The 67,218-nt window shown below is 54.9% G+C and overlaps 5 protein-coding genes across 14 annotated transcripts in view; 3 read left to right on the forward strand and 2 right to left on the reverse strand.

The window, feature by feature from the left end:
- The window catches only part of LPXN (leupaxin), a 6,002-nt gene extending 4,931 nt beyond the window's left edge, over nucleotides 1–1,071 (reverse strand). For both annotated transcript variants that reach the window (XM_075163791.1, XM_075163790.1), the window contains exon 1: nucleotides 665–1,071. In XM_075163791.1, coding sequence (XP_075019892.1) covers nucleotides 665–1,046 — 382 coding nt within the window. In that variant the 5' untranslated portion in view covers nucleotides 1,047–1,071. The remainder of the gene's footprint in view (nucleotides 1–664) is intronic.
- A 4,696-nt stretch (nucleotides 1,072–5,767) lies between these two features.
- ZFP91 (ZFP91 zinc finger protein, atypical E3 ubiquitin ligase) lies at nucleotides 5,768–27,609 on the forward strand. Of its 7 annotated transcripts, XR_012675848.1 has the most exons (13): nucleotides 5,768–6,285; nucleotides 7,083–7,108; nucleotides 9,157–9,246; nucleotides 18,042–18,257; nucleotides 18,503–18,539; nucleotides 19,032–19,124; nucleotides 19,484–19,606; nucleotides 21,914–21,964; nucleotides 22,477–22,555; nucleotides 22,928–23,042; nucleotides 23,537–23,636; nucleotides 24,013–25,199; nucleotides 25,443–27,609. XR_012675848.1 is itself a non-coding variant. In XM_075163792.1 (12 exons), the coding sequence occupies exons 1-12, from the start codon at nucleotides 5,936–5,938 to the stop codon at nucleotides 24,521–24,523; spliced, it is 1,791 nt and encodes a 596-aa protein (XP_075019893.1). In that variant the 5' UTR covers nucleotides 5,768–5,935; the 3' UTR covers nucleotides 24,524–27,609. The 7 variants fall into 7 exon arrangements, 6 of the variants coding, with proteins under 6 accessions (XP_075019893.1, XP_075019895.1, XP_075019896.1 ...); XM_075163792.1 differs by having other exon boundaries at nucleotides 24,013–27,609; XM_075163794.1 differs by having other exon boundaries at nucleotides 5,770–6,285; nucleotides 19,035–19,124; nucleotides 24,013–27,609.
- Nucleotides 25,443–30,618, forward strand: CNTF (ciliary neurotrophic factor). The gene is made up of 3 exons (XM_075163799.1): nucleotides 25,443–25,527; nucleotides 28,609–28,899; nucleotides 29,244–30,618. The coding sequence occupies exons 2-3, from the start codon at nucleotides 28,624–28,626 to the stop codon at nucleotides 29,703–29,705; spliced, it is 738 nt and encodes a 245-aa protein (XP_075019900.1). The 5' UTR covers nucleotides 25,443–25,527; nucleotides 28,609–28,623; the 3' UTR covers nucleotides 29,706–30,618.
- A 3,758-nt stretch (nucleotides 30,619–34,376) lies between these two features.
- Nucleotides 34,377–44,292, forward strand: DTX4 (deltex E3 ubiquitin ligase 4). 3 transcript variants are annotated; one of them, XM_075163801.1, is made up of 9 exons: nucleotides 34,377–34,650; nucleotides 38,092–38,809; nucleotides 39,675–39,736; nucleotides 39,884–40,045; nucleotides 40,185–40,246; nucleotides 40,572–40,724; nucleotides 41,437–41,625; nucleotides 41,979–42,068; nucleotides 42,458–44,292. In XM_075163801.1, the coding sequence occupies exons 1-9, from the start codon at nucleotides 34,440–34,442 to the stop codon at nucleotides 42,689–42,691; spliced, it is 1,881 nt and encodes a 626-aa protein (XP_075019902.1). In that variant the 5' UTR covers nucleotides 34,377–34,439; the 3' UTR covers nucleotides 42,692–44,292. The 3 variants fall into 3 exon arrangements, with proteins under 3 accessions (XP_075019902.1, XP_075019903.1, XP_075019905.1); XM_075163802.1 differs by having other exon boundaries at nucleotides 41,437–41,598; XM_075163804.1 differs by lacking the exon at nucleotides 41,979–42,068 and having other exon boundaries at nucleotides 41,437–41,598.
- A 213-nt stretch (nucleotides 44,293–44,505) lies between these two features.
- Nucleotides 44,506–47,900, reverse strand: MPEG1 (macrophage expressed 1). Its single transcript, XM_075163800.1, has one exon. The coding sequence runs from the start codon at nucleotides 47,836–47,838 to the stop codon at nucleotides 45,676–45,678; it is 2,163 nt and encodes a 720-aa protein (XP_075019901.1). The 5' UTR covers nucleotides 47,839–47,900; the 3' UTR covers nucleotides 44,506–45,675.
- Nucleotides 47,901–67,218: the final 19,318 nt, after the last annotated feature.

Genomic DNA, 67,218 nt, shown 5'->3' on the forward strand with positions numbered 1-67,218 from the left:
GGATGCGCCAACCACACTGTGCAGCCTTCCTGAAGTGTGGGGGGCCCGCTGGCAACAGGGGTCCTGCTTCCCCCGCACACCATCTCTGGCTTACGAAGAAACATCCACCAGCCCGTAAATTCATCCCAGCACAAGCCCTGGCATGGGAGAGCTAAACCTCGGTGCTTTCTGCGCACCCAGAGCAGCGCTTCCTGCAGGGAGGGCAAAGCACTTTCTCTTTCCACTTTTATCTCGCCACCTTGGCCGTCCCTCAGCATCTTGCTGCCCTCATGTCGGGCAATGGGGGGGATGCCCCCCACAGCGCGGCTGCTTCCCTCACCCTTTCTCCCCCACCCTGGGCCAGGGATGACTCCCAGCACCCTTGGATGTCGTGCCGCACCCTTGGGCTGCTCTGCCCCGTTGCGTGCAGCCAGGATTGCATCACTGCCACAGCCCAGTTTCCTGCCTCTCCATTTTTGGCCAAGCGCTCACTCGGCCACCTGGGTACCGTTCGTCCCCTGAGATGGGGGAGGTACGGCAGGGAGTGTGGCTCCATTGCTGCCCCCTCTGCAGCATCCCCACCTGACTCTGAGGTAGAGGAAGGACAAGGCTCCCCCAAGACGCTGAAGGTATGACCCTGTACCAAGCCTGGGCGCGGGACTGGCTCCAGGGGGGTCCGGCTTACCTAAATCCTCCATCCTGCCTCGGCATGGGGTCCCAGCGGCCGGGGGGCTGGGGCTGGGGCTGGGACAGCACCTGCAGGGCGGCGAGCTGGCAGGCTGGGCTGTGGAGGCTTTCGGTTCCGGTCTCCAACCTCGCCTCCGCCTGCCCCCAGGGCTGGGGTTTGTCGCTCGGGGGTTTTCCTTTGTGGGTTGTGCGCTATGCGCCACGTGTGACAGGCAGCAGGCAGTAAGCGGTGGCAGAGGCTGGGGCGAGAGGAGCCGAGAGCAGCCCTGGGTTGGGGCCCTGGGAGAGGGAAGAAACTGGCCAGCAGGTTGTCCAGGGAGCTCCTGACTCATAAAAACATCCGAGCTCCTTGGGCTTCTTGGCTGGAAGCCAGAGCGCATGTGTCCTGTAGACCCAGGCCCTTTCCAGGAGCTACCAGCCACATGTGATGAGGGATGGCATCCCGGTGCCAGGTGGAAATGCCTTTGTGATGGCATTGATGAAGGCAGGCACAGGACCTGCAGTGCTGGCATGCTCCAACACAGCCTCGCCGTTTGGCGGGATGCTTTTGGAGCCTCATCTTGGATTTCCAGGTAACAGCAAATCCCTTTGTGTCAGAGCCAGCATGAGCGCAAGGACTGGGCTCACTGCAGCAGTGCAGGCGGCAGTGGCGCTGCTGAAGCTGGTGGCTGTGCTACATTCTCCCTGCATTAACGCCTTGGGCCACTTAAAAGTTTCCCAGAGATGCCACGCATGTGGCTGCTGGGCATAGCTCAGCCCTGACGCTGCAGGCATCAGGATACACCCGTTCAGCGCGTTACCGCCAGCCAGGCACAACACCCAGCAGCAGATCGGAGCAGTGATCTGTGCTGGTAATTTGAGTGATTTACCCACCATTGGAACTTTTCTGCTTCTCCCGAGCCAGACGGCTTCAGTCTCCAGGCACCGCATGCAGCCACTTCAGGTGATAAGCCTGCGACCACCTGAATGTGTGTCTTGAGGCAGGAGCAATGCAGATGTTTCTGGCAAAGACACAGGTTGAGGTGGCAGTCTGCGTGCCCCTGAGACGCAGGCACGGGTCCCTCGCTGTTCGGGACCATTTGGGAAGACAGACCCACAGGTACTGCTGTTATCCCTACTCCTACGAGGGTGATCTAGTGATATTTATGGCTTGGCTTTTTAGCAGAGAAATCTTTTGGCACCACTGAGAGCAGCCAGTGGATGTTGGAACAGCTCCAACGGACCAATTAGTAATCTGGGGTGGGGGGATGAAGTGAAAGCTGCTGCAGCAGAGAGAGGTAAAGAACTGGCATATTAATTGCACCAGTGGACAGGGTGCAGGAGATGGTAGTGCAATAACGCCTGCAATCAAAACATGCCCCAGACCTGAGGTGTAGACATCTGGGATGACATGGCAGGGGAGCATGGCACCAAGATGCTCTCCCTGTCCCACCACAACCCTCCAGCTCCAGTTTCCCTCCCAGAGCTGCTTTTCCAACCTGCTGCAAAGAGGGTTTCCCCACACTGCTGCACTCCCCCTTGCTGGTCTATCATCCCATCACAACACCCCTGCCTCACTCTCATTAGAGCCGGGTGTGGTGATTAGTCCTAGATGGTGTGTGCCGGGGAGGCCACGTTTGGCTTGACATGTCCTTTGTGCTCTTGCTTGGGTTTTTGAAGGAGGCATCACCTTGTAGGTGCATGGATAACATACCAGCCCTACGCAAGCTCGCAAGCTTCACTGTGTCCTTGCTAGGCTCCTTCTGAGTTTGGGCTACCCAGGGGTTTCAAGGATGCTATAAAAGCCTTGGGAGCAAAAGTTATGAGCCACACAGCCACAGCCCATGGCTCCCTGCTGCTTCTCCTGCGGGTGTGCGACACTTCTTGCAATGTCTCACCTCTGCCACGCCTCCCATGCCATGGGCATCTCTTTGATCTCACACCCATACTCTCTGGCTTTGCGTCTCTCCTGCCAAGCCTCCATTTCATCTCCAGGGAAGAGGCTTGCTCAGAAAAAAACAACCATTCCAGATAAAGCCAAATAAGCCTGTTTTTTCACAGCATTGCCAGGCGAGAGGAGCCCCAGTTCTGTGTGCAGCTTCACCATGGCAGCTTTCTGCCTCATTGGGAGAGCTTTCAGCAGGTCCTCAAAGAAAGGCTTGTAATCAAGCACTGCACTGCCTCCAGATGTGTGATTTTCCACAAAATGGCCCAGAAACACAAGATGTGGCTGCTTCAGAAATATTACTGATCCTGGGGAAGGAGAGGTTCACGTCAAGGCCAAATAAAAGCAAGTGGGTTTCTGTGGCAGCAGAGCAGCAGGATGCAGCCATCCGTCAGCACCTGGAAGAGGTCTGCAGTTGGCACCTGTAAACATCCTTGTGGGCACCTGCAGGCTCTGTCGCTGGCTGGGCTGAGCCTGCTCCTTCCAAGTCCATCCTCTCCATGAGTCCACTAAACTCCTGCGCAGCGGAAGCTGCAGCACCCTGCGCAGCTGAGGAATGAATGCTTGCTGCACAGGTCAAGCTGACGCCGTCTTGGCCACCTGTTCTCACACATTGCTGATCCCATCTGCACCATCAGGGTGAATTGGGGTTGAATTAAGCCCCTTTGTACCAAGCTGGCACGCTGAGGTTCACTTAATTACTGACACATCATGTTGGTGACAGCTCTTTTGTTATCTGCTCACAGTAGGGACATCCAGCAGGGCACCTTCTCAGGAAAAGCCATGTGGGATGCTAAACTATGAGTCCCATGACATGTTCCAGGACAAGCAATACTGAGAACTACCCAAAAGACAAGATGAGGCACTGCTTGGGTCACTCTCTTATGGCTGCTTTGAGACAGGATTATTGTGTCAGACACTTCCCTTTCTGCAAATAACAGAACTTTCCTGTCTGCGGAAGGTTTCGGGTTATTTTTAGACTTCTCAGCGATTTACTCTCCCCCTCCAGTGATAATGTGAGCCTTAGTGTAAACAAGTATCTGGAGCTGTAACTTCGTATTACAAAATTTCCCATCATAAAACACAAGCCCAACAGATGCAAATGTCTGAGCTGTGTCCTGATCTGAGCTGTATTTCTGTGCAATTCTTTAGCCAACCTATTTGAACAAGAATTAAGCAACACCACGCCTTGCCTACAAAGGAGAAATCAATCACAACAGCAACTTGAGAATAACTTCCCACATCGAGACTGCCTAGTTCGAAATAAAACTGATTTTATTTAAGAATAAATGCAAAGTCATTTCATGACTTTCAGAGAGTATGGGTTAACTGCAGCAGAACAGTTAGTTTGGAACGTGATGTCAGTTTTCCAGCTAGACAAGTCCTTGGGGAGAGAAAGAGTATTTTCAGCCACTTACAATACAAACAGCAGTAGCAGACATTACTTAAAGTCTTGCTGAGATTTCCTTCTTGAGAAGAGAAACATTTCAACTGAAGGAAAACTAACAGATGAACATTGAACTGACAAAAAGCAAGAGCCAGCCAAACCGCCTCTGTGCTGAAAATGAGCCTCAAACCAGTGAGGTAACCAACTCCGGAGAAAGTTTGTACATAGCCGTTAAAAAATGCCGCTGCTGAGAAAGCACACTGCCACAGCTTCTGCAGGAGGCTGAATCGGCAGCCTCTTGCCTTGGACTGGAAGGGACAAAAAGAATCCCTGTGCGAGTATCTTGACCTTTTCTAGTTCTTTAACTTTCATGTTAGGATGTACTCCTCTTCCCCATGGCCTGGTGTCTTTGCCAAGAGGAATCAGACCGTACAGAGTTCTCCACAATAAGATGGTTTATTAGAGCACTCTCAGGAACTGAAGAATGGAGATTTGGACACACTTTTGTTTTCAAAAGTGTCATACATAATAAAGCTTAGGACTTGAAACTCAAAAGCGGGAGGAAATAAAAGGCAGACCGAGTCATCTCACTGATGGGTATCAGTTTACCAAATATGATTTACCAGCTGAATGCCTCAGGCTCTTTGAACTCCCTTTTATTTTTGCTGTCTGTAGAGAGGGGATGAAGAGCACCTCGTTCTGCTACTGTGGTGGGGCACCCTTCCCAGAAGGGCACTGCACACCCTTGAAACAAACAGTGAATGTGAAAGCCGGCTTATGCAGAGGAGCTTTCCCCTTCCCAACCTCGCTGTAGGGGCACAAGGAGCAGTACACCGATCTCAGGAAGTGCAGCGTGGCCTGCGGGTCGTGGCCTGCTCCCAGGCAGAGGATGCAACGGTCGTGCTTATCTGTTACCGAGATCCTGCACCCGCAGGGGCACTGCTGGGGCCCTTGGGCAGGCCCGCCCGCCGCCATCGGGCCGTCCGCGGGAAGGGCGGCTCCGCAGGTCCTGCCCGGCCGAGCAGGGGAGACCGCAGCTCCCAGCGTGCCCCGCGGCCGCTTCCGGCCAGCCCGCCCTCGTCCCGCCGCCTGCGAGAACTACATCTCCCGGCACGCAGCGCGCATGCGCGGAGGCTGGACGGAAGTGGGTGGTGCGCCCGCCGCAAGCCCCGCCCCCTTTGCGACCGCCGCCATCTTGTCACCGACTTTCACCCGCCGCCCGACGGGGCGTTTTTTTTTTTCTTAAAGGAGAAGCGACAGCCAAAAGCGCGCCCCGCTGCCAGGCCTCGCCGGAGCCGCGAGGAGCGCCGCAGCCCCGCGGCAGGGAGCGGCCGCGCGGGGCGGGGGGCGAGCGGCTTCCCCTGCCAGGCCTCGCCCGCAGGGCGAGGGGACCCGGGGGCAGCTGGAGGGGCGCAGGCAGCGGCGGCGGTAGGGAGCCCGGCGGTGCCGAGGGCCGGGTGGCGGCCGCGCGGCGGACGGGCGAGCCGGGCGGCGGGCCCGCGAAGCGGCAGCCGAAGGGGCCGCGCTCGGGCGGGCGCCGCGGCGGGGCCGGCCAGGGGGGGAGCAGCATTGCGAGCGCGGCGGACACAGCGGCGCCTGCGCGGCGTGGCGCACGGCCGGGGCGCGCGGGGAGGGGCGCGCTGGTTGGCCGCGCGGCAGCGGGGGGACGGGCCCTGCCGCAGTCGGGCCGCCCATTGGCCGGGCGGCGCGCGAGCGGAGGAGAAAGGCGGGAGGGTCGTGGGCAGGGGGAGGCGGGGCTGGGGGTGGGCCATCCCTCGCCGCCCGCCCGTGGATTGGTGGGCGCGCGGAGGAGGTGGGTCGTCTCGCGGCCCCGGGTGAAGGTGGGCGGCGGGCGGTGATTGGGCGCGGCTGAGGCGGGCGGGGGAAGGTTTGGCTGGCGGGCGGGCGGGAGGGAGGAGCGCGCAGCAGCCGCCGCGGCCCCGCCGCTCGCCGCCCCGATGCCGGCGGGCACCGAGCAGCCGGGGGGCGCCGAGGAGCAGCCGCCCGCCCAGGGCCCGCCGGCGGCAGCAGAGAGGCCGCCGTCCTCGGGCCGCCGCCGCCCGCCGCCGCCCGCCGCCGAGCAGGGGGAGGAGTCTGGTGGCAGCCGGGTGCTGAGGGGCGGCCGGGAGCGGGGCCGGGCCGCCGCCGCCGCCTCGGCCGCGGGGGGAGCCGCCGCCGCCGCCGCCGCCTCCCGCCGCCGTAAGGCTGAGTATCCCCGGCGCCGGCGGAGCAGCCCCGGGGCCCGGCCCGCCGCCGAGCAGCCCACCGCCGAGACGCCGCCCGCGGCCAAGAAGGCCCCCCGGGCCGGGTGAGTGCCCTGCGGCGCCGGGCTTGGCCCCCGCTCTCCGCGAGGTCAGGGCCGGGGGTGGGGGGCTAACGGGCAGGCCCGGCCGGGCGGCTTTTCCCCCGTCCCGCTCGAGTGGCGCTTAGGCCCCGGGGCCCACCTCCAGCCGCAGGGTGCCCCGCGCCTCCGCCTCTTTGTTCTGGGCCGAGCTGGGGCCCTTCACAGGACAGGCAGCGTCCCGAGTGCTGCCTGCCCTCGGTCGCCCTGCCGATTGCAGCAGGCGTCCCTTCGGTTGTAAGTAAAACCGTAAGTGCCTCCTGTGGGAGCCGCCTGCTGCGCAGCGTCCTCGGGGATAGCTGCTGCCTTCCTCGGTGCTCCTTGGTCCCCAGCTTGTTTTGGCTCCATACGCCAAAAATCTTAGCGAAGGAGGTGGCGGAATTTGTTTTCCCGTGAGGACATGACTGCATCTCACTGCTGCTTTATTTCTGGAGTAGGAAACTAGCCGCGTGCACATGTATGCTTGGAGCATTTGGCAATGTAGCTGATCTGCCTTGTTCTAACGACAAAGTCCCTCTGATTTAGACTTAACTATTACGGGCAAGACTGGGCTTTTGGTGATGTATTATTATAGTTCATCTAAGCTTTCTCCGGATGAAAAAATCCATGTTGGCATACGGGCTTAAAACCAGCAATTTGAGAACAAGGCAATGGGTCTGTCCACAGTTGAGAATTAGGGCTCGTTCACCACATCACTCAGTTTCTTGTTTATGCTACCATGCCATAGAAGCTGTCTCTTATGCTTGCCTTTTGTATTTTTTCAGGTGCACAGATAAAGCAGCTGGTAAAGGTAAGATCTGAATTACTCACTCCTACTGTTGTATTCCATCCAGAAAGTCAGGGCTTTCCCACAAAGGTAGCCAAACATCTGTTGGATCTTCCTTTTAAAGAATGTTTTGTTGCTTGATGACATGCAGTTTCTTTCCAAGGTCTCTCTGGAGATTGTGGAACTGTGATTAGCTGCTGATGATGTTCGCATGTGCCCAACATGCAAAAACGTATTCTTCCACATAACTGCTAGGGTATTGCTTCGCTGTCAGAAGTTGAGACTACACTGCACTGCAGTTTGACAGTTCTTGTTACACAGTGGTCGCAAGTAGCTGGCAAAACCTGGGCTCGCATCTGTTCTGCTGCTGTCACAAATACAGGTGTAGGTCCTCAGGAGACATGTGAAAGACATGTGGAAATAAGAGTATTATTTGAATACTCTTATTTGAAGAGTATCCAAATACTTACACTTGGCCTTTTCTAGCTTTAGTGGATGGTGAAGTTTTTATGCTTATGTCTTCAGGGATGAAAGAGAAAAGTTTTGAAGGGGAGAGAGTAGTTTAATGGCTCTAATCAAGAAGGCCCCAACTGTGAGGAGCTGCGAGCAGGAGCAGAACTTTTGTTCTTCTAGTGCGAACTATGTGAACTCTGTGCATCTATTTAACAGCTTGTACAAAAAAAATGTTAGAGGGCTTTGCTCCTTACCCAGTGAAACAGTTCCAAGTAAAAGGCTTTGTGTAGTGTTGGTTTTGATCTGGCCCTAGAGAATTGTCACAGAATGAAATAGTGAGGAAAGAAGGTCATGCACCTGTGCAAATGAATTCACCTTTCCACTGGAGCTGTTCAGTTCTTGTTTGCAGGCATTTGTGTCTTGAAGGCTGCCTTTATTCTTGTAATTCTCTAACTCTTTAACTTTATTACTACAAGTCTATAGCTTTATTCCATTTGGGTGTTGATATCCGTCACAGTTCTAGCTGGCAAGGTGTATTTTTGCAGACTAAAGCAGAATTAACTGATGTGTGTTTAGCACAGACCCCACTTGTGTGCATTTACCTCTTACTGCATAAAGGGTGGGCAGAGTGTTGGAAGAGCTTCAGCCTTTTAGGTCAAAGCAAAGTTGCTGAAATGTGTAAAAAGGCATGGCGTTGTCACTTAATACGCATATAGTGTTAACTTCACATTTTAATGGTGATTCTCAGTGTTTTGGATACCCTTAAGCAGAAATGTTTACGTGGTAGTGGTGGAAAACAGGCAGAATAGTTCCATTTTTACTCCAGTTTCTTGGGATGTGCTTGGAAATGGCAAATGTCAGTCTGAAATTTCCCAAGTTTGGTGGCTCTCTGTGCTCTAGCCGTTTTAGACTTTGATTTTGGGCTCAGAGAGATTCAGCTGTCCTTGAATGTGAGAGTGGAAAAAGGATTTATTAAATTTCTTGGGCTCTTTTTTATGATTAGACTTGCAGCCAAAATGGATGGCATGAACTTTTGCATGGAAGTTGGCACTGAGAAGTGATGACTACTTCTAGTCCAAGGAAAATCTGCCTTGGTGGTTTCTTTTTTGTTTGTTTCTTGTTTGTTTTTTAATCTTTAAAAACGCAGAAGTGAGAAAGCTGCACTTCTGTGTCCCAGCTGTGCACTGGATGAAGTCCTTGCTGCACGCTTGTGCTTATTGGGGAAGACATGGAAACAGACTGAATAAAGTGTCGTCCTCAGACAGATCATGCACTACGCAGGAGAGAAGCTTCCCTCCCGCTCCCCCCTTTTTGGCCTTTAGCATAAAATGTTTGAAGAAGCCTAATCAGGTGTAAGCAAACTGCAGCTTTCCTTGCATGGCAGGGTTTTTGGTAGCTAAGAGTCCTCCTCAATTCTGGAAGGTAAAATACCATTCATCGTTTCACCCCTGGGTGGAGCTGGGTTGAGGAAGAAATCCAGTAAAACTGCTGAGTGGTTCTGGTGAAGGCTTTGAATTTGGTGCTAACATTTACTGGCGTGAGTACTATAAAATACTAAATCCAGTTTAGAATATTAAATTTGCATGAGCTCAGCCATAACTGTTAGCCTCTGTATACAGGGCAAATGGCCTGTGGAAGTGAGCTGTACCTGGTGACGTCCTGTATATCTATCGGACAAATGAAAAGATTGCTGCACCAAAGTTTGCACAGTAAGTTTTGTTGCTTTATGTTTGGGATTATATTTTGAAGTAAAATCACCAGTGTTGCTGTTGGTAAAGAAAGCTTAGAGTTGATGGGTGCGATCACGGCTAAATTTGTGCTATTGATTACAACCGAGATGCCCTAACAGCGGAAGTGTCTCGCCAAGTTTTACGTTCTTCTGTATAGTGCCATGGGATCAGAGGGCTTTTCTGCTCATTGACTTGGGAGCGCAGGCACAAAGGTCTGACTGTGCAGGTCTGATGGGAAGATTACAGGAAGGTTAAAGTCGGAGGTGTGTATTGTGTCACAATTAGCATGCGATTGTTACCATGCTAGTGTGCACGAAGGCAGTTGCAAAGTCAGCCGTACCGATTCTATTTCCTGTCTCTGCTTAGTCATGCAATTGCAATATTTCTCTAATGTGTTTCTGTAGAAATATTAGTTACATAAGTAGAACATTTAATCTCAGCTTATAATTAATTCATGTAGCTAGAGTCAGACTGTGTAGTATAATTCACATTTGACTTCCCACGACGCTTGTGTATTCTTGTGGAAATAATTTCCATTTTAGTTAGGCCTGAATAATTTTAATTATTGGAATATAGGTTTAGTGAATACATTTCATGTCCTTCCATCACTGAATTGAAAATTCAGTGCTTACTGTGACTCTTAAAGTCATTTTAGCAGTCAAACAAAACCTGCTTCTCCTATTTAATTTTACACCCAAACCAGTTTCTGACTCTATCCACCTTTTTGTAAGATTTTACCTCTGCTGTTTAGTAACCACTTTTAAGAGTTTGAATGAAATCTTTCAATCAACTACAGTTGAAAGAATGGGCTGTGTAGCTGTTCTGGAGGGAGTTGTTGGGAGTAATGGGTGAATATAAAGATCCCAGGTTTGTGCTTAGTCCCTGCCTTACTGTGTTCCTAAAACACAGATGCTTTGTCTTCAGGGTTTTAGAGCTGCAGGTTGCAAGAAGATTACTTCTCCCACAGTAAGAAGAAGGAGGGTGGGGTTGGAAGCATTTGTACAAACGTAATATGCCATGAATGAACACTCATTACTGAATCTCCGTGTCTAATGTTGCTCTGCTTGTGTCATGCAGCTGAAACGTACTCAATGTGGACCCTGTTTATGCAAGTTATTTTTCTTGCATGTTTTCATCTTGCAACTTTACATTGGTATTGATGCTTTTTTGCAGTAAGAACGAGATCCAGTGTGATTCTTTAAGTGCACCTAGGTACGCAGCTATGTAGTAGTGCTGTTAAAAGGTGGAAAGAAGAGCTTGTTGGAGAGGTAAAACAGGGCCACATGAACCCTTTATTTACTTAAAGCTGTGGTCAAAAGAGATGTAGTGCCATGTGCATGGAGAGTCACCTCCTTGGAAGTCTGTTCTCAAATCGAAGTTTTTTTGCACAGCATGGACTAGAGGATGATGCCAGCAGTATTTACATACTTCTTTAGCACGTGGTTATAGAAACTGTGCGTTAGAAGGGGAGTCATGTGGAATAATTCTGGTAGATGTTCACACGTGGAGAACTATCTTGGTGATTTGTTCCATGATTTTTTTTTTTTTCTCCCCTGATCTTTCTGTATGAGGCTACTGTAATACACTTTGTGGGTGGCTGGTATTGCAGCCATTCTCCCACCACTGTGGCTTTCAAACTGCGATTTGAAGGCTCAGGGAAGAGGGGAGGTCAGAAAGCCATTTCTTCAAGGACTGTGAAAGGAAATGAGTGGGAAATATAAGCTTGCTTTGTAGCAGTCCACTTTTAACTGCTAGAAAAAATCTAAGGTTCCACAGATTAAAAAAAGATGGAAAACTTTTAAGACTCTAGTTGTACAAAATGGTTTTGTAGCATAGATAACTTGCATTATATCTCATTATTTGTATTCTTAAAGCTTCGTGCTTCTTTGGTAATGAAGCTTTCCCTTCTGCTTTCCCTTAAGACTTTGTCAGTGTTTTGAGAGCGAAATGTCATTACTTAAAATCAAATCTTGTAAAAATGTGCTGAATTTAAATAACTCAGGTTGCCCAAACCTACTTTGAATCCTACAAGGATTTTCCTGTGTCCCCTATGCATAATTTCACAGCTCGTTGGTGGGGGCCGGGGGGGGGCCAGTAATTTTGATAGATGTTTATGCTAGGGTTTTTTTTCCGAGTTTCATTTTTGTCTGTGTCATTATAAAATTAATGTTCAGTGCCTTATCTGTTATATGGTTACTATGTTAAATCTAAGTCGCAGTCCGAGATGTATATGTGTTGTGGTGCATTTGTTTTCATAATAGTTGTTTTGTAACTTAATAATTCATAGTTTATTTTCCTTTTGCTTGATTGTACATGGGTATTTTCTGAAAGCATCTACTTTGCAGGGCTAGTAAGATGCTTTCAAATGCTTTATAAATCAAAGTTTAGAAAATTTCTTGTTAGTAATCAATAAACTGTTAATTTCTAACAGTTGAAAGTTTCGTTTTTCCATACATCAAGGAGAGATAAAGTGGCATGGATACCTGTTACTGTTGTGATGTCAAAAAAAGAGAGGAATCTATTACTGCAGCAAGCTTACCTCTGAGCTGCAGTCTGAAAGGGGGTTGGTAGATAAAAGCTTGAACATCTGAACAAGTGTGGCTGGTAAAAGTAGATGTGGAGTACCAAACAGCTCCCAGTTCTGAGAGTAATTGAGTAGATTTTTGAGCTGCCAGTATAGCAGGACTGGTTGCATAGCAGTGCACCAATTATAAAAGGCTGGTTTACGCCAAGTCTACAAGTTGTGCTCTAAGCAGCAAAAGTGAGAAGCTCTGCTTCCAGGGGGGATTCCATCCTTTGTCCCCAGTGAAACCTGAGGACAGCAGTATCGCCCAGCAGCGCTGCTGACTTTGCAAAATGGCATCTGTATTAGTGTTACTTCTGCGCACCTTTCCTGTGGGGAATGGTAATTTGGGTCTCCGTTCTCTGGCTACCTGCTTATCTTTCCCAAAATACAAAGCAACATGGCCACTGCATCTGCAAGTTATTAGGGGAACAGGGGTAGAAGCAGAGCGGTGGACAGATCATGCAAGTCCTGTGATGAAGGAACTACTACTTCTTATTCAGGAATTAAATGCAGTTGGTTTGGACTTTCTCTTTCTGCTCTTTGCAATGAGTAATTGATATATGCCTGGGACTTTGTTTTCCTTCAGTGCGTGGAAGGAAGGTCAGGGAGGTGTTGGCTGTGGGATATGTGTATTTAGTGCTCAGGCCCTTGTTGGCTTGCTGTCAGTTACCCAGGCACGCTCTTAACACTTGCCGCATCCAATGATGTAAAAAAGAAGCAGTAAGCACCCTGTCTTAGAACAGTCTCCTATAAAAAAAATGCTGTGGGTCTGGGGAGTGATGCGGCTGTAGATGAAGCAAGAAACAAAGCATGAGAAAGTGAGTGCCAGTCTCTGTGGCTTCCTCTGAGTATCCTGCCTGCAAAGTGGATTTATGATACAGGGAGGAATTGAGACTCGTAAGGATGAGTTTATCCCCTGGTCTGGGAGACAGTGGACAAACTTTGGTATATATCCCTTTTGTTTCAGTTCATGGCAATGCTGGTATATGTAGAAAAATATGATAGGGATGCTTTCGCTGATTTGGTAACCCTGTGTGCAGTGCTCCAGGGGCAGGATTAGAGTGTGAATGAGAATATATTTATGCTGAGCGTCTGAAATGGGAATCTGTGCTGACTAGCATGGTGACTAACGATGGAGCGTTACTGGGGTAAGCTCTGTTAAGAAGCTTGTGTTTTGTTTGTCTAAACAAGTATAACGGAGCTACAACTTTGTAGCTAGTTTCTTCCCAGGTTTCCTTTTCTTGTCCCTTCTCCCAGTGACTGGTGTTTTCTTCACAAATTTTAAGATTAAAGGACGTTTGATGCCTCTTTGTGTACCATCACTCAAATCTATACATGTTTTCTGTCCTGGACACTGTTAAGTTTAAAGGCTGTTGGGAAGAATCGGCAGAATGGTGAAAAGTACCTCAGAAAGAAAGTTGTTTATCATTAAGTGGCTGACTTAAGACAGAGTTCAAGGTAGGAAGAACCCCAGGAGCCAAAAGATCAAAAGGATTGGTAGGACTTCAGAAAGTGGATTTTCCCCATCTCTCTTGAATGACTTCCTGTAAGATGCAGGCATCCATGCAGTTCCCGAAACTAACTTCTGCAGAGGCTACGGGATGAGGCGGATAATGATTAATGTCAGTATTGGAGAGTCGTGGGGGAGTGTGAGCCTGGGGCCATTTCTTGACATTTTGCCCAAGTCGCAGCTTCGGTTGCCCCCTCCACGAAATGTGATTCGGGCAAAAGGCAGCAGCGCTGGGTCTTAATCTGAGGTTGCGTGTGCCAACTGGCCAGCAGACTCCGCCAAAAGGAAGGCACGTAATTCATTTTGCAGCAGCTGATCTGAAAAGCAAATGCTTGGTGCTTCTTTTTGCTTTGCACGGGGGGTGCCTTGATACCTATTGTGTCTCGTGTATCCTTTTGTCCTCCTGGAGCCTGAGTTCTTATGACCTGGTGTCCATCACCACTGTTGACACTTGCAACGAAATAACAGGATGTTGGTCTGTAATCCATTTTCCGTGCGTCTTCTGGGAGGACAGGAACCTTCCAGAGGAATGGTGGCTAGCCAGAGCTAGTGGTGTGGACAAGTTTATACAGTTTTAAATGCAGAATTGACTACAGCCTTTCTAATTTAAAATTTTCCTATGTTTCAGTCTCAAGAGATTCAAGCAGCATCTTTTTTTGTTGGAAGAGCAGAGCCTGATTATCCGTAATAGCAAAGTTTATTCCCTCTATCTTGTTTCTCTTGCTTCTTTGTGCCATTAGCCAAATCCTGCAAACTGAGGAATGTGGCTTTCTGTGTAGAGATATTTGTGAGAGGAGAGGGGTAATGCTGTGTTCATCCACAGGGCCTGGATTTAACCAGGCTAAGTGTGGTCCCCAAGACAGGCCTGAAAATAACCGTAAGGTCCCTGTGTAGTCAATTGAGAGGGGTAGGCATCTCCTTCCACTGGTGATACAGAGACACAAGGACAGCCATGTTCCTAACCTAAATGCAGATGTGAGTCCTATTACTTCCTGCCTAACATCAGAAGTTTGGGGAGGAATCCTCAAACACAATTAAAATTGCAACACTTCCAGTGGCAGGCTTGTGATTACGTCTAATGCCAGGTCAGGTGTGTTAGAAAGCAGCAGGAGGAGGAAGTGCTGCTTTTCTGTCTAAGCCAGTTGCTGTCTCTGTTTAGTAGTTGGTGGGGTTTTTTGTTTGGTTGTTTTTTGTTGTTTTGTTTTTTGAGAGGCAGGCTGGATTCATCAGAAAGCTGTTCTTGTGAAGGAAAAAGAAAATTTAGGTGTGGGAAAGAGATATAAAATTTATAAAAAATCTAGGACTTCTCTTTTGCGATTTTAGATTTCAGGCAAAGCCTTGCTAAGTGCTGATTCCAGCTGCTAGTGCAGCTGAATACCTTGCAGGTACAAGCTCTGACCCTTGCATAGGGACCTGTGTCCCCTGTTGGGAAGGTGTAGAATGATAAGGATTTTCAACTAATAGTTTTATATTGCTTTACGAGTTCTACTGCAAAGTAAATATTTGATGCTTCTCCTAACTATGGGGTTTTTTGGGAGGTACATAGGTATTTATAGCATGTAAAAATGCAATTAATCTGTTAGACAAGCATGCTGAAGTAGAGGAAGAAGTAAAAAGGAGAAATCATGGGGAAAGGCTTATTAAACACATTCACTTCAGAGAAATGAAGCAAAATTGCTAGGTGAGTGGTGTACTTTGTAGAAATGTATGCTGGGGGAGGTCTGTTTCAACTCCATAAGTCTAACCTTTAAAATACTAGGTCTTGCTAAGAAATCAGCTGAATGCGTGATCTTCCAAGGGAGTAAACCTCTTTCAAGAGCAGCAGTGTGTGCTAACACTGGTAGCATGGTAGCATTTGAGTGGGAAATTTCTAGAGAATGGTTTCAAGTGTCTTTGGATTCGATTTAGCATTCAAAAAACCTGAGGATGTTCACTATTAGGATTAAAAATGTAGAGCAATCGTAGTTTACCTTGAGGTCTGCTAAACCAGGAAGCCAAAAAGAACGCGTATTCATTCTCTGATGATGAAGTGACCTTTATACATGCAAGACATAAGACTTGGTTGCTGTTTTACAACGAAATTATGATGCCTCACATCCTGTATTCCAGTCAGTTTTTTTCAGTCAAGTGTTCATTATTCCCACCCTGTTAATCAAGGATTGGGGAATGAGTCACGCAAAGCAAACTCCATGCTAGAAGTAAAAGGATCATTTGGTTCAAAAGGCTTGATGCAAAATTAGAAATTTCGGGTTGGGTGGGACCTCAGGATATCTCTGGTTCCACCCGCTGCTTAATGCGGGTTCGACATACAGTTCACATCATGTTGCTCAGGGCTTTCTCCAGTCAGGTCTGGACAAGTTCAAGAAGTGAGTCCCTGTGAACCTCATGAGGTTCAACAAGGCCAAGTGCAAGGTCCTACACCTGGGTCGGGGCAACCCTTGGTATCAGTACAGGCTGGGGGCTGAAGGGACTGAGAGCAGCCCTGCCAAGAAGGACTTGGGGGTACTGGTGGATGAAAAGCTGGACATGAGCCGGCAATGTGCACTCGCAGCCCAGAAAGCCAACCGTATCCTGGGCTGCATCAAAAGTAGCGTGGCCGGCAGCTCGAGGGAGGCAGTTCTGCCCCTCTGCTCTGGTGAGACCCCACCTTCAGTACTGCATCCAGCTCTGGAGCCCTCAGCACAGGACAGACATGGACCTGTTGGAGCGAGTCCAGAGGCCATGAAAACAATCAGAAGGATGGAACGCCTCTGCTATGAGGAAAGACTGAGAGAGTTGGGGTTGTTCAGCCTGGAGAAGAGAAGGCTTTGGGGAGACCTTATTGCAGCCCTTCAATACTTAAAGGGAGCTCATAAGGAAGATGGGGACAGACTTTTTAGTAGGGCCTGTAGTGATAGGACAAGGGGGAATGGTTTTAAACTAAAAGAGGGTAGATTCAAACTAGATATAAGGAAGAAATTTTTTACAATGAGGGTGGTGAAACACTAGCACAGGTTGCCCAGAGAAGTGGTAGATGCCCCATCCCTGGAAATGTTTAAGGTCAGATTGGACGGGGCTCTGAGCATCCTGCTCTAGTTGAAGATGTCCGTCCCACGGTTGGACTAGATGACCTTTAAAGGTCCTTTCTAATGCAAACCCAGCCTTGCTGGGCCCCTCTTCCAGTGCTTGATTGTCCTCTTGGGGAAAAATGCTTTTCCTGTATCCAGTCAGACCTCCCTGTTTCAGTTGATGACCACTGTGCACCTCAGCAAGGAGGTTTGGGCTGCTTGATAACCTGTCTGTACATTGTAAGGCTGCTGTTGTGTTCCCCCAGGGTTTTCTGTTCTCCAGGCTGAACAAGCACGTTTCCCTCAGCTTCTTCTCACAGGCTCTGTGTTTCAGCCCCCAACCGTCTTGGTGGTCCCCTCTGGACTTGCTCAAACATGTTGAGAACGTTCTTGTGGTGGGAGTCCAAAACTGGAGGGGGAATCTAAATGTGGTCTAATGAGTGCTGAGTAAAGGGGATTAACAGTCCCTCTATTTCCTGACTGTGCTCCTGTGAATGGCACCCAGGATGCTGTGGACCTCCCTTGCTGTCAGGGCATGCTTCTGGCTCTTGAGATGCAGTTTGCTCTTCACTGGGACTCCCAGTGTAGCCGACCTGCTCCCCAGCCAGTCCTTAGAGGATTGTCCCCTGGCTTTGCCAGCAGATGCTTGAAAAACTCCCAGGCGTCTCAGTGGTACTGCTGACTGGTGCTTAGGCAGCAGAAACCCATCTGAAACTAGACAGCAGTGTAAATGTATGTGAGTAAAAAGGAGTGGATCAGAGCTTAACCTAGAGCTTAGCCTGCAGCCTTAACCTGTGGAGCGCTGCAGGTGGCTTTGTGAACTAAAGGAGTGGCAAACCTGGAGTACTGAGCATAGCCAGCTACTCGGAATTAATTTCTTCAGCCCGTCATTTGTGAAATTTCAAAAGGCATTTGAGTTCATTAAGGCCCAGTGTCACAGCAAGCACCGAAGAGTGAGATCAAGTGAACTGTACTTGGGAATTTTAGTTTTTAAGGGATGAACTTGCTCGCATAAACATTTTAGCCAGTTCTGTTATCTTGCCAAAATATATCTGGAGATCAGCCATCAGCCAAAAAGAAACCACCTGTAGAAGCTATAAATGAGTACAAAGACTTTAGGCTAACAGTGCTTGTGATGCTTTTTGCTCTAGCATGAGACCTGAAACATCCAGCTCAGATTCCTCAGTGTTATTACCAGGTGTACAATTCTGATTAAATATGTGTTTGGGGGATTCTCCAAACAGGACTTTTAATGTGGTCCAATTTTGAAACTAGTCTTTCATAAAGCAGTTGCTGAGGTTTATGATTGTCTATCTTGTAGTGCTTAGGGGAGATCAGAGGCAGCAAATAATCATCTTACGAGCCTTTATAAGAGGGAAATGTAAGCTGTTTTTAAATATTTGTGTCTTTACTTAGAAGCAGTAGGAAATGTGATGAGAGTTTTAAATTAAGGCTTGCTGAAGTAAGGCCCTGGGGTGTGTCCTGTCTGGCTTGGCAGAGCTACACTCCAAATCTTTGAAGTAGTAGTTTCCCCGTCAGAGTAGACAGGGGCAGTTATGCTATTCAACATCATGCAACAGAGAGGAGTGTGAATTAATGATGGGATTTATGCTTTTTATTATTATTAAAGAGATGGCAATGGATGTTTCAGATCCCAAAGAAGAGAAGGAAGAGGAGGAAGTTTCCAGTGTCCTCAGCCATGGCTCTCCTGTCAGCACAGCCAGACCTAGCAGAAGCTGGCGCAGCAGCAGGTCAGCCACTGCAGCCCGCCAGCGTGACACTGAGAATTCACGTGCCTCCAGATCCAAGACTGGTTCCCTGCGGCTCGTCTGCAAGTCAGAGCCAAACACAGACCATCTTGAATACGGTACGTGGGAAGCCCTGGCATGAAAGAGATAGTCAGGGCTTGGGAACCTTTGAAGGGAGCCAGATGTGGGTGTAACTTTGTGAGCTGTATGCAGACTGTGGCTGGTACAGGCGTGGTGCTTCTTGGTCATGAGTACCTTCTGCCACCAGCACTCCTGGCACTGAATGTCGACGGAGGTATCTTGAGACAGATGAGCTCACTGCAGCGAACACAGATTGAAACCTAATGGTGACTTTTCCTTTCAGAGGTCACAGAAGAGCATCAGTCTCCAGCTGGAATCAGGTAGGAAACTCTTTATTTTGTGGTATTTCTTCCTGTGTAGTGTCTCAAGAAAGGAAAATAAGGGCCTGAGTTTTTTCCAAATAAATGCTTCTGTGAAGGGACCCATGGGATGGATAGTAGCTCTGTTTTTATTCAGTCCTGGACCTTTGCATTTTCAGTCGGGATTGCAGATGGACTGCAGACGTCAGGAGATATTGTGGAGAAATGGATAGTTAGATTTGATCTGGGCGTTTCATCTGGTAGCTTTATTCCTTTCAGAGCAGATGCTGTAGTTAGGTGGGTTCACAAGAGGAGACTGCTCTGCCTAGCCTGTCTGTTTTGGCTGTCATCATGCTCCTTAGTCAGTGCAAGCTGTTAGCTTTCCCCAGTCATGCTGGATGAGAAAGTGCTGCATAATAGTGTCTTTCCCATCCTAGGGGATGACGCATGAATATTCTTGCAGTAGTGCTTAGGCTGTTGCTGCTAAAGTCCTCTGTTCTCCTTTTCTCCCAGCAGTGATGACGAGGAGGAGATGCTCATCAGTGAGGAAGAAGTTCCCTTCAAAGATGATCCAAGAGATGAAACCTACAAGCCCCATTTAGAGAAGTATATTAGATTATATACTTACTGTGTTTTTAGACCAAAAAAAATTGTGACATCTTAGTTGAATGAACTTAATACAACCCAAAGAACCTGTGCTAGTTGCTAAGGTGGAATGGCTCCCATTGAACACAGTGTTTTCTAAATATTGCCTACAGCTATTGGGACTGTTCTTCTCTAACGGACTAAAGCCTTTAGAGCCCTGGTGGCTGCCAGGTTCTTTCTTAATCCGTGTTCATACTTCTGCTTAGAAGTGGGACTTGGTAAATAGACCTGAACTTCGATCCAGTTTTTGCTTAAATCTCTGTAAAAAGCAGACAATGGGAGGAGTATTGGAATAATATGTTGTATTTGTATCTTTGTAGGGAAGCACCAAAGCAAAGGAGAAAAGCTAGCAAGGGGAAGGAGGAAAAAGAGAAACAGAAAGAGATTAAAGTAGAAGTGAAAGAAGAGAGTGAGTTTCAGGAAGATGAAGAACCACCAAGGAAGTGAGTAAAACTGCAGTTATATGTAGCAGTGTGTATTGTATATTTTGCATTCTTGCGAGTGTATAACAGTGTGTTGTTGTTGGTTTCCCCCCTCCTCCTCTGGGCCTGAAAGATAATAGGGCAGAACCTTTTGTTCTGATAGAAGTCCTGCTTCCTAGTATCTTGTGCATGTTTGGCAAGAAAAATAAAAAAGTTGATATTTTCATTTAGTTTAAGTGGAGGGGTTTTTCTCCATATTGTGGTTTAGTCAGCCTACCTGGGATATGGCCACACAGTGTGAAATACTTCAGAGCATTCTTAAAATTGGTTTCTGTTGTGATGTCTGAAGTGGATTAGACTGTATTAGAAAGCCCGTCTGAGAAGGCAACATCTCTTCTGTTATGTGCCTAGCGGGAGACACGGGAATACTTTGTATGTGTCGTGTGGTAAGCGTCCTCTTTGTACATTTGGGACTAACATACCAGAGCTCTGGAAAGACTGCTGTGTTCTCCCTCGTTTTGGAGAAATAAAAGAACAAACTTTTGCTACCTAGTCAGTCACTAGTGCTTTGAGTGGAGACTCAAAACCTTTGGATATGCTGTCACTGGAACTCAACACTGAAGCTTTCTTTCTGGCAACTGAGGTAGATTGGATTTACGTGTCTGTGTCAAAGCTATTCTTTGGGATAGTGGAGGGGGAGAAAAAAGCAGGTTTTGTTCTTTAGCTCCTCTATGAGCAGTTAGAACAAATGGGGCTCCCTCTGCTGGTCTGCAGCGTGGGGCTCTGCACACCTTTGTTTTAATTTCGCTTGCTGTTTCTAAGCTGCTGCAGAGCTGATTTACGCTGGAGAGGAGTAAGGATGCTGATATTTTAAGAACTTCTTTTTTTTCCTGTTAGAGATGGCTTTCTGAGGCTTGTGGTTGTGTTGTTTGGATCAGACACTGCTTTTTGCATAATAAAACCTGTGCCTCTTCTGAAGGCTTGGCTTGAATGCCGAGTGCCTGCTCAGCATGTTACTGGCATGGTCTTGCTATCAGTAAAGATGTCTCAGTACAGTCTAGAAAAAACTTCCCTCAATCTACTGTAAGTGTCTCTGCAGCAATATGATCAAGCAGGCACGATGTTCTGGGCAGAGCTATTGCTTGGGAGGGTGCATTTTACACGTAAGCATAGGTCTGCTCAGATGGAGCATAGAATTTTGTCTTGACAGGTGTATAAGCTGCTATAGTTAATTCAGAGGACTGTAAAATAGCTGCTAGATTATTAATCCTGTTCTTCCTAGTCATGTAGATTGATGTTTTTCATGTGGTATGAAACGTTACCCAACAGAGCAGAGAAAATAGGGTGCACCATCAAATCTGGACTGTGTTGGCAAAATTAGATGTTTATGAAAAATGCATTAGGAAATGGGAGGGGTTGTGAGAGCAAACCACATGAAGCATTTATTCTCAAGAATGTTGCCTTCCTCTGAATCTGCCTCCAACTTGCACTCGATTGGTTTTTCTAGAGCTTGCAGTTAATGAGGCAATAGCTTGCTAACTGTCTGCAGCAGAAACTTACGAGAGCAGAATCTCGTGTGCTGGTGTGCAGCCTGGAAAGGGTTGAATTTAATTATAAGGTCACAAGTTGTTTGGACAGTTGCAGGTTTAAAAGAAAAAATGTGAAGCGTGTCATGCCTGGTTGAGGGTTTTTAAAATAGCCCTTCCTCACTCCATTGTGGCAGAAGAGTTGGTCATTTCTAACCCCAGCCTGTTGGGCTGTGGCTGTCTGATACCTGTTTACTGGTATCTGCACAGTTGTGAATGGTGGGCTGAGACATGTTTGAGCTAGGCAACCATGTTCAAAAATGTGTTGTATGCTAAACCTAGTCATGCAGCTGCAGCCTGACTATGTTAGCAGAGGCAGGGTGATTTGAGGTCTGCCACATGCCACCAAATGTCATGCAGAAAAAAGGGTCACCCAGGTATCAGAAACATGGGGACCACCGCTCCATGGGGAGCGGTCTTCTGTGTGATGTGGCAGTTTTGCAGAATGCAGGGACAATTTGCCTGGAGGCCTGGTTACTTAACTTCCTTAGGGAACCTGCCCATCTATTACAAGAGTGTTTCCTTAGAAACTCTTCAGGTGTTTTGATTCAGAGCAGGTGGCTGACTTGCCAGAGCAGCTTGACTTGCTGGGTGCAGTGTTACTTTTCAGCCTAAAAGCGTAGAAGGGTTCTGTAGTATTCCTTATAACATTCTTCTGCTTTATAGCATACACTTCCAAAACTCTGCCCACTACCAATGTAAAGAAGCTTCTTTCAATTCTGTTTCTGTAACCCTGTTACAGGAGGGGAAGGAGGAGAAAGGATGACAAGAGCCCAAGGCTGCCCAAGAGAAGGTAAGTGATCCTCTCTACTCAGTTCTGTTCTGAAGACTTGCTTCCCTTGTGTCCTACACAGAGATATTGATTGTCTCAAAGGCATCTCTCTTGCACAGTGTAGAAATATGCCTTAAAGGGGAAAAAAATAAAAATAGCAGCATGCCTTGACTTCCCTCCTTTCCTCCCCCTTTCTCCCTGTAGGGGTGGGTTTGATTTCTTCCAACTGAACCAGGCCTCCATCCCTTCCTCCCCCCCTTCTGAGTTGATCCCTAGCCTGGCATTGCCCAGTGATAAGGTTCTGGGAACTCTGTGTCTCCTGGGGTTTTCTCAGCTCTGCGGAGAGTCCCCAAGTAGTGCTAGGAGTGGAGGGAACTCTTGGACAGTCTCTCTATCAGCATAGCCCAAACAGGAATATTGGAGCAGTAATCCTTTGCTCTCACATCACTGAGCTGCACTTGCACCCATTTATCTTGCTGCTGCCCTGGCTTCAGATGCTAACCACTCTGCCCATTTCCTTACTGACTTCTTAGGAAGAAGCCTCCCATACAGTACGTGCGCTGTGAGATGGAAGGCTGTGGCACAGTCTTGGCTCACCCACGTTACCTGCAGGTTGGTTGAAATTTTTCACTTCCTGAATGGCATGTGTGAGGGCAGGGAAGGGCCATTTGAAACAGGCAGCTAATCCTCCACTGGCACTGAAGCACTCCTTTCTAATGCTGTCTTTTTGGTAGACTTAATCAGTTGTGACTTAATCAGTTGTGGCCAGTGTGTCTCTGTATCTGTCCTGTTGCTAGATGTCCACATTAATTTGGCTTTCTTCTCTCAATGGAGATCAAAGCCTTTGTGTTCATGGTATAAGGGTGTCTTGTCAGTGATTGGAGTCTCGTGACCTGCTGAGGGGTGATCTGGAATCGATGTGTCTCAGCTGTTCTCTTAGCCCTGTAAAGAGAGAGTCTACAACCTTTTACTCTTCCTTTATAGCATCACATAAAGTACCAGCACCTGCTGAAGAAAAAATACGTGTGTCCTCATCCCTCCTGTGGTCGGCTCTTCCGACTCCAGAAGCAGCTCTTGCGGCATGCCAAACACCACACAGGTACAGGGAGGTGGGAAATAGATACAAACTCCTCTTCGGGTCAGTGAACAGAGAGGGGGGGAAAAAATGGAAAAGCCTCTAGGACTTCTGGGGAAAGTGAAGCCAAGGCAGGTGGCACAGATTAGCAGCAGCAGCAGGGTATTATTTCCTTCTGGATTCCCATCTTTTAAGGAAATGAGAGAAATAGGCTATAAAGTTTTTAATTTACCCCCTGGCAAGTATCACTCAGGGCTTCTGTAGAGGAATTATCCTAATTTGCTAGTCCTTCAGTGTTGATCAGAATGGATAATTAGCTCTTAGGAGAGTCTTAATCGTGCCTTAATTCTTCAGATCAGCTGCTGTGGTGTATTGTGGGACATCTCCTCCTTTGCTATGCCTGCTGGCCTCCCTTCTAGTTCTGCTGCTTCTTGGGCAGCTTTACCTGCAACATGTGAGAGCTGGGAAAGGGAGCAGTTCTGTGGGAGAGTAATGCTCCAACTGGTATTGCCTTTTAGATCAAAGGGATTACATCTGTGAGTACTGTGCCCGGGCGTTTAAGAGTTCTCATAACTTGGCCGTGCACCGAATGATCCATACGGGCGAGAAGCCCTTGCAGTGAGTACCTCTACTTGTCTCTTGCTCTCCTACTTTGAGGAACCCTTGGATACACCCGTTCTTGGACTGCACCAAGAGCAGGGGCAGCTCTGAAGTAAGGGCTGGAACCTGTTCTCAGTGTCCCAGCTCTCTTTAAACGCACACCTGTAGGAGTGTTTGAGCTGCCACTTGTCTCACCTGCTCCTTGAGGCAGTGTCTCAGTAGAGATCTGAGGAACATAAGCCCTCTGCAAATAAAACTAGAAGAGCTGGAACTATGGTGACATCCCATTTTAGTGAGCCCCTGCTGTTTTCCTGGGCTGCCTCTTAGCTACTGCTGTCCCCACAAGTGTGTGGGGATGTCCCTTTGTTGTAACCTCCCCCTTCTACCCTCCCAGGTGTGAGATCTGTGGATTCACCTGCCGGCAGAAGGCTTCTCTCAACTGGCACATGAAGAAGCATGATGCGGACTCCTTCTACCAGTTCTCCTGCAACATTTGCGGCAAGAAATTTGAGAAGAAGGACAGCGTCGTGGCCCACAAAGCCAAGAGCCACCCCGAAGTGCTTATTGCTGAAGCACTGGCTGCCAACGCGGGTGCCCTGATCACCAGCACCGACATCCTGGGCACTAATCCTGAGGCCATTGCGCCGCCCGCCGATGGCCAGGGCCTCCCCCTTCTTCCTGACCCCCTGGCAAGTGCTGCCCCAGCAGATTGCCTGCTGCTGAACCCTGATGGGATGCCGAAGACATACTGTGGTGGGGCAGAGCGTGTGAGCCTGGTGGCTGACGGCAAGCTGTTTGTGGGCAGCGGCAGCAGTACAAACGCGGAGGGGCTGGTCATGAACACAGAGATCCTGGGAGCCACCACAGAAGTGCTCATTGAAGATTCAGACTCCACTGGACCCTAGTGGGCAGGGAGCACGTGCGTGCTGGGACAGTTTGGACTCTGTATTTAAAAGGAGGAAGACAAAAAAAAGGAGACACTTACTGAAAGAGAGAAAAGTTAAACAAAACTTACAATACTAGTAAATAACCGAAGGGTCTGCTCCCCTCCAGCGTGGATCACAGCACATCCTCTTTCTCCCACCCACTTCTCTCTCTCCCACTGCTCCTTTGTAGAAAGGGTCACATGCTGCCATTACCAGAGCAAGTTGGACTGAGCGACAGATTTCTCCAAGGGAGGGGGGACTGCTGAAACCCTTCGCTCTACCCCAAAGCAGATGCCTTTCTGGCTCCTTGATGTGGCCCCACTTGCAAACTAGAAAGCATTTGATGTGCTCTGGACAAGTTTCTTAGGACTCCCTCTCGCCCCTGGTCCCAACTTCTATGCATCGCTGCACTCTGGTCCTTGCAGTCTCATTCTTCCTCCCGGGGCTGGGAGTTTGGCTTGGCACTTTAGGCCCCCTCAGCAGGGTGAGCTGTGAAACAGCGCACGTCCCTCTCCCCACCGCGCTCCTCTGCTCCAGCTCTGGCAGGAAGTCGAGGGAACGCCCTGGCTCATAGATCATGTTTGCTTGGAGAGGCCCGGGGGCTACGGGAGCCCTGCGTGGGAGAGGCAAGGAGGAGCATCCCAGTTTGACGACAGTAATTTGCACTTTGAACATGTTTCGTTTTTGTGTTGTGGTAACAAGATTCCTTATTTATTGATTAAAAAAGGGTCGGTATTTTTTAGTTATGTTCTTTGAGGGTGGGGGTGGAGGGGGTTCAGGCTATTTCCCAGTAGGCTCCTTCACACTAGCGAGCTGCAGGGAGCACGTCGTGCCATCATAACAGCAGCTGGGAGAACTGAGATGAAGGCAGCGTTCTGGAGTCAGATGTCTCTCGCAGCTTTTCCAGAGTAGAGGGAGAACCCCTGGAGAAGAGCCTGTTTGCAGTGGGAGTCTCTGCAGCAGCGTTTTAGCAGGAGGATGAGGTGAGTGATGGAACAGCTGGCCGTTGTCTCCGTCCCTCCCAGATCGGGGTGAGCTCCTTGCATTAAATGCTCTTTTTGCCTCCCCCTTGCTCCCTGGCCTTTCAGGGAAGAACATCATTAGCCAGGAACTTGTTCTCGTGACTTAGGACAGTTGTGAGCTGCTTGCTGCTGGGGGATGTTGTGCTCCTCATCCAACTCTGCCTCTCCTTTCCCGGTCTAGACAAAGATACAGAAGCAGGGACTGGATATGGTTATCCCAGGCTTGTTTACCCAAGGCAATAGACTGACGCGGAACTAAGGGCTGTCAGCTTCTCCCCCTGCCCCCATTTTGCGGGGAGGGTGTTGTGCAGCCGTGTTCTCAGAGCTTCTGTCTTCTGCACAAACACCCCTGCTTTCCATGAAATGTGGCGCTTCAAGTGTTGCCTGTCGGTGTAGGTAGGACAGCTCTGAGCCCTTGGAAAAGTTTACATAGGATATGATGTGTCTGCTATGGAGACTTGGATCTTTTTGCTCTTACCTGAAACTTTGTGTGGAGATTCAGTGGCCTTGAATTCATAGTGTTTTTGGAAGAGTAACTGGAAGTAATTTTGGAAGAATAACCTGGGGTTTTTATTTGTTTGCTTGTTTTTTTGGTTGGGTTTATGTGGTTGGGAGCAGAGCTGAAGTATCTTGTCCGAGCACAAGATCAGCTAAATGGTCTGTAGCACACAGCAACCAGGCAAAATCGGGTACCTGGGGTCTGGAGAATGGCATTAAAACATGGAATTTAATTGGAAACTTTTTACAGGAAACTGACTCTGAACACCCACTCTGTCCCCTGTGCTGCCTGGAAATCCATCTGTGGCCCAAGCCTGACAGCTTTTATTGGGCCATTTGTCCTGATTTGTCCCCTCCCTTCTCCCCTTACGCCGATATCTTTGTCAGAGCAAGTTGAAACGCTTCTGATGTTGGGGCGGTTTGTGGCTGAACAGTTTGCAACCCTGGTGTCTTGTGCCCTGGGTGTGGGCATCCCACATTCTTGCACGGTGGCAGCAGCGTGTCTCCCATGCCTGAAGGACGTGTCCAGCCATGAGCCTCTCCTGGAGATAAGGATGAGAGCCCAGCGTACCTGAACGCAGGTCTCCTGGGACAGTGCATGTCAGGTTCACGGTGGTACGGTGTTAAACTAAACCAATTTCTTCAGTTGGGATGATCCGATTTCTTGCTTGGATCAAATTATTGTAATTTCCAGCAGGAAGCTTTCGGGTGGCCAGCTGGTCCCCTCCCCTTGCAAACTAAAGAGAAGCAGCACAATGAGGTGTGTTCAAACCCAACTCTGATGGTTTCACCCCCCAGCAGTGCAGGTCTTCTGTCCAGGGAGACTTGGGGCTGGCTGAGCCACGTTGTGTGGTGGCATGTCTCCTGGCCTGGATCCCGGCCACCGGTAGCAGATGCACTCGTGTGGTGCAGGTCGGCCACCTCATCCCCACGCTTGCTGCAGACCATGCTGCTGGAGCTGCTTTTCGTGCCCTGCTCCTGTGCCCTGTGGGAGGTGTGGAGCAGGCAGAGCCTTGCACAGAACACTAAACAGAGAGCTCGGGGTTTTGTTTTCTGAGGGATGGCATTAAAATGCTTTTGGGTCAAGGGCTTGCTCACCTCTGGTGATGGAATGCTTGGCTGGGAGGCGAGGGAGGCTGCCTCGTCCTGCGTCTGCCCCAGCAGCCCTGAGCGGAGCAAAGAGTTTGCCATCAGCCGCATTTCTGGGACACAGAATCGAGCAGCTCATTTGCTTCCCGGCCCAGACACCTCTGATCCCTTCCACTCCCCACCTTGTCCTTCCATGCACACCTCTCGTAGCTCTCCTTTTTCTTTTTCTGGTCTTGGCCAGTTGCCTGTCTGTCCTCTAACCACAGCCTGCTAACCCCTGATGCAGGAGAGACTGGCGTAGCTCCCTTCCCACTCCCGTTTTAAACCCTAAAACTGACACAGCCCTCCTTCAGCTCCTCTTCCCCTCGATGTCTCTCCTTCACTCGCATGCAGTTTGCTTCAATAAATTATTGTAGTAGTTTGCAATAAACTTTTTTGTATTTTTTTTTCCCTGTATTTATTTTTTTTTTTCTCCTCCTGGGGAGGGAAGGGAAGGGACGGACGCAGGGCCCTTCACCTGCTCTCGGCACTCTGGAGAGCTTGCGGGTGCTGTGCCCGGTGTGGGCAGTGGCATGCGGGCAGGGGCCTCCCTCCGGGGGCCCTGGGGTGCAGGGTTTGGGCCGGCGGCTGTGCCAGCTGGAACTGGGGGCCCCCCGGAGCTCGGCATCACTTTCTGCAGTAGCCACCAGGTGGCAACGACTCTGTTGGGTTGGCCACCAGCCCTGGGAGGCCAGGGCAGTCCCCCAGCCAGGCTGGAGCAAGGCTCGGTGTACTGTGATACTAAAAGACGACTGCTTTTCAACTCCTGTTTTTTTTCCTCTTAATCTGGGTAATGCATAACCAAAATAAACGTACTGAGGAAAAACCAAACCAACCAAAAGGGCTGTTTATGTCTTGGTGCATGCAGCTCACCTGTGGCCGGTGGCTGGTGTTGCCCTGGGGTGGGCTGGGACCTCCTCCCCTGCCTGCAGCCCCCCTTTGGGGCAGGACTGCTCTGGGAAAGGGGGGTTAGACCTGGGGGACCCAGTCCCATGCAGCCATGGGGGAATAAGAGGGCTGGAGGCAGCTGGGACAGGCCCCTGCAGCCTTCTGTTGGGGTTTGGGTTGCAGCCCAGCCTGCAGCCGGTGCTGGGTCTCCAGCCCAGGGTCTCCCTTCAATCCCTCGCTGGCGAACCCGCAGCACTCTGCCCTGCTCAGGCCCCAGCCTGCTGCCCAGGCTGAGATGTTGAGCAATGTACGGGCTTTGCTCGCCTCTTCCCTGCAGTGGTTTCCTGCGCTCTGGCATGAGCCGGGGGATTAGCGTGCTGCTAATCTCACTGGGCAGCTGGGAGGGAGGAATGGGTCAGAGCTGGGGATGGGAGCCTGTTGCTGCTGGGCGAGACTGTTCTGGGCAAGGCGCTTGGAGTAGCAAAGCATGGGGGAATTAGGGAAATAATCTGTTGCTGTTGATCCCAGAGGCGGGAATTTGCAATGTCGTGCCAGGCCCCAGGCGCGGAAGAGGGGGAGAGCCAGGCCAGCGGACGTGTGAGCGGAGCTCCCGGCTGGAATGCACCAGCTCAGCAAGGGATTGTCCTCCCTGGGCTGGGCAGGCGCTGCGCCATGAGCCTGGTGCCTGTGACGGCTGCCCGGGCCATGGCGGCAGCAGACAGCCCCTCAGCCACCCTCCGGCGCCGTGACCTGTGCAGCCGAGGCATCCGCCTGGCCGGGAAGATGCGCTCGGATGTCGTCGACCTCCTGGACACTTATGTGAGTTTGCCCTGCTCCCTCTGGCTGCCCACGAGGTTGGGAGCGCTAGCGGGGTGGCCTCTCCTACCGGGGACCCGGGGGCTCCCGGCAGCTGTGCAGGGGCGCGAGGGCTCTGGCCCATGGTAGAAATGGGGGATGAAATGCTGCCAGTATCCGGGCCTTGGCGCTGCCGGCTCATGCTTGGGCAAACCTCGAGCCACGTGGCCTTGTGCTGCCCTGAGTGCCTCCTGGCCAGCGCCCAACTGAATGAGAGCCCCCTGGAGCCAGTGCTGGCAGGGCTTGGGGCAGGGGGTCCCCCAGTTTCTCCTGCCATCGCTCATCCCCGGCTGCTCTCGCCCCTGCAGGTGGAGCGGCAGGGCTTGGACGCCTCAGCCAGTGTGGCAGCGGTGGAGGGGGTGCCGGCAGCAGCGGCGGAGCGCTGGGATGAGCAGACGGGGACCCAGCGGCTGCTGGAGAACCTGGCGGCGTACCGGGCCTTCCGGGCCCTGCTGGCCCAGATGCTGGAGGAGCAGCGGGAGCAGCTGGGTGAGGCTGACGCTGCCCTGGGCCGGGCGCTGGCAGCTGTCCTGCTCCAGGTCTCGGCCTTCGCCTACCACCTTGAGGAGCTACTGCAGCTGGAGAGCCGTGGGCCCCCCAGCGAGGAGGGGGCTGGGCCCCCCCCACCTCCCCACCTCAGCCTCTTTGAGAGGAAGCTGCGGGGCCTGGGGGTGCTGCGGGAGCTGGCCCAGTGGGCTGTCAGGTCTGCGCGGGACCTGCGGCAGCTCGCCAAGCCCAGCTTGGCCCCCAGCCCGGCTGAGAGCCCCTGAAGGCAGGCGCAGGGCAGGGGGGGCTTGGGTCCCGCTGGGGCATAGTGGGGGGCTCCTTGCCCACCCCTGTGGAGGGCTGCTGACAGCGAAGAGGGTTGTTCAGGGAGGGGGGCAGACAGGAGGGACCATGTCATTAACCCCCGCGCCCCCCATGCTTTTGGTGCCACTCCCTGTGGGCCCCTTTCCCTGTGGGGAAACGGAGGCACAGGCCGCACTCCGCCCTGAAGACAGCGGGGATCCCCAGGCAGGGCAAGCCTTGGGTGTAGCTCAGGCTCTGCCTGCTGGGTGGTTGGAATTAGCCCCCGGGAAGCAGCTTTGCTGCTCACCCCAGGGCCCGGAGGCTGTGACCCTCAGCAGGCTGCAGCAGTGCTGGTCTTTTCTTTGAAATTTGGTCGCTGCCCAGCTTGCAATGGCCAGGTGCTGCGTCCCGTGGATGGAAGCTGCCTCGGGGCTCTTGTGGAAGCAAGGCAGGAGCAAGGGGACAGAAAAATACCTCCTGGTGAAAGCAGTCTTGGGACCTGCCTCCCAGCTGCAAGACGCAAGGCTTCGCCTCCTTCACGTGGACTCTTCTCTCGCCCGGCTCACATTTTCTGCACATTGAATTTCTGCTCTAACTGCTTGGGGGCTTTTTTTGGGGGGGAAGTGTGGGGGTACTATCAGGAGGGGATTTCTTAACTGCTCGGACAAGGTAACGGAGAGTATCGTGAAGGCTGTGATTCAGAAGACTCTCCACAAGGAGGTTTATGCCTCCAGGGGTTATTCTGGGACTGGAAATGGCAAGGAGGATTAAACAGCCCCAACTACATCGCTCTCCCTGTGAAGAGGAATGCTGCGAGGTTTCGCAGCTGCCCGGGCCGTGGTTTTCTTGCTGAATGGATGTGAAGCTGAGTGAATAAAAGGTCTGGGAGATCTACCAGGATGACGTGACTTCTTGGGGGAGGTGGGAAAGTGGGGTTTAACCTCACCGGAGAGCCTGGCCTGCCCCATTCCCACCCCAGGGAAGGGTAGGTCCTGGTGGGATGGGAGGTTTGGGGGGGATGGGACCCGCTGGGAGGCCATGGGGAAGATGAAGGACCTGGGAATGAAGGAGATGGAGGATGAGGAGGAGGTTGGGGGGTTGCTGGGGTTGTGCCCCGTCCTGGTGTGGCCCTACCTTCCTCCCTGATCTGTGTGAAGGAAGGCAACATGGGGGGACGCCAGGGGCACGGCATGGGGAGGAGGCTGGGGATGTGCCTGGCCGGCCCAGCACAAAGCAGCTTTGTCGCGGCGGGTGGTGGCGGCACCGGGCACAGTGCCTGCCCCAGCGCCAGCGGCATCTGCATGGGCATGGGCGGCCCCAGGCACTGCAGGAGGATGAAGGGCGGCGCCGAGGCAGGGCCCCCAGCACCCATCTTGCGCACCCCACCGGCCACATCGGGGCAAGCACGGCCGCAGCGTTGGGGCTGCCCCGTGGGCTCGGGGCTTGGGTGGTTTGGTGGTGCCCATTTTTTTCTGGGTGATGCCCAAGAGGAAGAACATGTACCTTCTTTATTGCCACTTATGGCCTGACCTCAGCTTTGCAGCTCAGACCGGATTATTGCAATGTTTCTGCTTCCCTGCACTTGGTAATAACAATTTCTGGCCTTTATTTTTTTCAGGATTAGTCAAAGTGAGTCCCTTTCCCAGCAAGTATTTCTCTCTCCCAGTCTTGTCTGCTTTGCGCACTTGAAGCCATCTTGCTTTTCTCCCCTTGCGCCCTCGTGCTCAGCAGTGGCCAGGTGCTCGCATCCTCGCCTGCCTGCTGCCCCTCACCTTCCCGAAGGTGGGCACATACATCTCAAATGCCACACGTCCGTCTCCAAACCTCCTGACCCAGGCAGGCAGGAGCAGACCCCTTCTCTCCCACCACAGTAGCCCAGGTACGAGGTGACCTTTACATCCTTGGGGAGCTGGCCCCAGGCCTGACACAAGTCCATGCAACTCTATCCTTCCAGATCAGCCTCTGGCAGTGCTGTGAGCTGAGCTCGGCCTGTTGCAATTGTGCTTCAGGAGTCGAACGGGGGATTGAAGCAATGGGCATTGAAGGTGGATGATGATGTTGCTCCAGGGGCTTCCCTGGGCTGTGCCCAGCAGCACAAATCGCTGCTTTTGCAACCTTCCTTATTCCTTCCTTGCTACCTTGCCAGCGGTGCTGTGTTTGCAAAGCACCCACAATGCTTTGAAATGGCCACCGTAACCAGAAACAATGTAAAAAACCAAACCATAATCCAGACCTCCATGGTCTGGCTGAGCGAGAGACTCCGGGTCTCAACCTTTCCCCGCCAGCAAGCCCGCACCATGCAGTAGAGAGGTGGTGACGTCTGAGCCTGCCGGGTTTTAATGCTGTTTTTCAGCTGCAACCCTGGAGGGAGTCACTAGTAAACTGATTTGGCGAGAACAGGGGCACTCCCGAATTGCAGCGGGGAAGAAGCCACCAAAACCAACCCACAGATGTGTTTAATTTCAAAAAATAAATGTTTGGGCTTAACGCATGGTTGGGTTGGGCATGCTTGGTAGGGTTGGAAAGGTTTTAAGCCAATTGAGGCTGCTCCCTGACCTCAGGCATGCCCGTACTTGGGTGCTGGCATCGGCACTGGGTGCTAGAAGAGAATACATTCACCCCTCGCCTACTGTGCAGTGGACATAGGTGGGGTTTAACTGTACTAGTCCCACCACCTCACCCATCCCCTTGCACTGTCCCACGCCAGCATTGCAGCGCTGGCTCCAAACTTTTTGATCCTGAGCCAGGGCGGGGCAGGGGAATGTTCACCAACGCTTTCCTTTTTAATAGTAGGAAAACCTTTTCCTCCTGCCTGAGTCAGCAGAGAGATTTCCCTGGGTTTCCCCATCGTGCCCTTGGCTGCACTTGCCTGCCCCAAAGGAACAGGTGAAAACCCAGAGGAGCAGCTCTCCACCGCTGTGCTGCCTTCCTGGGAAGGGCTGGGACCCCTCCCTTCTTGGAGTAAAACATGCTTCGAGCATGGCCCTGTGTGTCTCCGAGGGCAAGCGGGAAGGAAGAGAGATTTGCTTGAGCTTCTGCAGTTCACCTCCTCCTCTCTCACCAAGGCGCTCGCCAGCTGGCATCACCGCAGTTAGTTCCCACCTGCTTCTTTCCCCCTTTTTTTTTCCTCCTTTTTTTTTCCTCTATTTAGATCTTGCCTAATGGTTTCTCACCGCAAGTGCCACTGGCGGATGCTCGTTGGGCTGGGCAGTGCCTGGGAAACAGGTTTGTCAGGAGAGGAGCTGCACCAGCTATCTGGAGCTCAGCAACATCGTGCAGCAACACCATGGGTCCCTGTGTCCTGGGGATGAGTCACGCTCTGAGCTGACATGGACCATGGACCGGGGGATCTGCTGGTGCTGGGAAACCCGTGTGTGTGGGACACAGATGCAATTTGTACAATTCTCCCCAAATCAGGCAATGATGGGTGTTTTGTTTAATATCGAAGAAAATCAGTGTTTTGTGTGTCTGAGCACAGGAGCACTAAATGAGGTGAGACCCAATGCCGGCACTTGCCTGTCACCGACATCCTGCCGTTCAGGGCTGCCATGGGATGCTGCTTATGGGGCTCAGTGGAAGAACAAGCTCAGGACGAACTTTTCTTTGGGTGGTGGGGAAGGGCCAGCACCAGCTGCTCTGCTCCCAGGGAGTCACCGTAAAGCACCGCCAGCAGGAGCATGTGGGTTTTTGTTGCACCAGTTTTAGTTTGCAGAGCAAAGCCACCGGGCCGCTAAGGCATATAAGTCGGAGGATCATCCTGAAGGATTTGCAGCCTCATGCCAGGCTGAAGCTGTGTGAAATCTCCGCAAAAAACACTTGCCAGGGAAACTAAACCGTGGCAGGCAGCTGGGAGAGCTGGAGTACAGGAGCTGGGATTACGGCCTGGGTGCTCCTCAAGGCACGTGGCGATTTTGGGCTTTGAACCCATTTTCGTGTGTCACAGGCCACAGCCAGGGGCAGCTCACCGAACTGCTCCCCGCAGGCGCTGCAGCCCAGGGAAGGGGATGGTCGAAGCTCTCAGACCGTGTTTCACTGTCACGGCGCATGAAGCGGGGTCCGGCCCCAAAGTTGGGCATGTGATCCCCCAACACCCTGATTCCCATTGCTGGTGGGTTTGGAGCTGGGGTGGCGCACAGGGATGGGTGCACACCGGGGTCTCCCTGTAGCACCTGGGCTGCAGGCTCGGTTAGGGGCGTGGGGAGCACTGGGGGGTCCTTGGGCTGCAGGGTGGGGGTGCAGGGAGGGGTCACAGGGGTGCAGGGGGTCCCGGGGTGGGGTATGGGGTCCGCGGGGTGCGCAGGCCCGAGCCGCGCCTCGCCGCCCTCCCCTCCTGCGGCGGGAATGGTTTCTCCCAGCCGCGCTCCCCCCTCCTCCCCGGCCCCCCGGCAAGATGCTCGGTGCCGCCGGGCCGGGCCGAGCGCGGTGACGTCAGGGGCGTGGCTGCCCCGCCCCTCCGCGCTCTCGGTGCGGGCGGGGCGGAGCCGCTTCCAGCCTCCCGCCGCCGCCCGGGGAGCGGCGCTGCGGTCCGCCGCGGCGCTGAGGGGCGGCCTCGCCTCCGCGCCCGCTCGGCGGCCAGCCCCGGGGCGGGGGCGGGCAGAGCCCGGCGCCGCACCGAGCATGCGAGTGCTGGCGGGGCGGGCTGCAGCGGCCGCGGGGCGTCTGCGGCGGCCAGCCGGAACCGGAGCCGGGCCGGGGCGGGCCGGGGCAGCGGAGCCATGCTGCTGGCCTCGGCCGTGGTGGTGTGGGAATGGCTGAACGAGCACGGGCGGTGGCGGCCCTACAGCCCGGCCGTCAGCCACCACATCGAGGCGGTGGCCCGCGCCGGGCCGCGGGCAGGCGGCAGCGTGGTGCTGGGCCAGGCCGACAGCCGCCTGGCGCCCTACATCATCGACCTGCAGTCCATGCACCAGTTCCGCCAGGACACCGGTGAGTCAGCCCGGGGGGAGCCGCCGGACGGCCGACCCCTGCCCCGGCGTGTCCTGCCCGGCCCGGCCGGGCCCTGCGCCGGGCTCCTCGGGCTGCGATTGCGTTGCTTTGCGCTGCTTTGCCTCGCCGGCTGCCGCGCAGCCCTGTCTGGTTGCACGTTGCAGCGGGCTCCCCGGTCTGGCCTCGCATTGCTCGGCGCCGCGGAGCACTGCCCGGTCCCCCACTGCCCGAGGCTCCCCGGCCCGGCATTGCACAGTGCTCCCTGCTCTAGAGTTGTATTGCACCGTGCTGTGTCTTCCAGTATTGCCCAGCCCTGCATGGTCTCGCACCGCTTCATGCTCCCTGCTCTGCAGTTGCATTGTGCTGCACTGTGCCGGCAGGTCCTGTCCAGCGCTGCCCTGTCCTGGTCCCTCGCTGCACCGCACTGCACGAGGTTGTGGTGCCAGGCCCCGAGCTGCCCTGCCTGGTCAGGTGCTTTCGTGCCTAACACAACTGATCTGGATTTGCTCTGTATTTCCAGGTCCCTTATCACATTGCACTGGTTGGTGTAAAGTTGCACCGCACAGCACTTTGCTGCCAGGTCCGGTATTGCACAGCGCTGCCTGACCTGGAATTGCATTGCACGGTGTTGCACAATGCTGTGCTGCTGGGTCCCATACTGCATTGCACTGCCAGATCTGGAGGTGGGTTGTACTTGCTGCCTTTCCCGGTCCCATATTGTGTTGTGCTGCCTTGCCCTGCGTTATGTCCCATTGCTCGCTCTCCCATCGCATTGCTGGCTGTACTGCGCTGTGCTGCTGGGCACTGCGCTGTGTTATACTGCCTGATCCTGGATTGCATTGCCCGGTCCCATTCTGCATCTGGATTTGCCTTGCACCGCCCTGCTCTGCCTGCCCTGGAATTGCTCAGCTGTGCTCCTCGCTGTCCAGTCCTGCACTGCTGCCCAGCCCTGCCCGCTGCTGCCCAAGCCCATGCTGCCTGGGGTTGCCCGCTGCCAGCTTGCGTTATGCCATCCCGCCGGGTCCCCAGGTGCTTGCTGTATCCCATGCTGCCCGGCCCTGCCCACGCAGGTCCTTATGAGGTTGTGCTGCCTGGCCGCATCCCTGCTGCACCCCCCTGGGCCCTATTGCATGCTACGGCCTTTTACTCTCCCAGCCTGCGGTCCGTTTGTGCATGGAGCCCATGCCCTGCAGACCCTTCCCAGGGCCCGGCCCCACCATGCCCAGCTTCCTCTGTGCTACCTCTGAGGCTACCATCAATCCCAAAAAACAGGCTGTACGGTGCTTGGGGGCCAAATCCTGCCCTGTGTCACGGCAGCCCATGGGAGTGCCCAGGGTGGGGGCACGAGCAGGTGGGGGGATGCTCAAGGAGGGCACAGGCAGGTGGGGGGTTCCCAGGGTGGTGGCTTGGACAGGTAAAGAGAGGTATTTGGTGTGTAGGGAGGGGGCAATGAGCAGGCATGGGGGTCCCCAGAGTGGTGGGGGTGTGGAGGGATTCCCAAGGTGGTGGAGCACGTATGGCCCTAGGGGTGTCTGGGATGTGGGGCATAGGCTCCCATGGGGGAGAGGTTGGCACAAAGGATTTGTGCCCCTCCAATACCCCCGTGATGGCCGTGGGAAGGGGAGCAGCCAATGTCCCTTGTCCCTGGGACAGGGGGTGCTGGGTGCAGTGGGGTGCCAGATACCCTCCTTTGTCCTGCTTCCCCCAGCAGCCATGGGGGCTGGCGGGACCCTCTCCTGCCCAGGGGTGTGGGGACAAGGGACCTCTGTGATGGGGCTGGGGACCAGCCTCTGAAGGCTATTGTCACTCAGGGAGGAGGCTTGAAAGGGGGATTGTTCTGCCCCTCCCTGGGTTGCTGGGGATGTTGGTATTTTGGGTCATTAAACAGCTCTGATTTGGGGGGGGTCACGACCCTGGCAGGCCCTGAATAGCTATTGTCCCTTTTCTTCCCTTGCTGAATGGGAGGCCGGCTGGCTGGGCTGGACTGGGGGAATGCATGGCGTTCCCACACCGCCGCCCCCCAGGGACCGCCAGATGCCGCATGCCACCGCTGCTGCCTTCCTCGCCTTGCATGGGATTAGGATAAATCACCGCCCCACTCCCCTCTGGCCCCACTTTGTGCTGCCAACGCCGGCGGCTTTTCCCCCCAGGTGCCTCTTCGCAGGACAGGGATGGGTGGCCTGGCTTGCCTGGGGTGTAGCTGCACCCCATTCTCCATAGTGGGGTGCTCGATGTGCGTCTGTCATTAGTGCTAATAAACAGCTTTTCGTTTTTAACCTACTTTTTCGTGAGCGGTGGTCCTGTGTGGGGACTGATGGTGGCTGCTTCCAGCGGAGAGGTGGGCTTGAAAAGGGACTGAAATTCTTGCAGGCTTTGCAAGACACGTGGTGAAAAGCCAAAGAAGCAGGCTTATTATTTCTTCTCTTTAAGCTTTCTTGTTCCTACTGTTGGCAGCGGGGCTGAGCCATGGGGCTTTGCAGAAGAGCATGGAGGCCAGCGATGCTCGTGAGCTCATCCCACCTATTAGCTAAACAACTCTGGGTGCTAGTAGCATGCTCAGGATGGGACCCCAAGGCTGAGCCCAGCCAAGTTCAGCCTGCCCTGCTGTGCTGTGAAATGTCCCAAAGAGGAAGGCTTTCTCCTAATTGTAGGAGTTCCCAAAATTTGTGTCCGTGCTTTGAATGTGTCCTGGTCAGCTGGGAGCGGTGGGAAAGGAAACGCCTGTCAAAAACAAGGATGCAAGCCACAAGCCTTCGTGCTTTGCGCTCTCATCCCACTCTTCATGCTTGCTGACGGGGGAGCAGGAGCCAGGCACAGGGCCCCACTCAAACTCCTCTGCTCGCCCTCACGGGAGCCCTGCTCCCCTGTGCATGTGGGTGCCTGCGCGTGTCACCGCTGTGGGGCTCAGAGCTGCCCCTCAAATCTTTTATTCCTCCATCCTGGTCCGGAGCTGAGAGGGAGACAGGGCTGTGGCAGGCACTGCAGGAGTCCGGTGCCTACATGCCTGCGTTCATCAGGCTCCCACGGGAGGTCCCTGGGAGCAGGTTGGAGTGGCCAAGATTGTGGTTCTGTGTTTCCCCATCAGGGCTGCATGGCTGCATGCTGGGGCTGGGAGGATGGCCGCCACCATAGACCAATGGGGGGGAAATCTGCCCTCTCCTCACCCCGCTCACACTGGGGGTGCACCTCAGTGCTGTGCGCGTACAGCCCAGGGGCTCCCTGGCCCTTTGGGTGTGCTGGTGGCAGGGTGGCTTGCAGGCAGCGGCCTGGGGAAACCAAGGCACACCAGTCCCCTGGCAGGGCGGGGACAACAGCTGAGCCGGAAAGCCGTCCTGTCCCAGTGCTGAACGGCACCGGTGGGGCAGGTTGGGGTGGTTTCACTCCCTGCCCACAGGTGGGTGCCGGCGCCAGGGTCTGACGGCATCTTTCACCCTCCCTCAGGCACTATCCGCCCTGTCCGGCGCAGCTACTACGACCCATCGTCGGCGCCGGGCAAGGGAGTCGTGTGGGAGTGGGAGAATGACAGTGGGTCGTGGACGCCCTACGACATGGATGTGGGCATCACCATCCAGCGCGCCTATGAGAAGCAGCACCCCTGGGTGGACCTGAGCGCCATTGGCTTCTGCTACGTCATCGACTTTGCCACCATGGGCCAGATCAACCGTCAGACCCAGCGCAAGCGCCGCGTCCGCCGCCGCCTTGACATGGTCTACCCGCTGGTCTCGGGCACCCTGCCCAAGTCACAGTCCTGGCCGGCCAGCCCCGGGGTGGCAGCAGCCCCCCCGGTCCCTACCTGCGCCTGTCCCCAGTGCCTCCTGGTCATGAGCGTCAAAGCCACCGTGTCAGTCGCTGGCCCCGGCACAGCCACCCTGCAGCCTCGCAAACCCCTCCCCGCGCCACCCGCCACGCCCAAAGCCCCAGCACCGGCCCCAGGGACCAAGGCATCCGACGGTATGGCCATGGTGCGTGGCTCGCTGAAGCCGCTGGCAGCCCAAGGGGGCCGGCGGCAGGCAGCCAGCACACCTGCGTTGAGCTCGGCCAGCTCCACCGCCAGCCCCCTTGGCGCAGGCAAGGCATCCCATCCTGGCCTCGGCACTCTGAACCGCAGCCACCTCCAGCGCCTGGCCATTGCCCAGTCCCGGGTGCTCATTGCCTCTGGGTAAGTCCCGCTGCACGCGAGCAAGAGGGTAACTGGGGGGAGAACAGGGGCAGTGTGATTTTTTTTTTTCCCCCCCTCCCCAGGGCCCAGAGGGGCCGCAGCCCTGTGGAGCTCCCCACTGCAGGGGTGCTGTCACCGCTGCGCCTCGTGGGAGATGGACCTCAGCAGTCCCCAACCTCCCGCGGGCGGAGAGCTCTGCTGGGCCCCTTGTCTTCCCCGCGGGTGCCTGGGGACTGGAGCAGGAATGGGGTGGCTCCTGCATCTCAATGAGGAGGCTGAGGCTGCTTTTTCTCTTGGTGGCAAGGGGTGGGTGCGGGACTGCGAAAGGCCCAAAGAAAAGCCATTCAGGCCCCATGAGAAGAAGTCCCTCCAGACCCCCACCCTCCAAAGACACTTTTTTTCCCAAGGGGGTGGGCATTTAATGAGCCTGTTTCTCCCCTTTGTTTGGCTCTGCCGTCAGCCTTCTGTTGCAGCCTGGCCCCTTTCCTCTCCCTCTCCATCCTCCCCCTTCCCTCTGCTCCTGACCTGCCGGGAAACTTTCCCATGGAAGAGAGCCCCAAGGGGAGGGGGGGGAAAGAGCTGTGGCAGCGACGTGGCCGTAGGAGAAAAGAGGAAAAAAAACAACAGACTGGCCCGGAGAGCAGTGACAAAAAGGGGCTGTGAATCGAGACGCAGGCGGGGTTTCTAAAGAGCAAGAGAAAAGGCGGCGGTGGGGCAGGGGGGGCATGTTGCCCTGTCGGGGAATTCTCTATTTCCAGCCAGGGCCTGTGCAGTTGCTCAGGCAACTATTCTCTGGCCCTCGGGTGCTGCGGGGACGTGGGTGCCTGCCACCAGCCCTGACGTGGTCTCTGCTGGCTCTTCGCAGGGTCCCCACCGTCCCCGTGAAGAACCTCACTGGCTCCAGCCCCGTCAACCCAGCACTGGCAGGTGAGGATGGGCTGCAGTGGGCACCTGGTGCCTGCGGGTGCTGGCCTCCCCAGGGGGGGTTCAGCCCCAGCGGGGCGGTTTTGGGGGGAACTTCTGGGGTTTGGGGTGACGCTGGTTCCTCAGTCCGTTTTGAACCCCCTTGCCCAGGGATCACAGGGATCCTAATGAGTGCGGCCGGGCTGCCTGTCTGCCTGACACGGCCCCCCAAGCTGGTGCTGCACCCCCCGCCTGTCAGCAAAAGCGAGATCCAATCCATCCCCGGCATCTCCCACACCTGCCGCAAGACCACCAAGAAACAGGCCAAGAAGGGTGAGAGGCACTTTGCTACTTGGCTCCTGTTCCTGTCCCCCCTTCCCTTCCCTGGTTCCCCCCATCTCCTCCCGCTGCCCCCAGCAGTGGGTTTCCCCCGTGCTGCCCTCCAGCCCCTCTGACTCTTGCTCTCCCGCAGGTAAAACCCCGGAGGAGGTACTGAAAAAATACCTGCAGAAGGTGCGGCATCCACCGGATGAGGTGCGAGCAGCGGGGGTCGCGCTGGGGTGTCCCTGGGGTGCTTTACTCTGGGAGGAGCCACTGGGGACATGGGCGATGCCCCCATGCCGTGCAGGGGTCTCCTGCCGCCCCTTATGGCTCTGCCCTGTCCCTGTCCCCCTCCTGAGAGGGGCTGTGTGCTGCATGCACGTATCGGCCGACGCCTGTAGTGGCCCAGGGTGACGGCATGGCACCAGGGGTGGGTGCTGGTCCCTGGGCAAGAGCAGGGCAGCTCATCAGCCCCATGTCCTCAGCGAGGCTCTGGCTGCATCCGTCCATCTGACCTCTCTCCTCCCCTTCTATGCAGGACTGCACCATCTGCATGGAGCGCCTCTCTGCACCCTCTGGCTACAAGGGACCCCAGCCGGCCGTCAAGCCCGACCTGGTGGGGAAGCTGGTGAAATGTGGCCACGCCTTCCACCTCCACTGCCTGGTCGCCATGTACAACAACGGCAACAAGGTGCAAGGCTGCAGCCCCGGGGGATGCCTGAGCCCCCGGCTCGGTGACCTGTGCTGAGCTCCACCTGCCCTGAGTGGGATGGTGCTCGAGTCCTGCTGCCCCGGAGGCCTTTGACCTCCCCACCCTGATGGAGAGTTTAATTTTTATCAGCAGCAAGCACTTCAGGACCGCTAAATCAAACCAGGGTTGCATGGGTGTGTTTTCCCCCCACTATGCCCAGTTTTATGTCCTTGCTTTCCTTCCCAGGGTTAGTGGCGGTGAACTTTGATCCCTGCACGTTTGAGCAGAGCTCCCTGGCATCTGGCACCAGGCAGTGCTTTTCCAGCCTCAGGTGGGCTTTCCTGAGTCCCCTGCAAATGGCCCTTGTGCTTGACATTTCCAGGAAAATGCGTTTCACATTGCTTGGGGTTTTTTAATATTTATTATCCTTCCCTCTTTGAAAAAAAAAAAGCAACCCAAAAAAAGAGAGGTAGGGAAAGTAGAGAGGACTATAAAACTGATGAGGAAGAGAAATGCAGACCTCAGGTTTTTGGTTAAAGTTGGGTTGCCATAGCAAATTCTCCCAGTCCTACCCCCTGCTTCCTGAGTGTTTTTGAATTACTGTTTTCATGATGAAAACGGCATTCAGTGCTGCTCAGGGATGAAGTGCCCGGTCTGGCTCGGTGCTGGGGGATACCAGTTTCATTATGTTCCCCTCTTTTCCTGCTCTCAGGATGGGAGCCTGCAGTGTCCCACCTGCAAAACCATCTATGGGGTGAAGACAGGGACACAGCCGCCGGGGAAGATGGAGTATCACATCATCCCTCATGCGCTGCCCGGCCACTCTGACTGCAAAACCATCCGCATCATCTACAACATCCCCCCAGGGGTGCAGGTGTGGCCTGGCCCTATGTGCAGGGAGGTACATGGGTGGTTCCCAGTGGGGGCTGTTGGCCCTTGTCACTGCTGTGTCACCCCTGGGTCATGCTGCAGCTCATGCCTTGACTCAGGGCTCCGAGTTCAATGATGTCTCAGGAGCTGCGTGTCCATAAGGGTGTTGTGGGAAGTCTGGGGTACATCTGCGTGAAAGTGTTGGCCTCGTCTGCTTGGTGTTAGGGGGGACGGTGGTGTTTAGGGCCACTGTGCTGGAGCGTGGCCGCCCAGCACAGCAGCGAGCAGCTCTGCGTCCACTGAGGTTGGGGGGTTACCTTGTGCCCAGAGCATCCTTCTGAGCTCCAAAAGGGTTTTGTTCCTCTCCCACTCCACACACTGCAGGGACCGGAGCATCCAAACCCCGGGAAGAGCTTCACCGCCCGTGGCTTCCCCCGGCACTGCTACCTGCCGGACAGCGAGAAGGGCAGAAAGGTGAGGGGCTCACCCTGGCGGCTCAAGCTGGCCAAGGCATGCTCGAGCATATTGAGCGGGAGAGGGAGTGAGCAGCTATTTGGAGCACAGGGAAAAGCAGATAGGGCTTATGCAGGCAAATCTGGGTGGAAGTTTTCCGCGTAGCCCATCTGGCATGCTCTGCAGGAGCCCAGCGACGTTTCCCTGCGCTGGGGGAGCTCTGCAGCCTGGTCCTGCTATTAAGGTTGGGGTAGGACCCCACGCTGGGATCCCGAGCTCCCTGGGAGGGCTTGGCTGTGGGTTGCCCGCTTTGTCGGGGCATACCAGGATGATCAGGTGTGCCCCGAGCAGAAGTGGGTGCTTCCCCCTTGCATCTGCCTTGCTGCCTGCCCCATCTCTCCCCTCCACAGGTACTGAAGTTGCTGCTGGTAGCCTGGGACCGACGCTTGATCTTCGCAATCGGGACCTCCAGCACCACAGGCGAGTCGGACACAGTGATCTGGAACGAGATCCACCACAAGACAGAGTTTGGCTCCAACCTTACTGGCCACGGCTATCCCGACATCAACTACCTGGACAATGTCCTGGCCGAGCTCGCGGCCCAGGGCATCACGGAGGAGAGCCTGGCGCAGGAGAAGGACTGAGACCACAGCAGGGAGGCAAGGGAAGGGGTGCCCGTGCTGCCCCCTCGATGATAAAGCTGCTGGAGAAACCCGCCTGGGGGCTTTGCAGGGGGCACCTGGAGCCCCCCATTCCCGGTGGCCAGTGGGAGCATCCCCAGGCTGGCTGGGAATGTGGGAGAAGGTCCTTTTGGCCATCCCCTTCACTCCCGCAGGGAGGGAGCCTCCCCACACAGGACTTCACGCTGGCCTGGTCGTCCTATCCCTGCTGCTGCCGTGCTGAAGGCTTGGGGGGTGCCAGGTTCCCCTCCCTCCTCATCCGTCGGACAGTCCCAGCCTGGCCCGACGCCCCTGACACGCACCTGGGGCTGGGACCTGGCCTGGGCTGGGAGTGGGGGCTGTGGGAGTCCCCCTCGCTCTGCATCGTCCCTCAGCCATCTGTTGTTCGTTTGTCCTGTCTAGTACCTCCGCACTGGTCTCCTGTCTCCATGGAGGTTGGGGGGGCTCCGGTCTGCCTTGGCTGCCCCCTTCTCCTCTTGGCTGTGTCTGAGCTGTGCCCTGAGGGTCCCCTTGTCTGGGCTGCCCACCTCCCCCCCTGTACCGGGGCCGGTGGGTGGTAGGAAGGGGGGGGAGGGGCACGTTTCTTGGCCTGTCTCCCACCCCCCTGTAGTGGGTTCCTTGAACTGTTCGTATGGGGGCGTCCCCGCGTTGAATTTTTATATACCTCGTGTTTTGGGGTTTTGTCGTATATATGTACATATAGGTGGTGGCATTTAGGGAAGTGGCCTGGGGGCTGGGAGAATGCGATGCTGCAGCCAGACTGGGGGCTGAGCCCGGTGGTGCTTGGGGAGCGGATGGGACAGGGGCAGCACCACTGCCCTACTGCGGGGACCCCTGGCCCCAAAGGGGTCAGTGCCCCACAGTGGGGCAGTCGCCTGTGGGTCCCCGTGGGGCCAGGCAGAGGTGTGGGTGGGAACTGTTCCCCTTCCTGCTGGGTCCCAGCACCATTCCCAGAGGTGCCTTGGGGGGCAGGGGGGGGTGGCTGGCTGGCGGTGGGTTGGCGGTTTTGGGCTGGGGCCAGGGGGGTTGGCGTGGGGAGGGCAGTGTGGGTGATGGGGGTGGGGGGGGCTGCATGGCTTCTTGGGGTCCTTGCCAGCCCCCAGGGACTTAATAGGGCCTCTCAGAGCCACCTGTGACAGGGTGCCAGGGAGGTCCCCATGGCTTTGGGGGCTGCCCTGGGGACACGCTCCCCATTGGTGGGGGCTGGCTGCGCTCATGCCCCTGTCCCGCGAGACCCCCCAGGGTTGGAGAGTGGGGTGGGGAGCAACACCCACCACTGCCCAGGCTGCCCCCAGCCCTGCACTGTTGCTTCCTGGGCGGTTGGGGCCTCCTAGCCCGTTTTGTTGCATTCCCCTCCTGGCTTTCCTGGGAGGTCACATCGTCCTGTGTCCCACGGGATGGCAGCGTGCGAGGGGGACCTGTCCTGCTGTGCATCGTTCTGTTGTTGTCGCTGTTTTTCCTCTCCCCAGCCTGGGGGATGCGTCGCCCCCAGCCGGCTGCCCTGCGGAGGAGGGGGTGGGGGTCAATAAAGCGGATGGCAGGGGACGCTTGCTGTCCCTGCACGGCCTGGCCTCTCTGTTGTCTTCTGTCCGACGTCTGTGTGGCCAGGTGAGCGAGGGGGTTCTGTGGGAAGGGCCAGGCACCCCTCGTCCCCCTGATGCCCCTTTGCACTGGTCTGTCCCCAGCTGTCCTTGGCGTGGGATGTTAGTTTCTACCTCAAGGGAGAAAAACCTCTTTCCCCAGGAAAGAGATTTTTGGGCGGCTCTGCAGCCAGGGGAGCTGCAGCAGTGTGATTTCTCCTCCACCTGATCCCCGGGGCTTCCCACACTGCAGAAAAACCCTGCCTGGAGCTATGCAAAACCCTCCCGTGATCTGGGGGAGGAAGAGAGGGTCCCCCACCCTCCCTGGGTGCCGGCCTGACAGCTCTTAACATGACACAGTCTTTTCACAACATGACTTTTTTTTCTTTTTTAATGCCGTGTTGCCTACACAATTAGTTGCTGGCTGAAATAAAACTGATCCATGCCTCTCTCAATGCATGTGTATATCTATCCCGATAGATATACATGGAGATAGGGGTTGCCCTCCAGCTGCAGTGGGCCGAAATTGGTGGCTAACTCCGCGCATGTCTCCATGGGGCCCTGCCGCTCCCTCCCTTCCCGTGAGGTGAAGCATTGCTAATGCCATCTGTGCTGACCTTGGGTACCTGCAGTAGCTTGGAGGGGCTCTCTGAGCTTAGAGGGCTGGGAGTCTTTTCCCAGGAGTTGGGCCCCCGCATGCATCCTGATGCAATGTTTTCACAAGCACCAAGTTTCCACAGTGGACACTTGAGTCCTGCTGATGTTACTGTGTGTCAGGGGAGGGTAGAGGGGTTGCACAGCTTCCCCTGGCTTTTTGGGGCCAGCCTCGGGGGAAGAAGATGGCTGTGCTCAGGGTTTCCTTCTCCTTGGGCACCCCACTGTCCCCAGTGGCTTGTTGAAGGACTGTTTTTTGGTTTTGGGCTGGGGGGACAGCTGGGACATGGCTTGCAGTGGAGGGGAAACTCGCTTATCTCTGAAGGGGCAGAACCCCGGGGCTGGTTGGAGGGGGGAGATGCAGCCATGGAGGTGCAGGGGCTGGCAGAGGGATATCGTGGTGGGTCCTGATGACAGGCTGACCCTGGGAGCTGGCCTCCAAGGCCAGCCATGGAGGGATGTCTGAAGGGCCATGGAGCCTCCCAGGTGCTCAAGGCTGGAGTTTGGGGATCCAGTGGAGGGCAAGAGCATGTGTTGCCCCATAGAGGGGTGAGCTTGGGGCCTCTGTGGGGACAGGGACCCTCGGCTCCAGGGGGCGAGGGGCAGGAGGCTGGTGGTGCTGCAGAGCTTTGACCCTGGAAAGCGGGCTGGGCAAGGGGCTTTGCTTGGGTTTGGGGCACAAGGCATTGCCTGGCAACTGCAGGGGGGACAGGCTCATGCCATCGGCCCCTCTGGCTCTTGCTGGTACCCCTCACCCACGCTCAGCACAGTGCTGTCCTCGGGGCTCGTGGCAGCCAGGCTGTCCCCTTCGCCCATTGCGCGGTATCCCCTCGCCTTGAACCTCCGGTGGCTGTAGCAGACCGTCGCCAGGATGGTGGCCAGCCCTGCTAGGACTGCCACGGTGATGCCAGCCACCTCGCCCCCCGTCAGCCTCCGGCCCCTCACCATCTCCACCACATGCTGGATCTCTTCTGGCTGGGCCAGCCGCCACACATGGCTCTGCCCATCCCGGACCCAGGTGCTCTCCCCCTCCCCGCTACTCACCAGCACGGTGTCGATGGCTGGCAGGTTGGTGGGGGGCCGAGTGAAGGGTGGCAGGCGGGCAGGCGGCAGCGAGCCCCCTGTGAAGATGCCAGCCTGGATGCAGTACTCCACCTGGCAGCTATCACTGATGAGGGCCAAGTGCTGGCTGAAGCCTGGGGGGCAGCTCTTGGCATGGGGGTCCTTGGCGGTGCCCTGGTGCCACCCCGCCAATGGGTTCCCTGCCTGGCAGCTGAAGAAGCCCCCGAAGGGCACTGCATACTGGCCACCCACCTCGTAATCCTGGCTCACGCACACCCTGAGTTCATCGAAGAGCTTCAGCGGGAAGTACCCCGAGGGGCAGGACTGGGCACCGGTGATGGAGTTGGCACTGTGGGCGCTGAACAGCCCACCAAAGAGGTATCCCGAGCTTGGGGCCACCGGCCCACTCATAGCGCACCAGTAGGCGCTGAATTGCACCCGGGAGAGCCAGAAGACGTCCCGGCACTCGCGGTGGCAGAAGATGCCCAGGATGCACTTGTTGTGGCACTCCAGATGGCTGTGGCCTTCCTCCCGCTCCTGTATGCCCAGCAGCACCGGAGTGTAGGTGGTGGGGCAGGAGAAAGCCCCAGTGAGGGGGTTCCTCTGCTCCAGCTCCTGGCACAGCGTGCTGGTGTCGGGGCCGGCAAGCCCGTCACACTCCTGGAAGGCTCCCCCGAAGGTGAAGTTGGTCATGGCACCCTCACAGGAGCCATCATCAGCATTGGCATGGAAGTTGAAGTTGGGTGAGGTGGCGTCGGTGCAGCCCAGGTAGGTGTTGAAGGTGTAGTAGCGGCGGATAGCCATCTCCACTCGCCTGGCCAGCTTCTTCACTGTGGGGGTGGGCAGCTCTGGCAGGGTGCTGGGGTTGATGAAGAAGTACAGGGGCAGCCCAGAGCGGTCGAGAGCCACCAAATGGTTTCTAATCCCCTCCTGCCAGGTCTTGAGGGTGATGCCTGGGTAAAAAGGGGTCCCACCGATGCTCTCTACCCTGGAGTTGGTGCGGTTCTCCAGATACTGCTTGGTGAAGCCAGAGTTAACATCCAGGGACTCCTCGTTTTTCACACTGATGATGCTGTGGAAGGCCGCGCCGGCTGAGGCAGTGACAGCACTCCGTGTGGCCCAGCTGTCCTTCAGGAAGGTTGCCTTGATCTGATCCTCCTGCACCAAGCTGGCTCCAGCATCCACTGAGGTGATGGTGTGGGTGCCATAGTTAAGCACCAGCACCTCGGCCAGAAAATCAGCCATCCGTGTCTGGTTGTTCTCCAGGTGGCTGGCGATCATCATCAGCTGCTTCTTGAAGCCCTTGTCCAGGACTGCCCCTGGTTTGATCTTGGCAGTGTAAACCAGGTTCCTGACTTGCACTCGGGTGGTGACAGCACGGTCTTTCACTTGGTGGGTCTTGGTCCGGTGGAAGTCATAGGAGAACTTGCCGTTGATGGAGGAGAAAAGGGACAGCTCCAGGTTGATGGAGGCAGAGGTTATGCTTTGGTAATCTTTCCATGACTCGATGATCTCAGAGTTGATGTCCAGGTTGCTCTGCTTGCGAGGGATAGTGAAGATCTCATCTGGGATGATATAAGATCCGTCTTCTGTGGTCTTGCACAGTGAATAGCCCAGGTTGATGACTCTGCCCATATCCAAATTCCTGAGGTTATCCCAGCCTCCCCCCGGCAGGACTTCCAGACTTGGGAGCTTCAGGGCCTTCCTGCACTCCGGAAACCCCACAGAGGAGGACAGCTCCTGGAACTGCTCAGCCCCTCTCACCCAAGCCACTGGCATCCAGGCGAGCAGCACCCCCCACAGCACCCAGCCCATGGCTGAACCGGCGCAGGGCCCTCACCAGACGTCCAAGTGGTGAGGTGGGAACTGGGGAAATGAGCTGGCTGGGGGCGCAGCTGCTGGGTGGTTCCTCCTTTTGGGGGTTGAATTAACAAAAGGGAAAGGAGAAGTGAGAACTGATGAATGTGAGAAATGCCTGAGTGGAGCTGAGACAACTGAGTGGGGAGCAGAAAGCAGAGGTGCCTGGAGCTCATTGCCTCCCTGTTGTGAAAGCTCCCTCTCCCCATGAAAGCTGCTCTGCTGGGGATGGGGCAGGGAGAAATCTCGCCTTCTGCTCTTAACTGTGCCCAGGGAATTTCACTGTGTGAATCTCCCTTGGCCAGTGCTTGGGTGACTCCCCCAGATGAATCTCCCCTGCCCCTGGGTGACCCTGGCTCCTTCCTGCCATGCCAGGGACCTGTCCCCAGCCCCATGGCCTTGGGGTCCCACTCACAGGACAGGGGGAGATCTGGCCCTGGTCGCATGGGCGTTGTTGCTGACTACCAAGGCTTTCCTCTGTGGCAGAGATGAGGAGAGGAAGCGGGGAGGCGGTGCAGTGTGGTTTCAGTGTGGGGGACAGTGCAATGCTTGTCTCCCTTCTCTCTTGGGGAAGAGGCTGCCTGAGACCCTGGGGCAGGCACTGGTGGGTTTGGAGATTCCTCCCATGGGGGCCAGCCCATGGCACAGGTGTCCCCCCCTCATACCAACATCTACATTAGGGCCCTCTGCAGCCTCCTCTACCCCACCCCTGCGCTTCTCCCAGGGTCCGTGGTGCCCCCAACTAGGAAAAGCACCTCCTGCTTGGGATTGCTGAACCGCAGGAAGCTGGTCCCACTGGTACCGAGCTGGCTCTGCCCAGGGATGCTGGCGCGTGGCTGGGCCCCAGTTTCAGTGGCATGGGGCAGCCGCTGCGTGTTTCGGGGAATAAATAGTTAAAGCAGCTTCTGCTGTGAAAGCTGTGACTATTTCCATTTGGACAGGCTCACTTCCCCTATTTTTGCTGGTTAGTTCCTCTTCTGAGGACGGTTCTGGCACAGGACAAGGCTGAAGCGAGAGCTGTGATGGAGCAGGGGGGACTGTAGAGGTGTGTGTGCTTTTGCCAGGATAACACTGGCAGTGGGGGGGAAAGGACGACAGGAACATCGTTGGGGATGGCCTTGCTGGCCCCAGTGTGGGGCTACCCCGGAACAGCTGGAAAACCCTGGTGTGGGCAGCCCCTTGCTGGAGGCTCCCGCACTAACCTGGAGCCATCTGTGTTGCAGACCAGGCTGTGAGGTCACCTCACCTAAAAAGCCATGGGTTTCACTGCCACCCAACTTTGAAGCCTAAGCAGTGGCCCCTGGCAAAGAGCCGTGGCCAGTGATGGCTGTGGCCCCTGGGATGTGAGGAGGGAGAGAAGCCCCGTGGGGCAGACAGGAGTTGCCTTGTCTGTCCACCATGCAGCAGCAGCTCCCAAACGGAAACCAGGGCTTCTCCATGCTGTGTCTGCTGCTGTGAGCCATCCTGTCCCGTGGTGACCGAGATGCGGCAGAGCAAGGCAAAACCCGTCCGCCGCACCCAGCTGGGGGATTAAAAAAAAAAAATTTCCTTCCTGACCACCACAGGGAATGAGCAAACGCTGAAGCGGGAGAGCAAGCCATGCTCACCAGTTGGTGGGTGCTGGGAGGGGAGGCAGAGCCCTGGGCAGGGCTGCTGCCGCAACACAGAGGGCAAGGGAGGATGGCCACCAGCGGAGCTGCAGGTGCTGGAGCAGGAGGGGGAAATGCAGTTTGGACCTCCGCCTGAAAAAAAGCCATTACATGCCTGGGGCCGGAGCGAAGGGTGGGACGTGCTGCTCATGGCAAGGCACAGCGCTGATGCAACCCAAATTGTCAGGGCCTGGGATGGATGGAGGCAATGGAAAACATTTTTGGTGCTGCTTCTGGGCTGTTGGGTGCCAGGTCTTCTGGCCCCATTGCCGGGTCTGGTGGGGACCCTCGGCCACCTGGGTCCCAGCCCCGAGGACACGCCAGGCTCATACATCATCATCATGCCGGGGCTTCCTGCGGGCTGGGATTCCCTGCAGTGATGCGTCGTATAGCCTCGTCCTGCTGCTTGTTCCTGGCACTGGGAAATCGAGAATAAATTAGGCTGGGAAGGCAGCGCAGTTCAGTTCTCTGGCTGTAAAAAGTGGGTGGCCTTAGAAAAATGCCCAAGGGCTACTAATAAATATATTAGTTTGCAGCAAAGTTCCTGGTGGGAAGAATTAGAGGTTGTTACTCAGTGAACAGAAAAACCACAGATTGTAATCACTGAGCAATATGAGCCCGAGTGCTTGCAGGGATCACCCAAGACTGATGTTAAACCGGAAAAGCACGAGGTATCCTAAAGCCACCAGGGCTTGTGTCCACCAGTGGCTGGTTGCTGGCTTGGATTGCTACTCAGCTCCAAAGCATGGAAATTGCTTAGGATTGATGAAAAACTGTGTATACATCATGTCAATAAATAAATAGACAGAGAGAGCGCCTATATATACACACCCACACATATAGATATTTAAGCTTTTCTTGGCTATGCAGAAACCTGAAAGGGGAGGGGATACTTTTACAAGAAACAACCCTTTTGTCCTCATTGATGTTTTATTTTTAGGCAAAGCTTGGAGAATCTTGTCACAATGAGAAGGGGAGAAATGTGAGTTCAAAAGCCGTCAAAATGAACCACGTGGGGTTTTTCAGTTTTGTTCCCTTTTCTGGCTGTGACTATTAGGAGTTGGTAAAGGAGGTGGCCCGATTTGTGGCTTTCTGTGGAGAAAGCGGGACTCAGCAATTTTGTGAGCTCTGTGCCCAGCACGTGTGCTGGTAAATGAAGAAGACAAAGTGGGAACTTGGGCCATGCAGATGCAGGTATGACTTGAGTGGTTGTAAGCGTGGTCCTGGCTGCTTGTTTTATTTAATGTCTCTGCATTAAGACGGTGACCCGATCCAGTGTCAACACCTATCTCCTAGAGATAGGGCAACTAATTATCCCCTTTGTGAGGATATTTCCCAGGGGGTCTAATTGCAGATGAGGGCCACCATTTAACGGGCCCTATAACATCCCCATTCCACAGAAATCTCTGTGTGCCAGCTCTGGGAGGGGTGGGATGATGTGGCTGCTGGAGGTACTTGTTGCAGGTGAGAAGCACAGATTCTCCAGCACTTTTGGAGAATATTTCTTTAAAAGGTGTTGACTGTGACTGTTCCTACAGCTTTGCTTACTAGGCTTTACAGGGGCTTTCCCAGCTTTGGAGAAGAAGGAAAGAGAAACCAGGCAGGAATCATTGCGTGATTCTGCCACGCACAAGGCCAGGCTTGCTCAGCGCCTGAACCCTGTTATTATGGGTGTGTAATCAATATTGGATAATTTTGTCCAGGGCATTTCACTTCATGTTGATCAAAAACTGTATTTTTCTCAGTGAAGTAGTCACCAGCGTTATTTCTGGTGGCATATAATATATGCTTTTTCTCTGTGAGTGTTTTTTGAGCACAGAGAAGTAGCTCTAAAGTCATGAAGATCTCAGGAAGGATAACTTCAAATTGTTTCTCTGTATAATAGTCATCTAGCTCCAGAGTGGGTGGAATGGCACCATTTTCTGTAAGCTCACTTGCTTTATTGAAAGGGAGTAATAAATGAACTTATTCAGTGTAAACTGGCTTTTAGACTTATTTTAAAGTTGTCGAGAGCTGGAGGGCATTAATAGGCTTTAATTTCCCTGAGCAGCCTCACCTGGCCCCACACCCATGGCCACAGGAATTCCAGTTGTGCTCAGCCCTGAGCTCTCTCTCTCTGACCTACGTTGTAGCTGTGCTGGTCTGCAGCCCTGTGTCCTGGATGGATGCCTTGGACCTGTGCTGTAGGCAGCTCCTCTCCTGGATGGACCACTTGGATGTATGTTGTAGCTTACTCCCGGCGCCATGCTCCTGATGGACCCTGGACGTGGTTCATCACTTGCTGTGGCTGGGACTGTCGATGGACCCAGTTACCAGCCCTGGCTCTGCCTGCTGTGCTCAGGTCCCATGGGACTGCACACCTACCAATGGGGTGCCTCCTGGCCATCCCCATCCTTTGGGGAGCCGCTGGTCTTTGCTGCTCCCTGATGGAAGCCACCAAAACAGTCTGTATTTTCTTTTGTATCTAGATTAATGAGGATACATTAACAACAGAGCTGGAGCTGAGCCTCAGCCCACCCAGAGAGCCTGAGTGATGTCTCTGTGACCCTTCACGGAGGAGCCCCTGGCAGGGGCACCCTGTCCTGCCCAAGCTCAAATGTTGCACTTGGGGAAAATCAAATGTTGCAATGGGCACAGACGGAAACGCAGGAGACTGTCTGAACGTTGGGAAACACTTTTCCACTGTGAGGGTGACCGAGTACTGGCACAGGCTACACAGGGAGCTTGTGGAGTCTCCCTCCTTGGAGATATTCAAAAGCCACCTGGACATGGTCCTGGGCTCCAGGTGGCCCAGCTTGAGCAGGGAGGGCTAGACCAGGTTGTTCCTTGCCAATCTCAGCCAGTCTGTGATTCTGGGACTGGGATCCCTGACCTGCTCACGGGGATGGGGAGCTGCCAGTGCGCGGCAGCAGGATGCCCAAAGCCCTGGGGCCCGTGCACTGGGTGACTGCACTGCTGGGCTGGTACCCATAGCAGGGGTGAGTGCTGGTGTGATGCAGGGCTGTGACATCATTGAGGTGTCCCTACCTGCAGGGCTATGACCTCGCAGCATGGTCATTATAAAACACATGCCACCATCCCACACCTCCCTGTGTGGCTGTGTTGGACTCTGCACGATGAGCAACGGCAGCTTTCTGCTCAGCCTTGGCATCCTGCTCCTGCCTGCTGGGCCGTTCTGCTTGCCACTGGCCATCATCAACAGGTACGGGGCTGCTCGGGGCCGCTCGGGGGGCCACTCGGGGTACGGGCTGGCCCCAGGTGGGTCACTGTGCCACACTCTTGTGCCCACAGGATGACAGCATTGCGTTGGAGATGGTGGCAGCGAGTGGTGGCAGCCGAGCCAGATAAGTCCCCTGCAGGTCCTCTCGGGGGTGTGCAGGTGCGTCCCCAGGGCAGGGCCGCTCAGAGCAGCCCAGCCCCAGTGTGGAGCAGCCTGAGTGGATGGTCCCTGGGCTGTCCCCATGTCCCCAGCCCCCCACAGCTCAGGCAACTCCTCCCTGATCTGCAGGTGGTGAGCAACAGGCAGGTGGTCCTGTGGGCCCCCTATGCAGGTTCTGGTGCTGCAGCTCTGGCTGCACCCACTGCAGCGAGTCTGCCCAGGAGCTGCAGCAGCTGGTGCTGTCAGCGTGGGCTGGAACCAGGGCCTTGCCGGGACCGGGCTCCTCAGCCACGCTGGACCCTGCCACCTGGCAGGCAGCATGGCAGGACCTGGAGGAGCCGGTGGAGTGGGGCCACCTGCCCTGCTGCAGCTGCAACACCTCCAGCTCCCCCGAGAGCCTCAATCCTTCCAAGAGCCTGAGAGAGATGTACCTGACTCTGGATGGAGGAGCCCCCATTGAGCTGGGGTCCACCCGCTCCCTTGGACCCATGCACGGCAGCAGAGCCTGTTCAGCCCTGAAGATGCACGTGGCAGGGAAAGGACTGGAAGTGTGACTGCAGACCCTGCCCATGCCAGCGCAGCTGTCCCAGCAGCGAGTAACGCTGCAGCAGGGCTGATGCATTCTGCCGAAGCTCATCCGGCCAGGGCAGAGCCAGCCCTTGCTGTGGCGCGGGCTGTGCCCCTTGCTGCAGGGGAAGGAAGATGCCATCATGGACAACGTAAAAGGGAAGCAAGTCTGGAGGCTGTGGACCCCAACCCCACTGAGGAGTCCCTGGCCCTGCTGGTGCCGTGCCCCGCACTGCTGCTCATTCCACCTGGACCTGCGGCTCCCCTGGAAGAAATGCATGTGGGGGCCCTGAGCCTTGGGCCAGGCCAGCCGAGTGGGGCACCCCGGGGAGGGACAGCAGGAGCTGCACTGCCGGCACAGCTCTGAGGAGTCTGTGTACGCTCCTTTGCCTCTGTGCCCCAGGTCACTGGCTGAGCAGACGTGTCCCCTGGACCTCTCTGCAAGCGACCAGCACCTGGACTCTTCTCTCAGTGCCAATGACAGCGTGGAGGAGCCAGCCATCCGACCACCAGTGCTGGGGAACCTCGTGTGCGAGAGCCTCCTTCACCTGGATGGGGGCCTGTTGCTGTGGGACGAGGAGTGCCTTTTGGTTTACCCATGGCCCCCCCAGCCCTTCCCAGCCTGGATAACAGGGCAGCAGGACCAGAAGCAGGACCAGTGGTAGGATCAGCTTCCATCCTGCCAAAGGAAGATGTATGCAGTCAAACTTCACCACCTAGGGCGGGTGTGAGGCTGACGTTGTGGACAGGAGCCGGCCTCATGCTGCAGCGCCTCTTGTCATCTCAAGGCTGGAGCTGAGCCAGGAGGTGCACAGCAAGCTCTGGATGCACACTGCAAGGAAATGCCTGGAGATTAAGCTGCAAAGGCTCCCCGTGGCAGTGCAGCAGTCCATGGAAATGCTTCATCAGTCACTGCCCAAACTCCTGTGGGCTGGGGCTGGGCCCCTGGAGCCGGGCCTCTGGGGCCACTCTGTGCTGGTTCCCCCTTCCTGAAACTAAAGCACCTTGTTCAGCTGGACCAGGACATGCTGCAGTCGCCTGGGGCATCCCTCGCCTGCCCGGCAGCCTCCACAACACCAAGCTCCCACCTCGTGCCTGTCTCTTTCTGTGGCCCCATGCCTGGGGAGGAGGGCGGCCAGGCATCCCTGGAGGCCAGCACCCTGCCCAGCACATCCAGCTCTGGCGATAAGATGGGCATGACCACTAGAGGTGCAGCCCTGAGGACACCCCAAGGAATGGCAAACACCTTAGCAGGGCAAATGTCGACTGTGGTCTCCCCAGGTCTCGTCACAGGGTTCCCTGCTATGGACCTGAGGTGTGAGCCTTGTCGAGGAGCTCACGTGTGGGCATCCCATGGAGGCTTTCTGGCACCAGCCCCAGGAGCCTCACAAAGCTGTTGGGGCTGCTGCAAGGCACAGGCCAGAACTGCGGATGACAGCTTCTACCACCTGACCTCTGCAGTCCCTGTGGAGGGGACCACCAGCACAGAGGGGACCACCAGCACGGAGGGGACCGCAGCATCCAAGCCCTGTGGGGCTGAGGCAGGCCACGAAGGGCAAAAGTGGTGGTCCTCGAGGAGGCAGTACCCTGGCAGCTCCAAGAGCTCCCCGGGCTGGGGGGAATGGTCCCAGGACACCTCCAGGAGCACGGACTTGCAAGAGCAATGGACTTGTGTTGGACTCCCACAGGGAATGCCAGCCCAGATGGCCGTGCCACCTCCCACCTTAACACCTTCCAGCTCAGAAGAGGCACCCAGCCAGTATAGCCTGTCCTTGCAGCAGCACTGCAGTGCCCCTGCCACCAGGCACATGTGCTCGTGCCACCTGTGGCAAGCCTGTAGCGCCAAGGATACTGCAGCATGCTGACTGGCAACACTCTCCACTTGGTCCTGGAGAAGATTTGCCAATGGCAAAAGAAAATGTCCCTATCTCTGGGGAGGGGAGCGCTGTCTCTGATCACAGCTGCCCTGCTGTGGAGTGGCAGGGCCAGGCTTTGTGCAGCTGCTGCTTTTCAAAAAAAGCTCTGTTGTTGTAAATAAACATGTTGGTTCGTTCTTGAGAGCTCTGTGAGGGGCCTTACCCTGCCAGTGGGGCAGGGTGCATTGGGGATGGAAAAGAGAAGGTGGGCTTAGGGGCACTGGGGAAGCTGTGCTGTCCTGGCAGGAGGACGAGGCAATAAGGATCCGCGTGGGCAAGCTGGCTGCTCCTCCTGGAGCTCCTCCTCAGCCCTGCCCTGGCTGTGGCATGGGGTCAGCGTCACCCCAAAGCCTGCACTGCCCCATGCCCAGAGGGGACAGTGGCAGGAACAGGCCATCAGCTCCTTCTGCAGCCAGTCAGGTTTTACATCCTGCAGGGCAGGTCCTTTAGCTCAACTCAACCTGTGACCTGAGCCTTCCCTGAGAGTGGCTCCCCGCAGCCTCAGCACAGTAGTGTCCTCCAGGTCTTAGCCCAGGAGAAAGGTTAAGTCCCAGCCCTGTCCCAGGGCTAGCAGAACTTCCCAGGCACCTTTAGGGACCGGATGGCTTTCTGTGTGCCTGTTGCCCCCTCTCGGGGGGGGACCTCTGACCAGGTGAGAGGACTGTCCCTGCAGCAGTACTGCAGGGCTCCCTCCCACAGCAGGAGCACACGGATAGCCAAGCCCCTCTGGACTTCCCTGCTGGGACCCTGCCCGATCCCCGCGGGGCTCCCAGGTCACACACAGCTGTTCTCTGCCTCACCAAGCAGGAGGGTTGGGGCGTGCAGGCTTTCCGAAAGCGTGATCTCAGACTCAAGCAGCAGGAAGGCCTTTGTGCTAGGAGAAATCCCAGGCAAGGCGCTGCTGCCGCCCGGCGAGCAGAATTCGGTACTGCAGCTCGGGAGCCGCGCATGAGCGGTGGCGCCCCCTTTCTCCGCGCTGCCGTCCGCCGGTAACGGCAATGCGATCCTGCGGGGTGATGCCGCCGCGTTCGTCGCTTCGTCCCGGTAAGGAAATGCCGCTGCCGCCCCACGTGCGCGGTGCCGGCGGGCGCTGGGCGCGCAAAGCGCGGAACTGCAGCGCCCGTGCCACCCCCGTGCACGCGCCGCCCGGCGGCTGCTCGCTGCTGCTGCCGCCCCGTGGCCGAATCGCGGTACTGCAGCGCCGGCACCGCACAGGTGCGCAGCAGCGGCGCCGCCGCCGCCGCCTTCGCTGCTGCCGCCCCGAAGCCGAAGCGTGGTACTGCAGCCCGGCGTTCGCGCGCCGGCTCTGGCCCCTCCGTGTGCCGTCCCCATCCCGGTGCATTCGTCATCCCGGGCGGCAACAGTTAGGGTGGCCTCCCCCCCCCCCCGAATTCCAGCAGCCCCAAGAGTGTTGGCGTGTTCCGGTGCTGTCCCCATCCCTGGGGCAGCTCCCCGTCCCCTGTCCCTGCGGCTGATCGCTGGGCTCTGTGTTCCCCCAATAAAACACGGGGACGGAGGGGACCCCTGGGGACAGGGAGCGGGGACCCCCAGAGAGTGGGCTGTGCTGCCGTCACTCCTTGGTGCTGGCCCTGCTTGTCCCCTGTCCCCCCAGCGGTGACGAGCTCCGGGCCACTGGCGGGGACCCTCACTGTCACCTTCCCCCCATGCCGGTTGCCACCAGCGCCGCACCCCTCCTCCCCCCCGCCACGCACGCGGGTGTGCAGGGGCACAGGCCACCCCCCGTCAGGTGGACACGCTGGGGACACCGTCTGCCCCGGGGCTGTTTGGGGTCCCCAGGGTGGGAGCGGAGCTGCAGGATGCCGGGTCCCCCCTGCCCGAGCCCTGCAGACCCAGGTGGAGCGCAGGCATCCCCCGGCCCTGTCCCCAGCCCTGTCTCCGCGTGGCCGTGGGTTCGGTGCTGCCATTGCGTGGCCAGCGGCCGGGAGGACACAGCTCCCGCCGGCTGGGGCCAGAGGAGCCCGGCAGCCTGGGGACCCCCGGGAAGGGCTGGCTGGGGTGGGGACTCGGCACCCAGGGCACTCCAGAGACCCTACAACAAGGTGCAGCATGAACTATTTTATTACCTGTGCAGTATCCATGAGTGAGTCCCCATCGTTCCCATCCTGGTCCCCCAGTGGGTCAGGGTCCCAGCAGCCCCTGGGGGTGGCTGCAGGTGTGGGGGGTGGGATCCCTTCTCCCCGCGGAGTCCCCCACCTCCCCAGGGTCATCCCTCCTAGTCTCAACCCCCCACATGGTGTCCCCACTCTCCCGAGAAACACCTCTGTCCCCAAATGTCCCCCTACCCCACTCCCAGGGTCCCTCCCGGACCCCAGGATTCCCCCCCTGCCCCATCCTGAGGCCCCCCCCCCCATCCCCATGGTCACCCCCAGCCCTGAGACACCCCCCGCCCCCCCCCCAGCAAGGCAGGTGCCTGGGGAGACACTGGGAAGAGCCGGCACTGCCATCTCGGGGTCCCGCTGGCCCTCATCCCCCCTAAAGTCTTGCACCATGCTCTGCTCCTTGGGGGGAGTGCCCACAGTCGAGGGGGTGGGGGCTCCCCTCCTCCCCAGGGAACCCCCCCAACCTGTCCAGGGCACTCTCTGCCACCTCCCCAGGGTCCAACCACCGTAACAGGGTCTGACCCTGGGATCCCGCTGGTTAAAGTCAGGTGCAAGAGAAGGTTCCTCATTACTCCTTGATTAGTTCTTAGGTGCCAGCTCGAGCTGGGTGCCGCCAGAGAGGGACCCCTATCCCGGATCGCCCTGCTTGCACACCTGCACCCGTTGCAGGAGGGTCCACGCACACCATGGGAGCCACGTGGGAACCAGAAGCGGCCTCGAGGCTGCTCAGCAGCAGTCAAAACACCCCAGTGGTTTCAGGCACCGGCTGTTTTGCTCCCGAACCCAAGAGAAAAATAACCACCACTGTCACACGAGGGTCCTGCACAACTACCACTGCCACACGAGGGTCCTGCACAATCCCCACCATCGCACATGGGTCCGCGTGCACGTGCCCGCCATTGCACGAGGGTCCCCTGCACACCAACCAATTGCGTAAGGGTCTTCCTGCACTGCACCCCCCATCGCACGGGGGTCTCCACATACCGACCCCTCATTGCGCAGGGGTCCCTGCACAATCGCCACCGTTGCACGGGGGTCCCTGCACAGCCGCCCGGACGGCACAAGGCGCCGTGCGCATGCGCACTTCCGGGGCGGGGACTACAACTCCCGGCGTGCCCCCGCGGGCGGCCCGGTGGAACCGCGCGCTGATTGGCTGCGGTGGATATTTCAACGGGGCGCGCGGCGGGGTCTGCACCCACGCGGCGGCGGCGGCGGCGGCGGCGGCGGCGGCGGCTGGCGGCGGCTGGCGGCGGCTGGCGGCGGCTGGCGGCGGCTGGCGGCGGCTGGCGGCGGCTGGCGGCGGCGGCGGCGGCGGCTGGCGGCGGCGGCGGCGGCGGCGGCGGCGGCAGTCGTCTGAGGGGAGACCTGCAGGCTCCGGGGAGGGGGACTGGCGGAGCGCCAGGCCAGGGAGAGGCTGTGAGCACCTGGGGAGTGGGGCTGGGGGGAGGCTGCGGACCCCCGGGGTGGCCGAGGAGTGGGGCTGTGCATCCCGGAGCGGGCCGGGGAGTGGGGCTGGGGGGAGCGGTGCATTCCGGGGGGTGGGGCTGGGGGGGCTGTGTGTCCTAGATGCGCTGGGGAGTGGGGTTGTGTGCCCTAGGGAGGCTGGGGGGGGCTGCGGTCCCCCAAGGAGCTGGGGAGTGGGGCTGTGGGTCCTGGCGGGACTTGAGAGTGGGGCTTGGGGCTCGGGGCTCCCAGGGGGCTGGAAAATGGTGTGGTCGGGTGCTGTGAGCACCGGGGGTCCTGGGGCTGGGAGGGGCTGCGAGCATGGGGGGGCACAAGGGTTGCACCAGCCGCGCTGCGCGAGGCGCCGTGCGCATGCGCACTCCCGGGGCGGGGACTACAACTCCCGGCGTGCCCCGCGCGGGCGGCCCGGTGGAGCCGCGCGCTGATTGGCTGCGGAGGGTGTTTCAACGGGGCGCGCGGCGGGCTCTGTACCGAGGCGGCGGCGCAGCGTGAGTGTGAGGGGCCGCGGGCCCGGGGAGCCGAGGAGTGGGGCTGGGGGGGTGCGGTCCTGCAGGCTCCGGGGAGGGGGGCTGGGGGGGGGCTCTAGGCGGGGGAGGGGCTGTGAGCATCTGGGGAGTGGGGCTGGGGGGGTCTGTGTGCCCTAGGGGGGCCGCGCAGTGGGGCCGGGGGGGTGAAGGGGGGCGCTGTGTGCAAACAGACCCTCCCTGCGAGTCCCCACTGCTGCCCCGTGGGGACGGGGACCCCCCAGCCCTCCCTGCAGGTAGACGGGCAGCCTGTAGGCAATGAGGCCGCCCGGCCCAGCGAGGTGCTCGAGTCTGGGGCTTCACGGGCCGAGTCGAGGGAGGAGCTGCTGGAGAGAGGGATTAGAAATGGCCTTCTGCCCCCGAAACTCCTGGAGCATTTTAAAGGGAGGGACAGGTACACCCCAGGGCCCCAAGGGGAAGACCTCGGAGCAGGGACTTGGGGTTGTTCCAGGAGCAAAAGCTGGTCCCACCCAGCTCTCCTCTGCTCCCCCGGCATCGGGATCAGACCTTTCAGCCCTGTTTCTGCCAGAAGCATCACACAAGCGCTTGCCCTCCCCGGGGGCATCTTTGGGACTTGAGAACAGGTGCAGCAGGTGGGGTTTTGGGCTCAGAAATGGGTGCTAAGTGAGCTGGTTTGGGGGCCCAAAGCAGAAGCCAGTTTGGCCGCTTGTGCGGGGGGGTGGGAGGGCATTGGGGGCCGCAGGGGAAAGCAGGGGGTGGGCAGGGTGCGTGGATCCTCCCCGGAGGTGGGGGTCTGGTCCTGCTGGACCCCGAAGTGCGGGAGGCCGGCATGCACCAGGCCAAACTCAATGTCTGCGGTGGTCTCTGGGGGGAAGAGGTGGTCTCTGCTTTTCAGACCCCGCACGCCCTCTTCGAGTCCAGCTCTTCCTTGTCGACTGCTTAGAATAGTTATTAACTAATTAATCGTACAAACTAATTAACATTTATACAATGTACAACTATGATATTTAATCCTAATAGTCAAGTTTTGACGGCGATTGATTTACGACCTTGTCAAAAGCCCAGGCTGTTGCAAATAGCTGGAGCTTGTAAGGAGAAGGAGCTGAAATCAACGGGAGCTTCAGTGCAGAGCTGGAGCTTCAATTAGCCAGAACCGTAGCAAGCAGGAGCTGGAACGAGACGGGGTGTCTGCTGTCTGGGGCATGCCTTAGCCTTAGCCAGAGGCAAAATTACCTGCAGCTGTAATGAGCGGGAGTTGCGATTCGCTGGAGTGTCTATTTGCCGGAGCATCCGTTGGCTGGACTGCACTCCCAGCACGGCTGAAGAGCAGCCGGGCGCAGGCAGGCCTGTCCCCAGCAAGGAGCTCCGAGCGGCAGGGAGGCGAGTTGTCCTTCTGCCAGCGGGGAGCCCGGGCTCCTCCCTTGGGGATTAAATCCACGCCACGCGTGGATCCGCTCTCTTTGCATGGAGGGTCTCTCCCCGTCCCGTTCCCGAGGGCTGAAGTGAGGTGGGGGTCCCCCGGCTCTCCCCGGGGGGCAGGCGGCAGCACGAGGCGGCACTGTCTCCCCGGTACCCAGCAAAGGGGAGCGAAACCGGCCGGAGCTCCTGGGGTGCACAGCTCGGCCCCGCACGGCAGAATCCTTCCCTGGGTTTTCACCGTTGGCTGGGTGTGACAAACAGGTTCATTCTGTGCCTCCTCTTTTCCCAGGGTCACCTTCTGTGTCACGTGAAGAAAATCCTGCGTGGTTGATGCCGCTTGCTGCTCAGGTAGTGGCACGTGTGGGGCCGGGGGAGCCGGGAGAAACATTGGCGAGTTCAAGGACGCTGCAGCTGCTCCACGTCAAACCCAGGGAAAAGGCAAATTTGCTGCCAGTACAGAAAAGCTGATGAACAGTTGCCGTTAACAGAGCGTGCCTCGTTCCTGAATCGGTCCCTGGGTAGTTACGAATGTTTTCCTTTCAGGTAAAAGAATGAGCTTTCATCTACGATAAATTAAGAGCTGCCTGTTACCTTCTTTAGGGTCAAGTGTTTCTCTTCTGTTTGTTCATACTGATTTTATGGGCAGGTTGGAAATAGCCTTTTATTTTCACATGCGTAACTCAATTTTTAGTAATATGTGGTGTCAGTATAGTTAATTTTTGAGCACCTAGGTACCACTAGAAATGTAATGAATGAAACACGACGGAAACTGATATTTAAACTTGATTTTTACTTGATTTTTTTTTTTCATTAGTGTTGATGGCATGTTGTCCTGTGGCTCAATTCTGTTCAGTGGAGTCTTCAATCTAGGACTTTTAAGGAAAAAAGTTTGCCCTTCCAAAAAAGGGCTAGTCATTCATAGGATCGAGGTATAGACTTGGAGAGTCGCCTAAGTACGTGATCAGAATTAAAGCCAAATGTCGCTTAATGTTGCTTGCTGTTGGTCTTCACTTTCATGAATTTGCCCGCTGCTCCGTCATGGTTGGGAGCTCTGAATCTGAATTTTTTTCACTCCCTAACACATTTTTCTCCCCAAGGAGAGGCTACGTTTAAAAGTTAATTGGTTTCCTCACAAATGCATCGGTCAATAAAATTGAGTTATGATTCTTAAAACCACAAAAATGACACCAGTCTTACAGATCTGGACTATTTCTGAACACGTATTCATCACATGCAGATGTCATCGGGATACAGATCATCTGCACTTCATGCTCTGACAAGACAATAGGCTGAGACAGGGATGAGCTCCAAAAGAAAAAAAAGGTACAACGTCAAGGTTTTGTTTTGTTGTTGGTTTTTGTGGGTTTTTTGTGTTTGTGTTGGTTTTTTTTTTTTAAGAGTGCGATGTTGACCGGTGGCAGCCTGCAGAGCTCTCTTGCTGCCTGACCTCTCCTTTTCTTCTCTGTCACTCCTCTTTCATGGCTGTAATTTTCACTCGGGTAGTTTTAGAAGAGCGATTTAGTTACTTGCCTGTGTAAATGTGCTGGTAATACCTGGAAGGTAAATGCTTGAACCAGTAGCGAATAACTTGGCTACAAGTAGAATTTCTGAAGGAAGAACAACAACAACAGAAAGCAAGTAGCGAGTTACCACAAATTTGTGTGTGTCAAACACATCAAAGTTTTATTGCCAAACATTGTTTGGCAATGTGTTCCAAATGGCTAGTTTTGGTAAACATAAATTTTCAGGAAGTTCAGGGTTGTGTGTGGAAAAACGTGCCCCTCTGTCTAGGTGTCCTGCTACGTAAATAGCATCAGTCAGTAGCACATCCAGTGGCAGGGCTGTTGTTCCCTGCTCTCGATATTGCCGTAGTAGTGTTGTGGTATTTCGACCCAAGAGGCAGGTTTAGGAATGGAAGGGGAATGCCTGTGTTCTGTAAGGGCTACAAATGCCGACCCTTTCCTCTGCCTGCTGCTTTCCTGTGCGCGAGATGAAACTGTATTGTTTTTCTCCCTTGTTCCCGGTCGAAATATTTCTGAAGCTGTCGCTGCTGTGGGTTTGCAATTTGCGTTACTGCATTTTTGTAGAGTTCTAGTTACAGATCATTTCTACCGTGGCAAAGTGTCAAGATACGGTTTTCAGTTTAAAGGTTCAGAAGCTGCATTCGCTGAAATCGGCGTAGGTGAAACGGATTGTTGTGGTTTAACCTGGCAGGCAGCTAGACACCACACAGCTGCTCGCTCACTCCCCCTGCCCCCAAAGGGGGATGGGGGAGAGAATCGGAAAAAAAAGTGAAGTTCGTGGGGTGAGGTAAAGACAGTTTAATAGGACAGAAAAGGAAGGGGAAACAATCATAATGATAAAAGAATATACAAAATAAGCGACGCACAATGCGATTGCTCACCGCCCGCCGACTGATGCCCAGCCGGTCCCCGAGTGGTGGTCGCCGCCCCCCGGCCAACTCCCCCAGCTTATATACTGAGCGCGATGTCATATGGTATGGAATATCCCTTTGGCCGGTTTGGGTCAGCTGTCCTGGCTAAGGTCCCTCCCAGCTTCTTGCTGGCAGGGCATGAGAAGCTGAAAAGTCCTTGACTAGCGTAAGCGCTACTTTGCAACAACTAAAACATCAGCGTGTCATCCACGTTTTTCTCGTACTAAATCTAAACCACAGCGCTATACCAGATACCAGGAAGAAAATTAACTCTATCCCAGCCAAAACCAGGACACCGGTCTTGCGCATGATCCCGCTGTGCTCGCAGGGGTGCTCAGTGGCTCCTCATCAAAACAGCGAGGTGCGTGTGGACGTCCGTAGGGTTGCGCTCGGGGTCTGAGAGCGTTATGTATTTTTGCTATTGGAAGACGGAATAGAGCGTGTGCCTGTTAAATCTAATGACGGTCGAAGGTTGGGAGGGACCCTGAGCAGGTTTGGTGGCACAACTGCAGTTTTCAAAGATCTTGACCGTTTGGAGAAACGGCCTGGAAAAAAGGATTCCTCTTTTGCAGCGAGTTCACAAGGACAGATGGGTTGCTGTACTCTTTAACAAAAATACTCAACTTGGGACGTATAGGGTGAGGAAATCGCGGCTATACTTAGGCTTGAGAAAATGTACGTAGGTATCTGTGTCTGTCACCTGCGTGTCTCTAGGAAAGTGAGTTCTAGCAAAACTAAAGCTGCCAACGAGCCAAAAAAAAGGCACGGTTGTCTAAAACATGCAGAAGCTCTAGTGGCCTGTCTCAACAACTGTACCAAAGATGATGCAAAATAGTTTTTCCTCCACTCAGTTGTAGTCTTCACAGAAAAGGAAGCTTTGTGCTAAACCCTGGGTTTTTTTTTCTTTCCTCTCAGCAGAATGTCAACTGCCGTGAAAGTACGAGGCAGATGGAAAGGATCCATAGTGGTCTGCAAGTACGAGGTACGTCTGTGATACGTGTCTGCATTTTTCCTAAGGTGCTTGTAGTATGGACTTTACAGTTAACACTAAGAATGTGGCAACTCTCCTTCTATATTTTTTTTTTTAATGTGAAATATTTTAACACAAATACTAAAAATAAAGAAGGTCTGTTCTGGAGCATGGTACGCCTATGCAAAGCTTGCTTCCCTCCGTCTATTTTCTCTTCCTGAAAGCACGGTCTTCTGTTTCTGTGTGCTTACTATTAAAGGGTGCTGTGAAAGTAATGTTGGACTAGAAGAGGAAAGGAACTGTTTGTAGGAGTTCGGATGTTCAGGAGAAACAGACTTTGTTTTCACGATAAAAGCTTTATGCTTTTTCGGTCAGTAGGTGTTTAAGATACCTTACAGTAGTACTCGAAAACCTTACTGAGATACTAGCATCTGTGCTAAAAGCAATCAAGGTCAAAGAAGAGACGTGGACAAAACGGGACAAATCGGCGTCGCTTCGGTGTGTTTTCCAGGCTTCCCCAAGAAGCGTTAGCAGCCTCGTAACTAGCGACAGCGAGTTCTGATGTGGTTTTGGTGAGTTACTGCTTCTATAATGTCCTTTTTCCTTAACCTACAGTGTGTAATTGACTTCAGTTGGAAAGAGATTTTCCAGAATGGAAATCTTTCTCATTCAAAGGAGTTGCCTTTTATGAACGTCCCATCAGAATGCATCTTCAGAGATGACGTACTTGGCAGAAGTCATCCGCAACGAGACTTTTCACTCTCTCTGGAAAAAAACAAGGTAGTAAGTCGATTTCCTTCCAAAGACCTAAGCGCAGCACGTCTTCCAACAGTCGATGTATCGCTGATCTTTGGTTCTCAGGTGTAACAGTCGAGATATCATAAAAACGCGTTCCTCTGCATGCTTGGGTACAGCCAAAAGCATTAGCAAATCTGACAATCCCTTTTGGTAGCCTTATGTATTGCAGCACTGGGGATTTGATATTCCCCACCGCCTGCTCCCCCCCCTCTCCGCCCCTCCCCCCCCCCCCCCAAATAGTAAAACCATATGGGAGATCTCTTATCTCACTGATTTTTCTATCATAAATGAATTTTAAAAAAGAAAGTTAAAATTGTATAATTTACAAACTGACTTGCATTGTTTAAACTGCAACTGCCAGATAGCTGTAGCATATAATATATTAGGTGTACGTAAGCAGTTAGGTGGTTGTTCTAAATGTTTAAAAAGAGAGGCAACTGAACGTTACGGGTTTTTTTTTTCCCCAATCTTTTGACAGAGTGCTCTGAAGTACTTTATTTCTGTCTCGCTTTCAATGGCGCGTTTCCCCGGCAGTTCGGTAGCATCAGTCTCGGCGCAGCTGGCCAGGCGTCCCTCCTAGTCATGTAACACACGCAAAACCCCTAGTCAAATGATAGCTGTGTATTTTGGAGGTAGATAATTTAACGGTATGAATTCACAGCTATGCAATTTAAATTAATGCAAAAGGAAAATCAAATATTTTTATAGTATAAGTATTCTTCTTGTACGTGTACAAACGTACGCACACCTTTTTAGCATAAAATGAATTGCTGAGATTTGTTCTTTCTTTTTCATTTTACTCTTCAAAGTTTTACACTTCACTTTCAGCTTTATTGACCAAGCAAGCAAGATGCGCAGCAGCAGCAGCAGCGCCAGGGCTGGAGCTGTGGCGGCGGATCCGTGAGCGTAGATGCTGTTTACGGTGCGCCCTTGTCCTGCAGCCTCACGGGGTTATCTCCCTGCAGCGGTGCTGTAAGGAAGGGACGAGGCGTTTTCCAACACCAGCAAGAGCGTTTACTTCTCTGCGAAGAACGTGTTCAAAAATCGTGTCAATTATTTAATTATGCTGATTTTAAGCGTTCGAATCGCTCTAGCTTTTAAAGGACATGTTGTATTTCGAGCTGACCTGTTTGCCTAGCATCCTCCTTTAGCTCAACTACTACCCTATCCCTTATCCTGACTGAATTCCTCTGCTTCCTTTGGTGCTATTTTTTTAATGTGCTGAAATGTCATTTGGGATTTTTGTTTTTCAGATGTCTCGCTGTAAGCGTCCCGTGGTGCTCAAGAGAGACCCCCAGCCCAGGTTTGCCTGCCGGTCGTTAGGCGTGCTGAGGGTAAGGAGCCAGCTGCCAGCCTGCGGGATGGGGGCTGGGGTGGGGGGGGGGCTGCAACCGTTTGGGGGGGGCCGCCCCTCCTTTATTTTTCTAGCAGAGCCCCCCTTTTTGGCGGGGGTGCGTGTGTACATACGTAAATGGCATTATTAAAGTAACGAGCTGCCGGTTGGGGCCGTTTCCCTCATTTTGTGCCTTTTTTGGGGCTAAAAAAAAAGGGGGGCTTGGGGGGCCTGGGGGGGTGATGATGTCATTTGGGGCACCCCAACATCACCGGGGGGGTGATGATGCTGTGGAGGAGCAGGTGAGTGGGGAATGGGGGGTCACGGGGGGGGTCCCCCCCCCAAAGGGGGTCACAGCCCAAAAATGCCTGAAAACTCACGGGGGGGTGGGGGGGTGGGGTTGTTCAAAAATTTTTAAAAACTGTAAATATATGTGTGAGGCCTTGAAATAGAGAAAAATCTCTCGTTGTTATATATACTGAAAAATAATATTCATTTATATGTACAAAAGGATTTCAAAATAAGAGCCTGTATCTGCCATATTATATAAAGGATTTTAGAGTATGAAAAAATTCGAAAGACATATATAGGGTTTTAAAATACAAAAATAACTCATGTATATATAAATTAAAAAATAAAGGACTTTAAAATGCAAAAAAGATGATATATTTTATATATGAAGGAATTTAAAGTAGAAAAAAGTCTGAATAGATATAGCTATCTACGCTTACGTGTTACATAGAGAGTCTAAATAGATATTATATGTAATCTAAGAGATGATATATAAGTGTAAATAGATATCTA

The sequence above is a fragment of the Calonectris borealis genome, chromosome 14, assembly GCF_964195595.1.
Source record: "Calonectris borealis chromosome 14, bCalBor7.hap1.2, whole genome shotgun sequence".
In the NCBI taxonomy this organism is placed as follows: Eukaryota; Metazoa; Chordata; class Aves; order Procellariiformes; family Procellariidae; genus Calonectris; species Calonectris borealis.

What these genes read in the sequence shown, in the direction of transcription:
- CNTF (XM_075163799.1), top strand. Translation starts at nt 28,624, where the DNA reads ATGTCGTGCCAGGCCCCAGGCGCGGAAGAGGGGGAGAGCCAGGCCAGC. An exon ending in TCGACCTCCTGGACACTTAT is followed by an intron (nt 28,900 to 29,243) that starts GTGAGTTTGCCC and finishes TCGCCCCTGCAG; the next exon opens with GTGGAGCGGCAGGGCTTGGA.
- ZFP91 (XM_075163792.1), top strand. Translation starts at nt 5,936, where the DNA reads ATGCCGGCGGGCACCGAGCAGCCGGGGGGCGCCGAGGAGCAGCCGCCC. An exon ending in AAGAAGGCCCCCCGGGCCGG is followed by an intron (nt 6,286 to 7,082) that starts GTGAGTGCCCTG and finishes GTATTTTTTCAG; the next exon opens with GTGCACAGATAAAGCAGCTG. An exon ending in CAGTCTCCAGCTGGAATCAG is followed by an intron (nt 18,540 to 19,031) that starts GTAGGAAACTCT and finishes CTTTTCTCCCAG; the next exon opens with CAGTGATGACGAGGAGGAGA.
- DTX4 (XM_075163801.1), top strand. Translation starts at nt 34,440, where the DNA reads ATGCTGCTGGCCTCGGCCGTGGTGGTGTGGGAATGGCTGAACGAGCAC. An exon ending in TGCGGCATCCACCGGATGAG is followed by an intron (nt 40,247 to 40,571) that starts GTGCGAGCAGCG and finishes CCTTCTATGCAG; the next exon opens with GACTGCACCATCTGCATGGA. An exon ending in ACAGCGAGAAGGGCAGAAAG is followed by an intron (nt 42,069 to 42,457) that starts GTGAGGGGCTCA and finishes TCCCCTCCACAG; the next exon opens with GTACTGAAGTTGCTGCTGGT.
- MPEG1 (XM_075163800.1), bottom strand. Translation starts at nt 47,838, where the DNA reads ATGGGCTGGGTGCTGTGGGGGGTGCTGCTCGCCTGGATGCCAGTGGCT.